This window comes from Hakea prostrata, chromosome 3, assembly GCF_041222555.1.
Source record: "Hakea prostrata isolate BN-2017 chromosome 3, UWA_Hpros_2, whole genome shotgun sequence".
Taxonomy (NCBI): Eukaryota; Viridiplantae; Streptophyta; class Magnoliopsida; order Proteales; family Proteaceae; genus Hakea; species Hakea prostrata.
In genome coordinates this window covers 59345737-59417825 of record NC_142602.1, presented here as the reverse complement: position 1 = coordinate 59417825, position 72089 = coordinate 59345737, and the positions used below count along the sequence as shown (strand labels likewise).

Genomic DNA, 72089 nt, shown 5'->3' with positions numbered 1-72089 from the left:
TCTATATCCTCTCTCCTCTCTCCTCTTTTCTTCTTATTTATTCTCTTCCTTTTCTTTCTTTCTATTTATTCTCTTCGCTTTCTATAAGCGTGGATTAAGAAAATTTGGAAGAAAAAAATCTACTCTACAATTAGGTACTCTTTCTCTTTCTCAATTTATTTATCGTTTCTCTTTTTATCCTTTTTTTTTATTCTTTTTATTTGATTTTATATTCTATGTTTCTTTATTTCTTCTGCAATTTTTGTTATTTGATTTTAGGGTAATTTTCATATGGACCCCCTGAGGTTTGGTCTATGTCATTTTTAGTCCAAAAAAATTGAAACTTTGCATATGCCTCCCCTGTGTTATAGAAAAAGTCAATTTAAGGACAAATTATCGTTTTTATGACCAATTTGCCCTTATTCTTTTTTTTTGGACAACTTTCATTTGGACCCCCTGAGGTTTGGTTTATGTCATTTTTAGTCAAAAAAAACTGAGATTTTGCATTTGCCTCCCTTGTATTATAGAAAATGTCAATTTAAAGACAAATTATAACTTTTATGACCAATCTGTCTTTATTCTTTTTATTTTTTTTTTTAATTTAAATTTTTTACATATACATCCTACCTGTCATGAAACTCCTGCTCCCTCTTAGTCCAAAAATTATAGAAAAATCTTAAGATTTAAATAAATTTTAAAATATGACCAAAATACCTTTATATGTTAAAATCACTCAAGTACCCTTAGCTTAAACCATATTTTTATACTAAAAGGGGAGTCACGAGTTTAATGGCAGGTAGGATGTATATGTAAAAAATTTAAATTAAAAAAAAAAAGGAAAATTTGTCATAAAAGTGATAATTTGTCCTTAAATTGACCTTTTCTATAGCACAGGGGAGGCATATGCAAAGTTTCAATTTTTTTGGACTAAAAATGACATAGACCAAACCTCAGGGGGTCCATATGAAAATTACCCTTGATTTTAAATTGTGAATAAAATATCTATAGTTAGTAGGTAACTAATTGCCATTGGTTTGCATCTCTTACCTAAAAAAAAATTTGGTTTACATATCCTACCAAAGAAAATATTGGCTTGCATCTAACTTTTTAGGGTTGAAGTCATGTGTATATATTTTTTCTATATTGTTGCTTAATTTTACCTGTATTTTGTTGAAAAAAATATATATCATTATCAATAATTTACTTTTTTTCTTTCGAATATATGTGGGCCCCACAAAATATGTGGGTCTATTCTTTAATATAATAAAATAATGGGATAATTATTGTTGCCCCCCTTTAGTTTGATTTATTACTAATAAAACCCTGTTCTTTACGAAATTACTATTGCCCCCCTCCTTTATAACGGTGTTAAGTAGCCGTTAAGTTTGAATATGTAATGTCTAATTTGCCCTTCATTAAAATTAAGAAATCAAAAGACAATGCTACCCCATTTATAAAAACCATATTAAATGTCAATTTTACCCTAAACTTCATTTATTTTGAATTAATGAAATGGGCAAAGTCCAAATCCCATTTGGTTTCCCACCATCACTAAACTTCATTTATTTTGAATTAAAGAAATGATAAATCCAAATCCGATTTGGTTTCCCGCCTTCACTAAGCATCATTTATTTTGAATAAGAAATAGGTAAAATCTAAATCCGATTTGGTTTCCCACCTTTACTAAACTTCATTTATTTATAAAATATTTTAGGTGATATTCAGTTTACAATTTGAGTTGAATTCGATTTTCCTTCCTCTTCGGTTTCTATTTGAGTTTTATTCAATCATTCTTTATTTATTTGGTGTTTTTTCTTAGAATAAAACGGATTATAGTTATTTTTTTTTCTCCACAATTAATTAAGGGTACTACTGTAACTTGACAAAAGGGTAAATAAGTCTGAGATAAGTATAAGGGTATTTTGGGGTTTTTGAGAAAATATAAAGATGCGACATCATCAGTAAACTAACGAAACTTAACGGTAGGGGGGCAATAGTAATTGTAGACAAAGTTAAAGGTTGGATTAGTAATTTTGAAAAGTATAGGGGATACAGTAGTAATAAAATCAAAGTACAAGGGGCCAATAGTAATTATCCCTAAAATAATTTAGAGGTGGGACCTCAAATGAATCTTATAAGGGCCCACATAATGTGTGACAAAAAGCATTAGTGCTTCCCTAACAGGAAGGTTATCTGGCTTTCATTCTTCGCCCCCCTGGTCCGCCCTTGGTTGTGATGTCTTGCCTTGTGTAAAAACTAAAAAGTTATTGTTCCTTTTAAGGACCGGTTCTTGGATTCTTTGATGAACGCATGAAACTGAAAGCTAGGAAAAAAAGATTCAAGGGCGTGTGCTTGGCTCAGGTTGCCGCTGGAACTTGAATCGAACTGGTGTTGTTTTACCATGAAAGGATTAAAGCTGTGAAGTGTAGTGTCATTGAGGTCATGGTTTCAACATCGGTGCCATTTAATGGCTCTAGCATTGCTTATTGCAACGTCCATGTGGTTGGAGTTCTGGTATTATAAACTCATCTAGCTTCTTTGCGTGTTACTAATTTACTTGAAAGCAAGCAGCAACACTGCAATGCGAAATTCTTAGGATCTACAATCTTTGCAGATTACCAGCCACAATTATCCATTGAAAGAAAAGCTCGGAAAGACTAATTACCATTACATTAATATCTGAAACATTGTGTGCAATTAATGGATATGTACTATTAATGTGTTTTATTAAGTTGCTTTGAACCGGTAAAACCCATCTCATCATTAAAATGGAGAACACATCCCGCATGATTTTAAACTCCATCTCTTTATTCAGTATGAACTCCAATGGTGGTCTTGTCCTGCTATATCAACCATATTTTATTTCACATCCACAATATATTTGAACTATTTTACAATTTTAAATGAAATTAAACAATGTAAGACTTGATTTTAAACCAATTAAGCAGCCCTGATCTATCCTGCAACCTCAAATTGTTTCCCTGAAAAGAAAATAAAGTCAAAGGCCATTAGAATTATCTAATATAATCATACAGCAAATATCTGTGATAGGTAAATCTGAAAATTTAAAACCCTGATCAAGTAGAGTGAGAGTTTGTTGCACATAAGAAAGATAAACTCTCCAAAAAAGTATAGACAAATAGCTCAGAGAAAAGAGGAATAATTTAATCTAGAAGGCCCAGCCATAAGAAGTAAATTAAACAGAGCATTGTCAATGACTATGATAGCTCCATATGTCCCCATAAAACACTGTAAATAGATTGACAGAAATCCATAATTCCACACTTCCATGTCTAAATATTTTACAGAAAATGGTCTTAAGAGCAATAGAAACTATAACGGATTAAAAACGACATGTCCAATGCAAGTGCAGCAGTGCATGTGTGAGACATAGAAATGTAGGTACCTCATAACGGTGTAGGTTACATGAGAAAAATCTGCAAAAATTCACCCATTCCCATGCTCCCTACTAAAACGACAGTCTTGGATATGTGAATCATAGAGTTGGATTAAGAGATTGATTATTGAACAATAAAATGGTAATTAGCAATAAACCCTTCATGAAATATAAGAGCAATCAAATTTTAATTCAATCAACTACCAATAGATAATTTTATAAAAAGCTTACTTCTTGTACTTCTCAATGAATGCCTCACCTCCTTCACATACCACTAATTCTCTGTTACATCCTCCCACATGATCCACCCTTTAAGTTCCTGAGAACTGGGAGTATTATAGGCAATAGTACCACTACCTAGGATATCACTTACCATTCTCCAGAAGCTAAGTGACTCGGCCAAGCTGAAATCAATACCAGTTTCATAAAAGAATCTGCCAATGGACCTCTGAGCATTCCTTGACAAGTTTTGCATTCCATCTTCACTCCTTGTCACCAGAAAGGAATCTCCCCTTGTGTGGGTTCTTCCGGATCTTCCTCATGCAGATGGTCCACTGATACGTGTTGTCTCTTCCCCAAGACACTGTTCTGTCACTCCTTTCAACAGAATCCCACCATGCAAAACATGCATGTAGAAACAATAGATCTTATAGGAATTTCATTCCTAAGGCCTAGGGGCTCACTTTATTGAAGGCACGCTTTAAAAGCTTTGTTGCCATGACACACCCCAAAACCCTTCTTATGAAACAGGCATTAGTAAAAGAAAGGATTGGTATGAGATAATTGTCAACTTCAGTGAAAGGGTAGGATTTGCTAGAACCTTAAAAAAGACGATGGAGCATATGGATCATGATGGAGGCTGTCAAAGCCATTGCTATGAGATAATTGTCAACTTCAGTGAAAGGGTAGGATTTGCTAGAACCTTAAAAAAGACGATGGAGCATATGGATCATGATGGAGGCTGTCAAAGCCATTGCTAGGTATACCCAACAAAACCCAATTTTTTTTGTACGAATGAATTATGGCACTTTGATTTCCTCAGTAGCCTATGTTAAGTCTGAAAAATGATTACCTGAAAAAGGGAGAGAGAGAAGAAGATAGAACAAAAAAGCCATATGCAGTTGAGGGAGAAGGAATGATAGAATAAAAGAAAATGCCTTTTCTTCCCCCCCCCCCCCCCTTAATTTCTTAGTGGAATCTGCATTTTAACAGTCAAGCAATGCATCAATCTTACACACCCAAAATTAGCATAATCCTCTTGACTCAAATATGCAACTGTTTTTCTGCCAACTCCTTACACATAGGTTCCATTGAACCTTCCATCACATATTATCAATAATAGTAACAGTAAATCTTTTAAATAAGGCCACAAAAAAAAAAGTAATAGTAACAGGTATTTTCCTTAGTCTTGGTTGTAAAAAATGTGCAAAGCCTATGCTAGTATCAATATTAGGTGATTGAAGAAAGGTATTTCAATATCATTTATATCAGTCTCATCAAACCCTCTAACAGCCAAAATTCAACCAAAAATAAGATGTGAGGATTTGTTTCCAAATCATACATCATAGGCCAGGAAATTAATACAACTTTCTTTTCCTGCTTCTAGCTAGGAGGTCCTTGGAAAAGGTTTTGGAAACTCTCTGCTTACCAATTAGTCAATGCAAAGACTGTTAATTGTAAGTTTTCTCTTTTTTGATAGGAACAACCATGGATCACTCTAACGTTAACATCTTCAATTTCATTGTAATTTCAGTTCTTCCCTCTGGAATATTCTATCTTTGCATATGGCCTCCTTCACCTTCCTTCTTCTCCATCCCATCTTTCCATTCCGAAATTGCAGATGCAAAGAAGCGTCAAACAAAAATGTAACTAACTCTACATCTAAGATCATTGAATATAAAATCAAATCAAATAAATAAATAAATAAATAAAAGAAGGAGAAAAAGAGAAAGATAAATAAATTGAGAAAGAGTACCTAATTGTAAAGTATATTGTTTTCCAAATTTTCTTAACCCACGCATATAGAAAGGGAAGATAATAAATAGGAAGAAAAGAAGGAGAGAGGAGAGGAAAGAAAAAAATAGAGATTGAGGAATTAGTTTTTAATTAAGAATGAAATTTTGAATACATAATAAGATTCTTTTTTTCAAAATTTCCTTAACCCACCTTTATAGAAAGAGAAGAGAATAATTAAGAAGAAAATATGAGAGAGAAGAGAGGAGAGAATAAATAGGGATTGAGGAATTAATTTAGGAATAAAATTTTGAATACCTAATAAGATTTTTTTTCAAAAATTTCTTTAACCCACGTTTATAGAAGAGAAGAGAATAAATAGGGATTGAGTAGTTAGTTTTTAATTTGGAATGACATTTATGCTCATTATTTTACCTTTAAAAAATGTTATCAATATGTGGAATGGGCCAAATAATGACATTTCACATGTGGGAAGAGAAAAAACTAAGAAAATTATAGAAAATAAGAGAATTAACATTATTTTTTTTAAATCCATGGCCCCCTCGGTCCCTCTATAGGTCTGCCCCTGCCTAATGACGAATCCAGAAGTCAATAAGTCAGTGAAAACATTCAAAAGAATCCAAATTTTGAGTTCCGTAGCAAATTCGAAGAGCTAATAAGAAACTCCTCCGTTGAAATTCAAAAAAAAATGTAGAAGACGAACATAGAGAGTGGATTAATACCTTGAAAACCCTTGATAGCTGCTTTATTTTCTTGGCACATCCTTCGCAATGCATGTCGACCTTCAAAACTGCCATTATCTAGGAGCACCGGAGAAAGAGTAACACTGGCACTTTGAATTAAAACAATTAACATTGTCTATGCTCTTGCTCGTGAGAGACCATCACAAGCGTGTATATTCCGTCCATTAAGGTTCTGAGATCATGGTTAAGAGAAGAAGAAACAGAGAAGACAAATTTTAACTGATAAAGAATGCAGAAGAGAACAACTAATATAGAACGAGAGTGAACCGAAGGAAAATACCTAACGGTCGACGAGTTTGAGACGAAATACAGAAATTGAAGGTATACAGACTTTCCGAATATCAATTTGCATGAGATTTCTTAAATATTATATGGAACAGCTCCGCCGTCCGAGCGCCTAAACCCTATAATATTGAAACTTGAAAGTGAGAAAGACGTTCGAACCTCTAGAAATTCTAACACATGAATTGCTGCTGAACCTCTGTAGAGGTAAATTCTGCAATAATCCAAAGCTGGGAATTTGGAAAAATCAGAAGAACGGGAAAAGAAAGATTGAGAGAGAGATTCAGAGCGATCAAGAGGGATTCAGAGAGAGAGATCCAGAGAGAGTTCGAGAGGGAGAGAGATATAGAGAGTGACAGACTTTGAGAGAGATTGAGAGAGGTCGTCAGAGAGATTTAGAGAGAGATTAAGAGAGAGTTCGAGAGGGAGAGGGATACAGAGAGAGACAGACTTTGAGAGAGATTGAAAGAGGTCAAGAGATAAATTGAGAGATAAATTAAGAGAGGGATTAAAATTAATGACAAATTAATAATAATTTATGACTAAAATGTCTAAATTATCCTTGTAAAAATAAGTAAGGAAATAGCAAATAGTACAACATTATTGGTATTTAGAACAATGATAAGGATAGAAAAGGACAGAAAAAGATTTGCGAAAAAGGTAGAGTACATGCTTTTATTATAGTAGTATGATATATATATGCACATGCAAATGCACGTGACTATATATGGGGGAAGAAACATATAGGGAAAAGATGATAAGAGAACAATAGTTTACTAAACATTTACATTGTACAACCTAACTTTAAATGCAATTTTTTTAAATTACTTCAAAGTTATTAGTTGATGTCTAGAACAATATATGTTATAGTAAGGTTATTGTTTAATCCAAATAACTATAAGATTGTTGTTTTATTGACATAATTTTAAACCTTCTAGGAAGCTTCCTCTTCTTTTAACTATTGTTGTCAATGGTGAGCACTACTTTTTTAAATTCATCAATCTTAAGTTTTGGAGATCACTGGTTCATCGATAGACATGTGCTTCATTGTCTTATGCAAAATCAAGAGTAGTTATTTATTTGTACTTTAAAGAAATTCAACATCATAACTATTTTCCAACTGATTACTTATGTATCCAAATGAAACGGTATGTTAGCAAATCATTAATGTAATATTACAAACAATAAAAACTTTTAAGTTTTGAGTTGAGTATCCTGTAACTTTACGCAGAGATATTGGTTAATAGATTTTCATAATCATTTAAAGATGTTATTACAGTTACCATTGACGCGTAAAAGTAATATGTATTACAGTTACCATTGGCGCGTAAAAGTAATATGTATTACAGTTACCATTGGTGAGTAAAAGTAATATGTATTACAGTTACCATGGTTTTATAACAACCATAATAATGCTTCACTCGATGTTTTGTACCCAAACACCATTCAATTAATATATTTCTACTTCCTGTTTGGATTATTCCCTTCAACCCAAATAGCAGCTACTTGATCCAGTGATGGTGCATTACAACCCTTTGAACAAGGCGCTCGTTACTTCTAATGATTATCTCATTATTCTTTGATGAAGGTAAATCTTTCAGGCTTCTAAAGAATTGTGTGTACTGATTATTTAATAGAATTTTCATTAATTTCATAATTCATATATATATAAATCTTTGAGTTTTAAATCTTGCAATATCTGCATCCTATTTTAAAGTTCATTATCAGTTTCATAAAAAATAGGCATAAATAACATGACTTGTCTTCTTGGGGAATGATGGAAGGTAGTTCATGATATACTCGGCCTTGAGCTCTAAAAGTGTATATACCCCTTTTTCCATTTGCTAGTCCTTTATCTACATGAACTCCAAAAGACGTGTATGAAAATATGATATCGTAAGCTTGTATGAATCTATACTATTCAACGGTCTCAAATGATTAGGAGCCGAATAAATCTTATAATTCATTCAAAGCGGTTAGATATAACAAAATAACATTTCCATTCGAGCAACAAAAAGAAGATGTTTTGTATTCAAAATTTTTTTTATCCACAATATTTGCATAGAGGAACTTTTTTTAAGTTCATGTAAGTCAAAATGGTATAGTTCTGATACTCCTGTATTATAAAATCAAACTAATATTTATATACATAAATATAGATATAATGAAAAGATGTAGAGTTTTTTGGATTAATACGAACCTTCTATTTCAAATGCTTAATCTTCTAAACATTTTAGATTTATAATTGAACTATTGAATCCTGTAAGTTGTGCTTTAAGTAAAACATAGTTGCTACTTTTCTCTGCATTTGTGTAGTCTCATACAGTTCTTTTCTTCTTATTATATCTATGACGTTGATTTTTAGTCAATGTTGTTGTTGCCAATATACTCTAAATAAACAAATCATTAAACTTCTATTCCCATAGGTAAGATCAAATGAAAGTGCGCGCCTAGTCTTTTTATCTTGTAATTGAAGTCAAATAGAATGTAAAGATTGTAAAGCATGCTCCTAATCACAACAATGGGATTGAAATTGAAATACTTGTACTATTCTAAGACACCATAAAACCTCCTCCATTCAAGAACCTAATATTATTGTTTGCAACAGCAGTAGAAAAAATTGGAGAGAAATATGTTCCATTCAGTTAACTATCTTGATATAAATGCATAGTTGTTGATGTGGTAATAGTAGTGGTAGTGGTTACACTATGATCATTAATATAATTTTGAGACAGATTTTGGTTTTAACTTTATAAACACAAGATTCATGACCAGTAATCTAATAAATCTCATTTAATGGGTACTGCAAAGTTGAGACGTGTAGAAAAAGATTGTGAAACAAAGGACATAAAGATGCCGAAGAGAGATGATATCTATCTTCTTACCCGGCTATCAAAAACTAATTATGAAGAAGCTTTGGTTTTGTTTTTTATGCCTCCGACATGCCTCGATCGACTTAATTTTCTCCGAGGCGCTTTCATCATCGGGAGTCAATGGTAGAGCACGATTCGCCTCAGTATAAGAATCAACCCGATTCCAAGTGATTGGGAAGTTAAAGTGGGATGGTAGTGCTCGGCAGAAAAAATATTGGAGGCGCCACCTCTTATGGTTGGAAGGGCAGGTACTCTCAGCTAAAATACTACCCGACCATCCTAGTTCGGTCTTGTTGCACTTAAAAATAAAAACCCAACCCGAAGGATTGGGTTTGGTCATTGTATAAAAGTGGGAAAATAAAGTAAGGGAAGGCTGAACATTACGTTCGAAGCAAAGCCCGAGAAAGCTGACAATATGACGCCAGCTGTTTGGGAGAAGCATTCCTGGGCAAATTTCCCAGTGATTTAGAAGTTTGGAGAACAAAGGAGAAAAGAAGGGAAACCGGACACCACTTTTAAGAGTATCCAGATAAAGGGAGAAGAACTCCTCTGGAGGGTTAGAATTAGCCCTCTCGTTCGGATTGGGAACCCGAAGGAGATATGATGGGGGCAGAGAGTAATGATCTGTAGTAGATTCCAGCTCATCGTTGGTGAAATGAGAAACAAAATAACCAGGGCCTTGGGCTGGCCTTTTAGATGGTTGGGAAGCCTTTTTCATAGCTTTGGAAGTTTCTTGTGTTCAATAATAGGAAGACAACGTATTCCCTTAAGATTCCCTAGCGTTTCTTTTCGGCCCATTGATGCAAGTCAGCGGTCGGTAATCATATCACCTCTGTCACCGTATAACTCAGCAGAGATAAAGGGGGTAGGTTGGTCACCGGAATCCTCTCGACCGGCATTATTGCCGGCATAATAATCATCGGAAGTTTTGCCACTACCCATTGAAGAAAAAGGAAATCAAAGGAATCGAATTCCTAAGAATAGAACTCCAAACCCGAAAAAGCAACTAAAGAAAATAGAGTGAAAGATGTAGAAAGGAAGAGTTGACGAACTTACTTGTTCGAGTTCACTAAAGAAAAAATTGCAGCTTGTAGATTCAATGGCTTGCAAACGCAGGGTGGAAGTAGAGAAACTGATAAGCATGCATTTATCATTCTTTATTTGATTTAATTTCCCATATTTATTTTAATTAAAAGATAGCTAATTGAGTGTTTTTGTGTATTTTTCAAGAATAAGGTGATTTTGGTTATTAGGGAAAATGTGGAGTAAAGTTGGCAAATATATTAGATATTGGTGGATTTTAAATCATGGTTTCAATCTTGCTGCCCAAGAGAGCATCTCTAAGCCAAATTGGAAACAGGTGGAGGTCTAAGGAACAAAATTGGTAATAAATTTGAAAATCGTGTAAACAGACCCACCTTCAGTATTTTGGGCATATCTCTCTCGTATGAGCTCTGATTGTGGTGATTCAAGATTCTATGGAACGTTATCGATAATATATACAACTTTATAGTTTTGAGTTTTTCCAAAATCCGAACAAATAAAGGTTGAATTGACGGGTAAATAGAGGGAATTCATTGTGTGCGGGATACATAAAAGAGAAGCCAGCCACAGAGGACAGGAGAAGACGGCGAACACGGATCTTGGCTTTCATCTCTCTCATTGCTGAAGAAGAAGACCACACTATGTTTCATCTTTGTTTGTCTTATGAACTTTGTGATAATGAGTAGCTAGTTCATTTTCTTTGGGATGTAGATGAACCATGATTATTTCATTAATTTGATTGTTCTATGTTTTTTATTTGATTGTTTTGAGTCTAGCCAAAGATGTTCTATAGCTCAGCAAACTAAGCGTGCCAAGCTTCGGCGAAGGACCATAGTCTTGCGAAGATAGGGCATATCTAGGAAGATCATCCCTAATTTGCTTTGAAATGTAGAGTTATATCGATTAGTGAAAAGCATTGGGGACTCGAAATCCCAAAGATATTCACGTATTCATAGTTAAAGTTTTTGCATTAATTAATAGATTTAATTTAAATTTAGTTTTGTTAAATTCAATCTTAATAACTTAGCCTTTTAGTTCCCCATAGTTCAACCCTGTACTTTCTGCTAGCTAGATTAGTGTATGATTTTATTTTTGATTGGTTAGCAACACGATCAAATTTTGGCACTGTTCCGAGGAACCAAAGCACGGTTGCTAGGATTGATTTTTTTTCAATTAGACATAATTTTTAGAATAATTTTAGAGTTCTTAATTTCTAATTTTTTTTCTTTAATTATTTAACTAATCTCTTTTTCTTTTGTTTTGTAGGTAACTGCAAGAGTAGCGATTTGATAATTAGTTTAGGTTGTTGTCTTTTATTTCTTAGATATAATTGTATTTAAGACATTTCAATTATAATATTTGCATAGATTGGGTTGTTTAGGTTAATTTTTAAAAATCTCCATCCCTCCGATCCCACGTGTGATTTTTGTTAGAAAGTTCACTTGGATTGCGCTTCAAGTACGTCATAAACTCTCTATTTTTACCGTAGTTATTTTCTTTTCTTTGTTTGTTATTAAGTTTTACTGTTGCGTGCTCTATCACGATTTCAACCATCGGGTACACTCTTTCCTCTATTGCTTCTATCATGTTTTTTTTATATATCTTGCATGCAGTGAGGTCATTGCATAATTTAAGTGTGGGGGGGTGTCAACTCGAGTAAGACTTGTTGATAGTTGGTGGAGCATTGTCACAGAGATAAAAAGTGCCCAATTTTTTTTGGCTTTGGTAAGATAAATGTTTTAATTCATTGCTTGGATGCGAAGTGAGAATTTAATGGTTTTATAAATTATATCTGGGAAAGCGTCAAGCGGCACCACAGGAAAATGTATCATACCACCTCCACTGGTGTCTAAAGACAAAAACGCCAAAAGGGCATTCCCCAATCACAACCTAGGCAATCACATTCTCAATCAGTTATTCACAATCACAACTGATAATACAAACATTAGTAAGTAATCATTCATAAAATATTGAAATAATAATTGAGTCATATACACGAGTACTATTATAATTGAAACTACAGCAGCAATACAATTATAAGAAAATTAATACAACAATAGTATGATAATGTAATCCAATCCAATTACAAGTGGACAAGTATATTAGGTTATTGGGAAAGCGTCAAGCGACACCACAGGAAAATGTATCATACCACCTCCACTGGTGTCCAAAGACAGAAACGCCAAAAGGGCATTCCCCAATCCCCAATCACAACCTAGGCAATCACATTCTCAATCAGTTATTTACAATCACAATTGATAATACAAACATTAGTAAGTAATCATTCATACAATGTTGAAATAATAATTGAGTCATATACACAAGTACTACTATAATTGAAACTACAGCAGCAATACAATTATAAGAAAATTAATACAACAATAGTATGATAATGTAATCCAATCCAATTACAAGTGGACAAGTATATTAGGTTATTGGGAAAGCGTCAAGCAGCACCACAGGAAAATGTATCATACCACCTCCACTGGTGTCCAAAGACAGAAACGCCAAAAGGGCATTCCCCAATCCCCAATCACAACCTAGGCAATCACATTCTCAATCAGTTATTTACAATCACAACTGATAATATAAACATTAATAAGTAATCATTCATACAATATTGAAATAATAATTGAGTCATATACACAAGTACTATTATAATTGAAACTACAGCAGCAATACAATTATAAGAAAATTAATACAACAATAGTATGATAATGTAATCCAATCCAATTACAAGTGGACAAGTATATTAGGTTATTGGGAAAGCGTCAAGCGGCACCACAGGAAAATGTATCATACCACCTCCACTGGTGTCCAAAGACAGAAACGCCAAAAGGGCATTCCCCAATCCCCAATCACAACCTAGGCAATTACATTATCAATCAGTTATTTACAATCACAACTGATAATACAAACATTATTAAGTAATCATTCATACAATATTGAAATAATAATTGAGTCATATACACAAGTACTACTATAATTGAAACTACAGCAACAATACAATTATAAGAAAATTAATACAACAATAGTATGATAATGTAATCCAATCCAATCACAAGTGGACAAGTATATTAGGTTATTAGGGATCAATCGTCCTTACCTTAAGTAACTTCGTAGAATTCCGTATAATAATGAGGAAGAGGTCCAAGACTAGCAATTAAACTCTAAACAATCATATAATAATAATTAGGAATAAGCCTTAGAAGATTATAAGTCAAACGGATCGAATCGGACGAAGAAACAAGCTGTTGTTACGGTTGGCAGCTTGGTTGGTCGACTGGGCCAGTAGACCAATGGGGTATAAAACCCTAATTTGGTCATAACTTATTCGTTTGAAGTCCGATTGCACCGAAATTGAAAGGGAGTTTCCTAATAGCATATTAATACTATCTAAGAAGGTATAGGCATCAAACATGGTCAAAAGATAGGATCTTGATTGAGCCATAAAATTAGGGTTTCATCACACATAGTCCATGATCAAGAAAAGTTTTGGGGAGGACCCAATGAATTAAAAGTGAATCTGGATTCCCCAATTTGGATACTCTCTCACGAGGGTTACCCAATTTGGATAATCTCTCATGAGGGTTACCCAATTTTAACTCTCAAAATAACCCGAGGTAGGTTCACAAAGAGTAAGGGAAACATAAAATTTGTATTTTAAAATAAATAATAGCATTGGGGAGGATCCATCAAATTAACAGAAACATTAGTTTTACCAATTTGGTTACCCTCTCATGAGGGTTACCCAAGGGTTTCCTCCTATAAATCAACCACTTAGCATATTCCCAAGGCAGGAAAGGAAAGGGATTTACCCAATCAATCATGGGGATCCAAAGAAAGGTTGTAGCACTGGTGTGAGACATTTCCCACAATCACCAACTTGGTAGGAAAAACAATAATGAGGGAGTAATCAAGAACTCAGGTAAAATCAATAAACAAGAACATCACCATATGGCTTCAAGAACTTCAAGAACATAGAGTGAATTGGGGGATTCACTCTAAGAAAGAAATAATAGTATCTTAAAATCAAAAAAGGTATTGGGTAGGGTCTAACAATGAGAGAAAACAAGTTTTCACATAAAGTCAAAGGAAACAAATTCTAATCATACAATTAGGGTTTTACCAACTATAATCCGTGTATCCCATGCGAAGACTATGGAGAATAAAGATTCACCCTAGGTAAAGAGAAGTAAAGAATTTACAATAAAGACAGGCGTTGGGAAGGATCCAACGAAATAAAAGAGGATTAGGGTTCCCCATTTTGGATATCCTCTCATGAGAGTTACCCAAGGGTTTCCTCCCAAAATCACCCTACTTTTGGTTTTCCATGGTAAAAAGGAAAATTAGGGATCAACTCCTCAATCATTGGGATAGAAGGAAAGATTGTGACACTGGTGTGAGACCTTTCCCACAATCACCAAGATCAGTAGAACATTAATAAGGGAGTGATCAAGATCTTAGGTAAAGTCAAATTCAAGAATCATTGCCATATAGCTTTAAGAACATAGAGTGAATTGGGGAATTCACTATAAGGCTAATAGAATTAGAGAAGAGGCCATTACAGCAGTGTACTACCTTTCTCATAATCAAGTAATTAGGAGTATAGAAGAAAGAATAAATCAAAGAATAAACGAATCGATTACTAACCTTTTAGAAGAATAACTGATGAAGAAACTCGAACGGATGCTTGAGGATCTTCCTTGACTTTGGAGGATAGGTTCTAGGGTTCTTCGCATATTTAAAGTTTAGACCCCCTTCTTAGTAACCGGGTCTCGATGTCACCAAGATCGTGCCTCCCGTCAAACAATTGGGGTGTCTTTGGTTTAGTCTTGGCCTATAACCTAGTTGGCTTGAGTAAGTAAGTTCGAGGGGTATCTACACCTAGTCCCTTAAGGCCATCAGGCTTGAGAGTTGATGACCCAACACTCATTACATAGGCCATCAAGCTTGAGAGCGGCTGACCCAACACTCGTTACATAGGCCATCTAGAAAGCTTAAGAGGCAAGACATTGCATGGACTAGAACTGCGAGCATTCAAGAAATAAGTGAATTAATGTGCTTATAAAGGTAAAATGTCTAAGAAGGTCAATATTGCTTAGATCTTGAGTTCTTGGTATTATTTGGTACATAGATTAGTCTTATCTGAGGGTGAACTAGTAGGCTGAAGATAAGAGGAGACTTCTTGATTAAATTGTTTGCCTAGAGCTAGACTCAAGAGAGGGGGTGTAAAGAGCTTAAGTGTGGGGGTGTCTATATTCCCTTTAATCTTTAATGGATTGTCTTTGTCTTGGAATCTATTTACTCTTACTATTGCCAGAATAATTAGAATAACACTTAAGAATTTTGTGTGTATATTCTCTGCAAATACTCACGAGACACAACTCGTCCACTAGGGTAACCTAGGGGTTTAAAAGCTTGTTGCACATGCTAAGTACAACCGTGATCCCTACAAAAGTGAGTTAGGTATTTATTTATTTTCAATATTGCTTTTATTGTTTCATTTTGCTCGAGGACTAGCAAACACTTAAGTGTGGGGGTATTCGATAAGCATGCATTTATCATTATTTATTTGATTTAATTTCTCATACTTATTTAATTAAAAAAGAGCTAATTGATTATTTTTGTATATTTTTCAAAAATAAGGTGATTTTGGTTATTAGAGATAATGTGGAGTAAAGTTGGTAAATATATTAGATATTGATGGATTTTGAATTGCGGGATTCAATCTTGCTGCCCAAGAGAGCATCTCTTAGCCAAATAGGAAACAGGTGGAGGTCTAAGGAATAGAATTGGTAATAAATCTGAAAATCGTGTAAACAGAGCCACCTTCAGTATTTGGGCATATCTCTCTCGTATGAGATTTGATTGTGGTGATTCAAGATTCTATGGAACGTTATCGAAAATATCTACAACTTTATAGTTTTGAGTTTTTCCAAAATCATAACAAATAAAGGTCGAACTGACATGTAAATAGAGGGAATTCATTATGTGCTGGATACATAAAAGAGAAGTCAGCCACATAGAACAGGAGAAGATGGTGAACACGGATCTTGGCTCTCATCTCTCTCATTGCTCAAGAAGAAGACTACACTATGTTTCATCTTTGTTTGTCTTATGAACTTTGTGATAATGAGTAGCTAGTTCCTTTTATTTTGGGATGTAGATGAACCATGATTATTTTATTAATTTGATTGTTATATATCTTTTAGTTGATTGTGTTTGAGTCTGGCCAAAGATGTTCTATAGCTCAGCAAACTAAGCATGCTAAGTTTCGGCGAAGGACCATAGTTTTGCGAAGATAAGGCATATCTAGGAAGACCATCCCTAATTTGCTTTGAAGTGTAGAATTATATCGGTTAGTAAAAAGCATTGGGGATTTGAAATCCCAAAGATATTCACGCATTCATAGTTAGAGTTTTTGCATTAATCAATATATTTAATTTAAATTTAGTGTTGTTGAATTCAATCTTAGTAACTTAGCCTTTTAGTTCCCTATAGTTCGACCCTATACTTTCTGCTAACTAGATTAATATAGGATTTTGTTTTTGATTGGTTAGCGACACAATCATAAACCTTGTAGACAGACGAATTCGTAAATGAGGAAGTAAAGCATGAAATTGAAATACAAAGGATTTTAAATGGACAAAGGCGTTGGGTCTTGTACAGTTAGGATGCGTTTGGATCAACAATCGAGACCGAGCGACACTTCATAATTCAATCCGATGGATAAGGTTGATCAAATCGAGCGATTACAAAGAGCTGTCGATTTGAACTTTGAGGTAATGATGATTGCAACTGACAAAAGCCATGTGGCGTCATTGGCGCGAAATACTAGGAGTACAGGTGGCTCAAGAAGTACCGTTGCGTAGAGAGTAATAAATGCAATGTTTGACATTCGGGAGGGCGTTTGACCTTTTGCATACCCTGTCTTGAATGATTGAGATCGGCTAAAAACAAACCAAGCCCTTGGTTATCCTGAACCCTTGGCCTGGGGGCTCATGATAAGGAAAGAATTATATTGAACTGGGTTTACTTTCGGTTTGATTGTTAACTCCGATTGACTGCAACCTAACCGGGGTTGGGTCCATAAACCCGGTCAGGATCGAATTGAAGTTTGAACCGGATGATCATGTAAGAAGTAAGGAACCCAATGGTTCCGAAGATTAACATGACCCCGAAGAATTCAGGATACGTGATTGAGTCGTAACTGGTAACTACCCCTAATACAAGGTGGAGGGATTGTGCCTTTGAAGCAAACCGCCTTCATTTCCGAGAGAAGGGCAAAACTTTAATATCAAACAGCCACCAAGAAGAAGCACGAACGAATCCAATAGTTGGGAATCAAAGGTAAAATCTATATAAACAATGAACTTAGGTACAGTGAAGGTATCTGAATTGTTTCCCTCAATTCTATATTGAATTCTACAATTCATTAGAGCTCGTGATCCAGTTTTTATTACTGACTTAGCCTTTGGAGGTGGCTTATTGATCCCACTGTCGGGCCACATCTAACACTGTTTTGCAAGTCAATTCCCAAGGATCTAAAAGTTGAGTAGATTTTGGACGCATCACTATCTTAGTATAAACATTCAAATCCATTTATGGAGTATATATATTTTTGTAATATATTTATGTATTTACGTATATATGTATCAGTTCTAAAAAAAAAAATAATTAAAGAGGGGAAAACCAATATTTTGTTAATTTTTAAGTTTTCCATACGGTCGTATTGCTCCGTTAGGACCAAACCGAGTGGGAAATAACGTCTAGTGTAGTTCGCCGTTAGGGTATAATAACGGAAATCCTCTCATCTGAGAGTTACAAAACCAGCCCTATAAATTTCTGCTTTTCTCCCATTATTTCTCCCATAGCTCCTCTTCTTCTCGCTAGTGAAAACCGAAACGTCGTCTTCGTTGCAGGTTTCGAACTTCTCGTCTTTGCTTCTACATTTCTTGAATCGTTGTTCCAGTCTTGCTGACGTTTCCCATCGTAAGAACTCTAGACCTGTAATAGTAGAATGTTTCGAGTCCTCGTTACTGTTTCCATCGTCAGAACCCTAGACCTCTGATTCTTCGACAGTATGTCTGGTTTTGGGGTTTAACTTATCTGATTAATTCACATTTAACTGGTTGAGCATATTTACAGGTATGATTCTTACGTTTACAGCTTAAATTTATATAGATGTAATATTTTTGCAGATCAGTGTTAGCGCGGTGTCCATCTAGTCTACTGAGGAAAATGAGTTTATCAATATTGTAGCCTGCCTTTTTGTTTTTTTCTCCTTGTTTTTTCTTTTAGGGTTTCAACTGATCAACTTCAGGTAAAAATCCGGAGTGCTGTCGTCGATAGAATTCGATCTGTTTTGGAAAAGCTCGTCATTGCATGTTGTTTGATTATGCTTATGTGATACGTTACTGTATATTATCGGTTTTTTCTTGGATTTTTGATCAACGTTGAGGTTCAATTCTTCCCCGGTTCCATGTGTAGAATCTCAGATGCTAGTTGTGCCATGAGAAAGAACGTAATTATTTTATTGTTTTTTGAACTGTCTGCCATTGTTGTTTCTTTTACTAAGTTTAGTAATTGGTAATTTCAGAATTTGGTAATAATCTGTGTCGTTTTCAACAGCGAGCATAGAAAAGTTAGGGGTAGTTGGTGATTCTTCCGAGTTCTTTAGAGGATTGTACGGTCACTCATCTAGTCTGTATAATCTGATGTGCAAAGGGAGGTAAACGGAGACGCCCTCAATCAACATGGGATTTGATAATGAGTGTATTCTGAACATTCAGTCTCTTGCTGGTGAATACTTCTGTCCTGTTTGTCGCTTGCTTGTCTACCCAAATGAAGCTATACAGTCACAGTGTACTCATTTGTACTGCAAGCCTTGCTTAACATATGTTGTAAGCACTACCCGTGCCTGTCCTTATGATGGATACCTGGTTACTGAAGCGGATTCAAAGGTTCTTACCCTCCTGATATTTTACTGTGTCAAACTGTTAATGCTTTCTTATGTGTCATGTCATTTATTGAAGTCTAAATGTTTTTTTCACTCATCTCTTGCAGCCTCTTGTGGAATCAAACAAAGCTCTTGCGGAAACCATTGGTAAAATAGTTGTTCACTGTCTTTATCACAGGAGTGGATGTACATGGCAGGGTCCATTATCTGAATGCACATCACATTGTGCTGGATGTGCCTTTGGCAATTCCCCGGTTGTATGTAATAGGTGTGGTACCCAAATTGTTCATCGACAAGTGCAAGAACATGCACAAAACTGCCCGGTGAGTGTGAGAAAGCTTCCTCTTTTCCCCCTGTATTGTCTATGTGTGCGGGAAGGCTTCCTCTTCTGTATTATATTTCTTGGTGGGTGGTCCTTGTACAATAACAATAACAAGATGGTTATATATTGGTCCAATAACAGGGTGTGCAGCCTCAAGCACAGCAAGCAGAGGGTGCTCAGGATACAACCTCCACACAAGGCGCTGTAACTGCAACTGCAGCTGCAACTGGTATCGACCAGAATCAGGTTGCTGCTCCAGCAGGGGCAGCTACATCTCAAGCCCAGGCTGGCCAGTCTTCCCAGATCACTGCTGCTTCTGTGTCCGGGCAAGATCAAAACCAAGCTGTTGCCGGCGCTCAACCTCAAGCTGTAGCTCAGCCTATGCCAACTCCAGAACAGTGGTATCAGCAGCAACAATACCAACAATATTATCAGCAATACCCTGGATATGATTATCAACAGCAGTATCAACATTACTATCCATATCAACAACAAGCTCAGCAGCAGTACCAGCAACAGGTACAAGCTCATCCCTCACATGTAGCAGGACAGCATCCTCCCCAGGTGTATGTCCAAACCCAGTCCCAGCCACAATCTCAGCTTCAAGCTCAGGCAACACCCCCAGTTCAAGCTCAGGCACAGATTCAACCTCAACTTCTGCCACATTCCCAATCTCAGCCTCATGCACAGGCCCAAGCTGCAGTTGCCGTGCAACCTCAAATGCAGGGCCAGGTGAACTCTCAGCCCCAGCTTCAACCAACACAACCACCTCCCCAAGGGCACCAACAGACTCAGCCTTACCTACAGCCGCATCCAGCCCAGAGTTATCCTCAGATGCAACAGTCACAGCCCCATTCTCATCCTCAACCATATCTTCTCCCCCAGCCCCAGCCCCAGCCCCAGCCTCATCTTCAGCCTCAGCCCCAGCCCCAGCCCCAGCCCCAGCCCCAGCCCCAGCCCCAGCCCCAGCCCCAGACTCAGACTCAGCCACAGCTTCCATCAGGCCATGCGGTGACAGGCCACCAGTCCTATCCACAGCCGCAACAAATGCTGCCCAGTGCCCCGCAACAAATGCTGCCCAGTGCCCCGCAACATCCTGGTTACATGCACCCTCAGCAGCAAGGTCTGCCACACCAACCACAGCATCCTGTTCAAATGCAGAGTCAGTTCCCTCATCAGCAGCCATCACAAATACGTCCAACCCAATCCCATGGCTCAATGCAACAACCAGCAATGTTACCTCAGCAAGGTCAGCATCCAAGCATTCCACCTGTGCAACAGCCACATTCTCATCCTACTCCGCCATTACATCAGCACCCTGGTATGCTTCCACCCCAACAACAACATCCAGTGCTTCAGCAGCAGTTCCATCAGCAGGCCCCGGGGCAGTCCCATCCATTTCCTGGACAGACAGCTGGTTTGGTCCACAATCAGGCTCAACAACAAGGCCCTTTAATGCAGCAGCAGCAGCACCCTGTACAGTCTCACTTGCGTCCTGTCCAGCAACATGGCAATCTTCAGATGCTGCAGAATGTTCCAGTGGGAGTACAGCCATCTCAAAATCTTGCTGGGAGGCCTATGATGCCAAATCATGGGGTGTCACAACAGCCATTTCCCCAGTCTCCTGGAGGACCTGCAGGGATGGGTTATGTGAAGCCAATGCTGCCTGGTTCAAATCAACCATCCCAACATCAAAATTACCCATCAAGGACTGGGATCCGTCCACAATCGTCTTCTGAACAACTGCTTGGTCACATCCAGCAGCCTGCATTTTCACAGTCTAGCCAGAATACCCTGTTTCCTGCTTTGCCTGCTGCACAGTCTGGGACAAACATTCCGGTAGCTGGTGTGCGAATTATGTCAAAGCCAACTTCTTTTGATAAGCCAAGTGATTCTGTGCCTGAGAAAAGTTCAAATGAGCTCGAAAATGAAGCATCAAAAGAGGGAAATGGTTCAATTGCCATATCTTCTCAAGATGTTGATTCATCTGAGATAAAAGTTCCCAAGTCTGAAAATGATTCTAAATCAGTGGTTGATGAAGAGAAGCTTGTTAATAAAGATGAAGATAAGAAGAACCAGTCTGATTTTTCTGTTCAGGAGACTCTTGGCCATTCACAGACTGGGGGAAAAGACCCCAAATCAATGTCCCAGGAAGATGTGTCAGAGGAACCTGTAAATATGCAGACAGTGAAGGAAGAAGCTGTTGAGGAGTCTTCAAAGCTTTCTCCAGGTGGGGCTAAGAGCCATGCAGATGTTCACAATGGTCCCAAGGAGAATTCCCAGTTGGAAACTAAGGAAACTTATGATGCCCCTAAAGTGGAGACTGAAGGACAGAATATCAACTTGCCAAAGAGTGGAGCTGATGAACGTGGAGCTGTACAGTCCTTTACTGCTGGTGAAAGAGGCACACAGAGTCTTCCCCACCTTGGTTTTCAGGATAGAAGCTTGCCCCAAGCCAATTTTACTCGGCCTGCTTCTAGCCAACAGCCAATGCATTATGGAGCTCTTCCTCACCAGCAAAGACCTCTTGTTCCTGATCGGATGTTACCATCAACGGTGCCTCAACATCAAATGCCTTTGCCAGGGCCACCTCCAGCTCAAATGAGGCCTCAAGGGTATGGCTCTCATTTGCATTTACCACCACAAGGACAGCCGTCTATTCATCCTGAAAATATCCAGCAACCACAGATGGAGCAGCCTCATGGTCTTTTCAATGCTGCAGGCTCCTCAGCATTATTTGGAAGGGCCCCAGCTCATCTGGGTCCTCCCCAGAAAGGTCTTGAACCTCAATCGATGGTGCTTCAAGGGTATCAGAATCAAGGTATCCAAACCCATACTGGAGGTCCCAGAATTCCTCAAGTTGAGTCCATGAGAGGACCTCCATTGGGTGGGCCTCCTGGGGCATTTGACTCGCATGGAGCTATGATGGTGAGAGGACCTCCACCTGGTATTGAAGGTCAGATGGGTCAGCTACGTCCAACTAAACCTGTTGGAGCTGAAATGCATATGAATAAGAGGCCTGGCCAGTTTGATGGCCGACAACCTGATTCAAATTTGCCTGGACCTGCTGAACGTGCTTCATTTGGACAGGCGTCTATCCAGGCTAATGTGATGAAAATGAATGGAGTCCTAGGAAAGGGTGCTTCTGCTGGTATACAGGACCCATCATTTCCCCATGGAATGCAAGATGAAAGGTTCAAATCACTGCCAGACGAGAGATATAAACGGCTGCCAGAGGAAAGCTTCAACCAGCTATCGGATGAGCGCTTCAAGCCTTTTGCAGTGGAACCAGGGAGGCGCATGGTTGAACGAAGAGAGTTTGAGGAAGATCTCAAGCAGTTCCCAAGGCCAGCTCATCTGGATGATTCTGGTCCTAAATTTGAAAGTTACTTTTCCTCATCAAGACCTCATGGTTTTGGCCTGGATGCACCCCCTAGGCCCCTTGATAGGGCACCTGTTTTTGGTCGCGAGTCTGGATCCAAATTTGATGGTGCTACTTCAAGGATGTTGCCTCCGTACCAATCTGGTGGTTCATCCACACATCCTTTGGATCCAGAGGAGAGAGCTAGGCCAGCTGGCCTTCAAGATGATAACATTGGAAGAAAGGTGGATCCTACTGGAATTCACTCTGATTTCCGTAGATCTATGTCCGAGTTAGGTCGACATCAGGTGGATGGTCTAGGTGCCCCAAGAAGTCCTGGCAGGGAATACCCTGGCATTCCCTCAAGCAGATTTGGAGGCGTTTCTGCTGGGCTTCCATTATCATCACACCTGGAGAATATCGATGACCGAGAATCACGTGCTTTTGGTGAAAGATCTAAGCCTTTCAATCTTCCTCCTGATTCAGTTGGTGGTGCATTTAGTGATAGTAGGTTTCCCATGTTGCCTGGCCATTTGCGAAGAGGTGACTCTAATGGTCCTGGGAACGTGCGAATTGGTGACCACATTGGATCTGGTGCACTGCCTGTCCATTTAAGGAGTGGTGACTTGGGTGCTTCCGACATTCTACCTGGTCATTTGCGAAACCGTGAACCTTTTGTACCAGGTGGTTTAACTCATTTGCGGGGAGGTGAACCTTTGGGTCCACGTAACTTGCATGGCCATTTGAGGATGGGTGATGCAGCTGGCTTTGGTTCTTTCCCCAGCCATCTACGTATGAGTGAGTTGTCTGGGCCTGGGAATTTGCCTTCACATCTTCGAATTGGCGAATCAATTGGGGGGCGCTTTGGTGAGCCTGCACGTGGAGGCGGCTTCCCTATCCAAGGGTTTCCGGCTGATCACGGATTTTTTCCTGTAAGTGTCATATTCGGTTATTAATATCTTTGTTTGCGTTAGAGCTTTCATTTGTTGGTTTGGTTTGTTTGTTTGGGTTTGGGATGGAGATTCTTAAGAACATGAAATGCTGCAAGAATGTGTATATGGTTTACATTTTCATTTTCATTTTATGGCTAAGCTGTCTTCTCTCACTCCTGTTCATATTCTCAACTCTTCAGGGTGACATGGAGTCCTTTGACAACTCAAGAAAGAGGAAGACTGGAAGCATCGGATGGTGCCGTATTTGTAAAGTTGATTGTGAAACAGTGGAAGGTCTGGAGTTACATTCCCAAACAAGAGAGCACCAAAAGATGGCCATGGATATGGTGCTAAGCATCAAGCAGGAAAATGCAAAGAAACAGAAATTGTAGGTTATATCTGCAATAGTAGTGAATATTTCTACAATTCCCCTTGTACCCTCATTGCGAGGAATAACATCCTTGTTTTACTCTTTTTGCTGTGATTTGTAGAGCTTCAGACGACCATGCAGTTGAAGATGCAAGCAACAAGTCCAGGAAGGCCAATTTTGATGGACGTGGTAATAGGCATTAAGGCAGACGATGCTACTGCAATTTTGATCAAAGTGTGGAACTATAGATTGCTTGCTGGAAGTCAACTTTTTTTTCTTCAGTAATTTTGCGTTGGAGACACGTAGGTGATTAATTCTTCTATATCTGCTTTTTTGGCTTTTGGGGTGGTCATGTTAGTTTCGTTGTTTCAGGTTGCTGCCTAGTTTAACGGAGATGGTTCTTTGGAACTGAAGTTTCTGTGGCAAGTTAAGTTTGTCTATAATTGTGTCTTCTTTATCTTGCAAGGGAACAGTTTATACCAACATTATCCTTATTTTGAGCTATGGTTCGACTATAAGTTATTATGTGTTTAAATGAATCTGTCTAGACTTTAATTAAGTGGAACTAAATGACTGCCGGAGCCTTGATATTTATTATGCGTTCATGGTTCTTAAGTCTTTTCCTGGCATGTTCTTAGCTCTAATTGGAGGCCTAGTTATTTAAGTACTTACTCTGGTTCATTGGGTTTTATCTAAGTTTGGTCACTTCATTCTTGTCTTTGTTTCTACTGTTTGACCTGATGTAGAATTTGAAAACAGAATGGTTTCTGGTACAAACATTTGTTTGACTTGGAGGTCCCCCCGGGTCTTTACTCTGGTGGATGTTCTTGTTTGGAGTCTTTGGTTGAGTTTGTTTTACTCATGATATCCAACGCAAACCCTTTTCAGTTTACCTGGCTATTGCCTACTTCCTCTAGGTAGATCTGGGGTGCTATTGCGTCCCAATTACTAGTGCATAAAGTATTTTTGAGTTGTCATACACGTTGATGCTGCCATTGCTGAAAGTTGGATAACATTGTGGGATGTGTCTGATTCTTCATTTGGGTTATAATATGCACAAAATGGCTATGAACATGAGAAGCACTAGGATATTTGCATGGAGACCCATTTGGTTAAATTAATAGCGATTTGGTGGAAGTGGTGCTTCTGTAGTTTTTTTCTTTTTCTTTTTCCAGTGTCCATTATTCAAAAGCTAGGGCAGTTTTGATGCTGACATTAATGAATTGTCCTTTTCCTATCCAACCAGCTTCTGAATATGGGTTTTTTATGAGACAAAAAATGTGCTGTTTATGTGCTGTTAACGGATTTCAGTAATTAATTGCAACATCTTAATGGTATTAAATAGTGATGAGTTGCTAGCTGAGTGAATGAGGTAGTAGCATCCCAAATAGTATTTGCATTAATTTCAAGTCAGTATATTTTATCTAATGTAGTTGACTACATATAGAAAATATAATAAATTCTTTTAAGCATTGAATGAAGAATCATTACTGAATAATCTAGGGCAACTGGAGATGGTGAATAGCTATTGTTTGAGCAAAAGGAACAAGTAAGATGGGCTTGGGGAGCTTTATTGTTGGAACATTTTTATATAAACATTTACGGTGTAACGTTCTTCTAGTTGTTTCCTACATATATTGTTCTGCTTTGTTGTTGAATCTTTTCCTAGTACCACTAACGTTCTCAAGTGGTGAGATTGGATGAAATTTAATTTGCTCATGCACTCGCATCATCTTCTATCTCGGGTCTGAGTCTATAGGGTTGAATATGTGGGTTTCCATTGGGCGGCTGCAGCAAGATAGCAGCTTGTTTGTAGTCATATTTTCTTCTCTTTCTTTTGTTTTTATTTTGTGGTTCAACCACTGGTTATTAGCAGGCCTGCTTTGTTTTATTACCTTCTTTTTCTTTATATATATATATATATATTTATTTTTTTTGAAATTCAAGCTCTCTTAGTTTTAGTTTGTTCTGGTTTTTTGTTTTTGGTTTTGGTTTTGTTAACTTGGAGGAGCCCAATTTTGCATTGAACATGGGTCGTATGGTTTTGGATCTTGTCCATAGATTGCTGTTGTTTCGAAAAGAATCTTTGGTTTGCTAGTGTTGATGGAAAGGTGTTTGTATAATAGAAACCAGTCTTCTCTAGAGTTCCTCTAAGAAATCAGTTTAACATTCTGAGGTTTCCCACGAGGTAACCATTGCTTGTGGAAGACCTTGCACATCGAGAAAGCCACTTTGTTGTTTCTATTGGGGAGCTAGGGAATTAAATTTGTGGTGAAAGAACACTGAGCTGCAGGAGGAACCAGTTCAAGCTTTTCAGGATAAAGCCGAAGCTGTCTCCATTGAGGTCGAGGTGGTGAGGATTTGTAGATTGCAAAGGCAGGATGGGGAGGGGGCACACTGGAAAGTTTTGGATGGGTGACATCCCAGGATTTTGAAGAGTGAAATAAAGGTGATTGTCATGATCCGGGAGCTTTGTTATCAAAGCGTCGCCAGAGCTGGTGACGCATTGGTGACATGGGGTTTTATCGGAATTAAGGCGATGGTCCGCCTTATGGTCATGCAAAAAAGATTCTGATTCCACGTCTTATTCTCTAGCGTGTCACTTTTGCATTGGCTAGATTTCAAATTTCTTTTATTTATTAAATAACTGAAATATATTTTACGAAACCACACATTATTGGTTATATGCTTCGTTACCATGTACTGAGAAGCATGGGATCATTTTAAGATTAGAGGGTAAGTTTATTTACTATTATTAGTTTGACATCATAGAGGTAAGTATATTTACTATTATTTTCATATATCTATAAATCATTATCACACGTTGTTATGCAATACAGCTATTATATTATGATGAGATGAACTAATATGCTTTTTTTAAATGATAAATGATAATCTTGCATTATTTTGTCTCCTTAATATTTGTTTATCTTATAAGCAGATCTATATAAGTTTTAGTACAGTATTTGTGCCACATAAAACAGTCGTATTAAAAAATATACATTTAAAATGCTTTGTTCGCCATGGCACTTAGGGAGGCCCCCAGTCTTGCATTATTATGACTCTTTAATACTTTTTTAGCTTACAAGCAGATATGTATACACACATACAAAAAATTTAGTATGCTACTTGTGCCACATAAAGTGGTCGAATTAGAAAAATGCTCAACATGATTTGTTTGGAGTGCTGTTTAGGAAGCCCCTAAATGTGATGGTTGCCTTGCTGCCTTGATCTTGATTACTATCGACAGGAGAAGATGTTGGAAAAGGTCTGATGATGTTGATGCGGGACAAGTCAGCTGAGTCCACTGAACTGGTGGCATAGTACAGAAATTGATGCCTTCCCAGTTACATTGGGTTGTAACTCTGTTGTTTTACTTGGAGAGTTACCGTTTCTTGGTTGTAAGACCTTGCTTGACTTACTACAGGGCGCTGTAGGAGATTGAAGTGGAACTCATGGTCAGAGTCTGAGGATAGAGATTTTAAAATACCAGGGGATTACGAGAGGTAGATGATTGCCTTTCCAAGGGTGAGTCAGAAAAAAAGTTTCAAGTAAGGGTGGAGTAGGAAAGCAAACATAGGGCTAAGTAAAGGTGAAAAGTGGTACTGATTCATCTTGCTCTACATTCATGTACTTTCACAAGGCATCATTGGAAAAATCCCAGTTTTGCAGGTTACAACAATAAATCTGAAACTGAAGGTACTTTATAAATTACCTGGTGTTGATTAATTTCGACAGTAGTTCTGAAATTGTGACGGTGACAAGTAATTTGGTAGTTTTTGCCAATTTTAATTAGTTTCAACCATCTCAGTTTTGGTAGTTTCTACCTACTTTAACCAGTTTTCCCAGCCGGTCATATGTTGAGTTCTACCCTGAGTACCAGTTTTTTTTCCAGTTTCAACTTACATTTTCTGGCTGGTTGAATGTTGGTCGACATGATGATGCATCCTTGCAAGGCATTTTTATATGGTGTCATCGGCAACGACAATAAATTCAGCCTTATTTGAGCTTAATAGGCTTGCTATGAGGACCCAAACAAAATAAAGCTGGGGAAGATGATGTCTAAACAAGAAGGGAAAGAATGGGGAAAACAGGGAGTAGAAATGAGAAGAGAAATGAAAAGTGGAAAATAAGAACAGAAATTTAGGATGAAGCTTAGAGGAAAGAGTGCATTTCAGAAAATCAGGAGAATCTTAGTGAAATGGGGGGTGTATTATGTGGATCCTATGCCTCCAATAAACTATCCAAGGTCATACTTATATAATGTAGACAAGAAGATAGGCGTTTATACTCAATCTGGAAAGGGATATACATTGGTACATCCTTTTATGTTTATGAGCTTTTACCAATTTTAATCAATTTCAACCGTTCTGGTTTTGGTAGTTTCCACTTACTACAGTTTTCCCAGCCAATCATATATCAAGTTCTACCCGAAGTATCAGTTCTCTTCCAGTTTCAACTGACTTACATTTTAATTCCTTATTTCAGCCTAATAGGGTTTGCTACAAGGATCCAAACAAAATAAAGCTGGGAAAGATGATGTCTAAACAAGAAGGGAATGATGAGATGGGGAAAACGGGGAGTAGAAATGAGAAGAGAAATTAAAAAAAAAAGGAAAATAAGAACAGAAATTTAGGATGAAGCTAGGAGGAAAGAGCGTATTTCAGAAAATCAGGACAATCTTAGTGAAATGGGGGTGTGTATTACGTGGATCCTATCCCTCCAATAGACTATCCAAGGTGATATTTGTATAATGTAGAAAAAGAGGATAGGTGTTTGTTCCTTAATCTGGAACAGGAGGTATATTTATATCTTGTTTCTTTACATTTCCTGTAAGAACTATTCATATTCCTTAGTCTCACATTTTGGTTTAAACTTTTGGAATGCTATTCTTTTGAAGTGAACAAAGCGATGCATTATTTAGTTTTGTGAGCGAAAAATCCTCGAAAGGTGGGCTTGACTAAAAGAGGGAGAACTGTCTAGATGGCTTAGAGTTCCAGATATAATATGTTGACTCACGCCTCTCCAAATACCTAACAGGTCAAACTTGGTCCTATCAGTCTTATTGACTTGAAAGAATAAAATTAGAACTTAGAAGTCACAAACTTTATCTAACCTAAAGCTGTCTATAACCCCCCCCCCCCCCCCCCCCCCCCCAAAAAAAAAAAAAAAAAGGGGTTGGGGAAATCAGCTAAAGTAAGGAAGTAAAGTAGGAAATAAATGGATGTTTAAGAACATTAAATGAAGGAATGCATATTAAATGAACGTTGAAGAACATTAAACGGAAGGGAATGTATATTTTGGGAAAACAAGGGAGAAATGACAGAAAATTCAGTAGGACTAATGAGAATCAATGAAACAGCAAGGCTGGGAGATAATGAACATAGATTAAAGTTCAAGGTCTTAGCTCAGAGAAAGATTCTGTATGGTGTACTATTCTTTATCTAAACAACAAAAGCAGTGTTCCCTCATGCTGGAACTTATTTGGTATCTGCATTGAGGCCCAACTACTTGTCTTGGATCCTTACTTAAGCTGGGTTTGTGGCATTCACAAACCTTGGTTCTGGTTGCGATATGGATCAACCTTTGTCCACGAGATGTCTTCTATTAATTCTGTTCTGAACTTCAAGCCCCCTTGATCGGCAATTCTACCATTTGGCCCAAGTATGGCCTTCTAGTATGGGTCCCATGTGAAGTGTGGTAAGTATGGGAAAGGTAGAATATGTGGGCTTTAATGTTTTCCACAAAGCACCACCATGTGGGTGCCACATCAGCAGACAAGTTCCTTAATTTATGGAAGTTTTTCTGCTTATTCTCCCACTTAGTTCCTTAAACTTTGGAATTTCACTGGAAATATTACACTTTACTGACCCCCTTTTGTCCATTGCATTTTATTCCTTCCATCAAACAGTCTCTTTGTAACTTCTAGTGTTATCGTTTTCATTATTAAAACCACCGTGGGCTTTTTGTTTTCTTCTTGCATTATCAATACCCAGCTTATTTGCATCCACGTACTGCTTTTCAGAATAGGTTCAACGAAATATATCTGGTATTCTTTGACTCTTGTTCATGGGTGGTTTCCCGGTAAAATCTTCTGAAGCCTGCCGTTGCAAGACCACCATTGCAATTGCTGGTGTTGCAATATTCATTTATATTGCGTCACACCAAACAGATGTGGTATATGATCTGATTACGCGACAGAAGGATAGTGCTTATCAACTTCAACTTGTATTTTTGTTGATTTATGAACTAACTTGTTGGGGAGAATGCTTGTCCTAATCGTGAAACCTGCATAGGGGCTTGGGTTTTAAAGGGGAAAAAAAGGAAGGGGGGGGGGGAAGGTGTTAGGAAATATTGTTGGTATAGAGAAATCAGAAACATAGAATGGTAGTATCTTAACTGAAAGATAAACGGTACATTCTATAAAAAATGGTAGTTCAACATAGAACTTTCAAATGCTGGTTTTTAATTGATTTGTCTTACTTCTCTCTGAATCAACAATGTTAAGATAAACGTTTTTTGCTTCATGCATGTAAATCCTTTTATCTGTTGGACACTCTTTTCAAGGTTCTTATTATGGAAAATGATGGTATTACCAGAGTTAAACCATAGCCTTACGTCAGTGGAACAATGTTAGCCATGTCCTGATTATGAGAACAATGGTAAGATTAGAGTTGAACCATAGCTTTATGCTGTTATTGATTCATTTGCTATCCGAGGAGTCGGCCTTTTAGGTATAGAGGACTAACAATATCTATTTCTTATGTATTTGTGGCCGTCTCTGTATGTATGTTGGTAATTTTGTGTTTGATAGTGGATTTGAGAGTATGATACTCGACCAGATTGTGCTTTTGTTGGACATACTGTTTTTGGCAAGGTTCCAATTCCATCGCATATCAAGTTGATCAAACTGCCTTGGAAACTGTATTTTATTCTTACGGAGATTTCCTCTTCGGCTGGAAATGTAGATTTTCAAGGGCTCTTACCGGACCATGAGAAGATCTTCAACTTGAAGTATATAATCAGAAGAGCCTTTAGTTATCCACTTTGACATTGTATTGTGGCATGGGTTACTAGTTTACCACCTCTCAGGCATTTTCTTGGTGCTGTGTTTCTACTAGGTAATTGTCTTTGCTGCTAATAACGCGTCTATTTTTTGTTGTCATGCTGTCTTGCTGCAATTTTTCTTATTTTTATTAGGTCCATATTTGTAGGCACTACACTATACGATATATATCTTTTATGGTTTTCTTTTTGCATTATGATTTTGGGGCATATTAAGTTGCCCAGGAGATTTTTTTTGTCAGATTTGGAGTTGGCTTAATGCAACAACACAGTTGGAAAATACAATTCCATTTTTATAATTTAAAAAATGCTAGATTGTTTTATAATGTTGAGTAATTTAGTGCAACTTTTGTTTGTATTGTTTTATGTGTATTTACCAAAATCTTTGATCCAAGATTAGATAATGGTGAAAGGAAAGGCATTTTGGGTTTGGTATTATAACAAGTTCAATTTCCTCTGGGTATACAAAAGTAAGCATTCATGTTAATTTAACATTCTTTGGGTTAGAAATGGTTGGAAGGCATTCGAGGCATTATTAGGGAACTTTGGCAAATTTTTATAAACAGGATAATTACTGTTGCCCCCTGTACTACAGCTTAATTAAGCAGGATAATTACTGTTGCCCGCTGCACTGCAGCTTAATTACTATTTGATCCCCTACACTTTTTGAAATTACTAATACAACCTTAGACTTTACCTGTAATTACTGTTGCCCCCACTGTTAACTCCATTAGTTAAGTGATGACATGGCTGTTTTTATTTATTTGAAAATCCTAAGGTTTTATATTACTCTTTTACACTATATTAAATTACATGATTACCCTTAGCAATTAGCCTAATTTGGCCGCTCCTTATTTTTAGCTATTATGTATTTACTTTTCAATTGGGTCTTATTTTTTAGTTTTTGTTATTTGCTTATCAATTTGATGTTATCAATTTTAGCAAGTTCCTACTTTCATTAGTTTTTTACTTATGTACTGTCTGATTTGACATGATCAATTGTAGGAAATTCCTTTTCTTAGAAGAAAATAAAATAAAGAATTTAGGAAGTCTTTTTTTTGGGATACAAAGTGACGAGGACGCAAGTGTAAAATTGGTACTTCATATGGTTTTTTTCTAAATGAGGATAATATTGTCTTTTGGCTTCTTAATTCTAGAAGGGCCAAATAGACATTAAACATTCAACTGTAACGGGCTCCTAACACTGTTATAACTTGGGGGGGGGGCAGTAATTTTATAAAGAGCAGGTTCCTTTTACTAATTAAGCTATAGTACAGGGGAACAACAATAATTATCCCTTTATAAGATGGAATCATCTAGTTTGACAATTGTTAGATCCATAGAAAGGAAACAGGTTTGAATCACAAGGGAGGTCGTGACCCCAGTAAAATGAACTTAGGGTTGCATCACAGTGTAGGTTGCTACATCACCAAAAATTTGACCCGAGAAGTACCATGTGAGGTGGCAGGGAATAAAGATTGGCTTGGATAGTTATTTAGGGTAGCTATTAAGTAGTTTTTTGCGTTTGTTTTGAAGTCCAAGGGTAGTTTTCTTGGGACACTTGTTGGTTTGACTGAGAGAGTTGTTTGGCTGGTTACCACATGTAGCCTATAAAATAGGCATGGAAAAGGAAGGGAGACTAGGATCAACATTGACTCCCCTTATCTCTTGCTTGAGATGAGGCTTCCTCCATGAAGCCAACTTATCCTATTTTATCTCAATTTGTCATTAGGGAGTCACCAACATTCATTGAGCTATTGTCCAGAATGGTAAGAGATATTAAATGAATACGGTAAGCTGCATGAGTTATCAGCAGAATTGGAGACTGTTTTCTGTGATGAATGGTTTTTTGAGTATGGAAAACTTTTGGGTAATGTGCCCTAGATATAATCATATGATGGATGTTAGGTTATGGGTTAATGATAGGGTAAACATTCGAAGCAACATTACTTCTTAGAAGTCTTTTTGAAGACACCTTAAAATTTAGGAAAACCTTAAATTTCTTGGAGTGCGTCAGTAATTTGGACAATAGACAACTCAATCCTCTATGATTTAGTTGGTTTGATGCTGACTTGCAATGGTATTTATGATCTTCAAATGAACTCCAATATTCCATGTGAACATTATTTCAAGATATTAGACTGTCTGAGGGGTAGTGCTCTGATTGATGTTAATTATGTGGGTCAAACTGTCCAATCATGTCTAATAATGCTCCAAAATTTTGACAAATCTCAAGCTTTTTGTAGAAATTCCGATGGAATCTGGCATATTGTTAGTTAAATTGCCAAAATCCAAATCCTCAGTGGGCATAATTTTCATTTGGTTGAAAAGAACTTTTCTTCAGAATTGTTAATTGGAAGAAACATTCTTATCTTAGGCTGATTGGAGGTAAGGATCTGGGTAGGTCATTAAGTTATTCAGGCTTTTGCTGCATCTAAAAACAATATAGGCTTGTAGATATATAGCAGTACAGAATATATTTGTTTGTTAGCCCCCTACCTCAAATACCCCCCCCACCCCCAAATGAAGGGGGAAAAAAGAAGAAGGAATAGATTTGCTCATCTTATGAAGCCTAAATTATTAATGGCATGTTATTCAAGTGTTGGGAGCTCATTGATGCCTCAAATCAATTATAGACATGGGCTTAAGCAATGGCCAAGTCTTTGGGGGTTGATCAATGGCTTTTGCGTCATGCCAATAATGAATAAAATATTTAAGTATTTTCTTTCTATTTTTTATTTTTATTTTAAGCTTCTACATGGACTTCTGTAATCAAGTATTCTCTTGGGGTTTGCAGCGGTTAAGGAGGTTATCATGAACGTTCAATATGACTGCCCTAAATATACTAGAGCTGTGATCTGGGAAGTCTGGTTTGTTCACTTGAATCTCCTCTCCACTGCAATAGAGGCCTGGGATAAGCTAGGTGATGTGAACCAGAAATCAGCCCCTGGCTGAATCCCTGGAGTGGCCATGGCCACACCAAAGGGGTGCATTTAGGGCTGGCCCAACTCTCCATGAGGGGTAACTTGGTCAATTCCAGCCCTAATTATCTGCTGGAATTTAATTTCAGAATTTTGGATTTAATTTTCAGAAGCCTGCCTTATATAAAAGTCTTAGTTGATTTGTTAGTTGAGTTCCTGAGTCCTTAGGAGTCTTTTTGTAAAGTAGTACTCTTATAGATAAGAATTCCTGAGTCCTGCTGAGTCCTTTAGTTCTCTTTGGAGGGCCATGGCGGACTTTCAGATCTTTAGCTTCAATTGGAGCATTCCGTCCTCAAGTTCCAGCAGTCAATCAACTACTCCGGCAGCAGAACTTGAATCCAAGCAAATACACCAGCCAGGAAACCCTTTCCCCTCCCATCACAGACACCAAGAATCCCCTCCCACCACCACTGCTGCGATACCCCTAGGCAACACCCCCTCTCTTCCCTGTACCTTGTGGCACCTGTCCCTCTTCTCTTGCTCTCTCTTAGCCCCCCTCTCTTTTCCCCTAAGTCTTGTGTCAGATCTGAAAAGAAAAAAAGGAAAAAGAAAGAAGAAAGAAAAGAAAGAAGAGAAGAAATAAAAGAAAATTAAGATCAAGAAAGATTGCCCGAGAACTTACCAAGGAACTTTCCCTTTTCTCTATCCATCCTCTTATTCAGCGCCCCTAAACCCTTCCCATACCAACATTTTTAGTTTTATTAAACCAAATCTTCCGGATGTTTCATCCAAGAATTACCCCAACCCTTCTGATTTGTGATAATTGAACTTTCTAAATTAACTTTACATAGATCCTTTCACCCTGTATTTACTAATTTGAAATAATTCTTACCATCTAAGGGCCTGTTTGGTTACATGAATCCGGAGATTTCAAATCTGTGGATTCATGAATCTGAGATTTATGCCCGTTTGGTTGTGAAAATCTTTGGGAATCATGAAATCTAGAGATTCATCTTTTTACACTAAAAACGTGAATCTGTAGATTTATGGGTATGGGGGTGAAATCCAGAGATTTCATTGCCACTATAAAAACACTACACATTTGTGCATTCACAAAAAACACGTTGACCAAATATTTTTTAGGATGAATCCACAAATTTTATTCCACAGCCAAACAGTTAATTTTATGAATTATAACTCCATAGATTTGAAATTTCTAGATATTTGAAATTTCCAGACTCATGTAATCAAACAGGCCCTAAAGTATCCCCATGGAAATTTAGCAAAAACCCCTAGTGTTTTTCCAAACTTCCCATAACTTTCCTTTAGGTATCCAAGTTACCTTAACACCATCTATTAGCTTTTGGATCTTATTTGCTGAAAAGATCCTTGGCAAACCCTCAATTTTAGGGAAACCATCCTTGGAACCTTAACTCGAAAATTGGGTTTTACATCACTGGGCTAAACCTGTTCCACTCCCTTTCTTTCCTTCTCTGCAGGAGTTTGAAATGTTGATGTGCGGCCATAGGTGAAACTCTTTTTTGAATGTCCCTTCTTTGGTCCCTTTGCTTGTAGAGACAAGCTTTTAGATGTTCAATTGAGCCTTAAAATATGGTATCCAAATGCCTCCCATAAGGGATTAAAAGAAGTCCTTTGGCATGGGTTAGATTTGATTTCACTGAAAGAGGTTTCCCCTTACATTGCCTACTAATTACAGGTCTTTGAATGCTGGAACCAATGTTAACTCCATTGCCAGTCTGCTTGCCACAGATGGATCTTCTCGCTTACCAGTGTTACAAACATAAATACAGAAATAGTTGGTTGCTTTAGTGGTGTTACTCAGTCCATTTTCTACATCCTTTTTCCTGAAGACCTTGAAAGAGCTTTTTGATTGCATAAACCAAAGAAAATGATTTTGGGTTGTACAGTATCTGTTGACCATATACCCTGCTATGACAATTTTATCTTTTAATACAACAGCAATATGGCAAGTAGGTCTTTTTATTGAATAACTACATCCTTGAGCCCAAAGTTTTAACCTTTTCATAGTCGTACTGTCATTGACATGGGCGTTGCAAGTAATCAAATTGCTTTGTTGAGACCGCTACTGTTAGTAGCATTTGCTGCTGCAGAATAAATCGATTACAAAATGGGATAACGTGCTCAATTAGGCATGCAATCCTTGAGGGTTTTCTAAACATGTCAATCCCTATAGACCTCATTCGTCGTCACCCCTACTCAATATATGATTTATTAGTCTTATTCGCTATATGGTTTTCATTTTTTTTTTTGGGGGGGGGGGGTTGGGTTGTTGGCCATTTTGGATTTTAGCGGAATTCTGGACTTCGTTTATTGATTAAGTGGCATTACATTTATGGTTTTAGGGATGGTATTAGCATGGCTTTATTCTACAAAATGAGGGGGGGACCCATGATCCTGTTTTTGTTGATGACTAGAGAATGAAATAGTTATAAACTGATTACAAGCCGGTAACAAGAAACTGAATCCAAATTGTTACAAACTGTTAACATAAACCGAAACTAAACTGAAATCAATTCACTTCAAACAAAATCCAAACTGCAATTGAACCTATCCAAACAAAAACCAAGCTGAAACCAAATAGTCTTTAATTGATTGATTTCAATTTTCTTAAAACATGTACATAAATAGGATCGAACGAAGTCATGACACCCCTACAAGAGGGCGTCCCCATTTTGCAGCTTCAATTGGTCAAAATATGAGGTTTCTTACATAAGAACTGTGACTAGTATGCATTTTACTCAGGTAGTCAGGGTAATGTAAGGAATCCTTTTATATCTAGGTGATGCAGTAAAGAATGTCCAAAATGGTCAATTGGGCATGCATTGGTCCCATAGGTGCTTTCTATTTAAGCTTTATGTTTTTGGATTATTGATGTTAAGGGCCTAGTTTTTAAGCTTAAAAGTGGAGTAATGATGGCACAGTGTTAGATAATAAATTGAATGTTAGATTAGTTGTTGGGTGTTTAGTTCTTAGACAGAAATCTGTTGCATCCTCCACCAATTAGATGATGAACTGAGGAATTGAATTTTAAGATCTGTTTATTGCTTCTGGTGAAGTAGAATGACATATCATATGTGATTTCTTCTTTTTTTTTCTTCCTCTTTTGTTCCCCGAGAATAAATTTTCTCATGCTAGTGATATTTAAGAATACCTTCCACAAAGTAAGTTGCGTTGTTATTTTCGTTTTTTCTTAGACCCTAGCCATTGAAATCTATCTCCAGCCTAAACTACCCACTAGAATCCATTAGAAATCCATCTCATAGTCTATACTTATCAATTATCATCCCTTTCAACCAATTAAGAGTATACGTTGAAATACCTTCCGAGATTTAAGGTTCTAATCCCTTTTCTTGAATTCTCCTACTCCTTTAAATCTACACCAATATAACTGTTAGGACGGTCCCAAACTTTAGGAATCATCCCTATATACCATTACCTAAGTTTTCTTCACCATATTCCAATTACTTTTCATCTCCTATCTCAAAACCTACCCCATCCATCCATACACGACCACTATGACCTATGTTCTTATGTAATTAAGTTTTCCAGAATCTTATAACCTTAGAACCTTACTTTTTTATTTAATATCATGGAAAGTTGGCCCTAGTTGAACTTCTTCAATTGAGGACTGCATCACTAGGCCCTTTTGAAAGTATTCTGCTTCTGAACCTGCATGCATGTTTATTACTTGGTTGTCCTAGACTTGTCATGGAGCATTTCCTTAAGCATCTTCAAATCATATGTTATCATTTACAAATAAACATTCAAGTTGTAAAGAGAGGTATAAGATTCTCTTATAATGCAATATAAATTTACGATAGCCAGTGTAAATGGTAGAAACAATAAAATAAATCCTAGAAACATTTTGGAAGTGGGCTGGTGATGCCTATCAGTGAAATTCCCTGAAGTTACATGGCCTGGTGATGCCTATGAATTAAATTTCCTGAAGTTATGCGGCCGTTCACTTAGTACGATGCAAGGACACATACTTGAGTGCTTTGCTGGATCTTAAGCAATTTTTATTACCTCCTATATGTCATTGGAACTGGTTGCACTGAAGATACCAGTTAGAAATCAGTTGCATTGGAGATGTTGGTTAGAAGTAGAAGCAACCACAGTAAAGCATTTACATTTGACGTTTACATGAAAATTTTGTTGTGTTAATTTCATTTGTCAGCTAAACCTTAGCCTTTCAGTATTTCCTTTTTACCTTCATTTAGATAGATTTACTTTTTCCCTTTTTCAATTTCTTTTTTGGTTGGATTGCATAGAGGCAGACAATTCTACACATTTCTTCTGATTCTATCTTGTTTATTGCATATCTGATCAAAGCTTGGGTTAATTTTTTTTTTGTTCCATTATGATCTATCAAAAATCACAAGCTAGGTCATATATTTATGTTGTGTACATATGATTATTTAGGAACTATTATTTCCAGTGGTTATATCCATATATTTTATCTTCCATTCCAATCCCATCATAGAAACTAGGGCATAAGATTAATTTCACACTATATTGCTGATAGCAGTGGAGGATAATATACATAGGTGAGGTAGATGCATTGGAGTGCACTATTTGTTATAGTCTAAAAATTATGTCTGACCTACCTATAAAATTCATGTCATAATTTGGAATCCATTTCGTATCTGGGAGCTTCTATAGTCATTTTTTCTCATTATACAGGAATCCTTAGCTAGAATGCCATTCAGACAAGGAGTAAGGGATGGATAGAATTGTTACTTGCCTATGATTGTTTAGAATTCCTCTTGTTCCTCTTCCTCAAATCAGTTAAGGAGCAGCCAGGTAATTTGGTATGTTTCCTTACATTGCTTTTGTATAATGAATATTGGGTTTTCAGGATGTTGGCAGCTGTTTGCCATGTGGTCAATTCAGCATGAATGGTAGAGACTTCATTTTTTTAAATGCTTTGTAGGAATTTGTTGTTTGATTGCTTTCATTTTCACTTTTCGTGTCACTTATTATAGTCTGTGTTTATTCTAGTTGTCAACCTAGCACAGGTAGTTAAAGCGAAAGGCATTCAAACTCTAGGTATTAAAATAGTTTCATTTGTTATCTTGATGATGTTGAACCTAAGAACAATGCTGTTGTGAACTCTAGATGTGGATGAATGACTTCCTCAACTACATAGAAGGAAAGACAATTAACAATTATGAAGATAATTTGATAATTATTTTTAATCTTATGTGTGATTGGTTAAGAACAAAAAAGAAGTGAATCAATTGATGATGTTGGGGCAAAACAGGTATAATCACAAAGAGTATTTGTTTCCGAACCTTAGAAAAACTTGTATGCTTGTAAACATAAAGGTTGGCTAGAGGTTTATCTTAGTAGGGTCGATTTGTTGATTTCTTTTTTGCATCTTTGCTTAAGGATCACACTGCACTTGCGGTTGTGATCCCATATTACTTCCACACATTCATGGTGATTATAAGACAGCCAAGGTGCTTGTCTAGCCATGCGGTATATGACAATGTGTGATGCATCAGTGACAATTTATATGTAGTATCTTGCACCATAGAAGTCATATTATTGCAATATGATATTAGTGATGCTAATAATGACCTGACATGGGACTACCAACATATAATTAACGAAATGTAAGATTCACAAAAAAGAAGCAAACGGTAAATATAAATCAATGCAAAAATGTAATGTATCAACAAGTGCTGTTGCTGTCGACACAAGAAAGTGCCTAGCCACCTTGATTGTGGCTTGAGAACCCTGACAATTTATGTGGTATCTTGCACCGTAGAACTCATATTATTGCAATATGGTATTAGTTATGCTAAGAATGACCTGACATGGGATTACCAACATATAATTCACGAAATATAGGATATGATCATATTCACCCCCCCAAAAAAAAAAGAAGAGAAAGAAAGAAAGAAGAAAAGAAAAGCAAACGGTAAATATAAATCAATGCAAAAATGTAATGTATCAACAAGTGCTGTTGCTGTCGACACAAGAAAGAGCTTAGACACCTTGATTGTGGCTTGAGAACCCTGTTTCATCGGGAGTGTCTATCTATTGAATGTGAAGACCAGTGATAGATAAAGACTATTTGTCTGTTTTGGGATGATGCCTGAGCTTGGGACAAATCTGATTCTTAGATTGGCATAGATCTAGCTTTGAATTCTGGGTTTCTATGGCAGTAAAAAATTCTGAAAAATAAGAGGGGAAGGGCGAAAGAATGGGGTGGGGAAGAACTGGTCTTCAAGAGTACCTGTTGTAGGAAATTGTATTTTAACAAAACCACCTTGGGTATGAGTGTATGACTTACCAAGGATCCTAGGCCTGTTTGCCAAACTTAGGTTCAAATCAGGCAGTTCTCAGACAAGTAGCAGGCCTGACTAACAAAAAGATATTGGCTAATAATCAAGTTGTCTTTATCTCATTGATTTTTTCCCTTCTTCCTTTTGGGTCGGGGGGAGGTGGTGGTGGTGGTCGGTGTGTTTACAGATGTTTAATCAGCCTAGCAAGGCGATTCCTTCTTAGGATTGGACTTGAAAACCTGCTGGACTTAAGACTCCTATTGGAATTAGAGGCAGGACACTATAGAGCACCTTTAAATTGTTGAGGCTTTAGAAGTTGCTTAACTGATGATTATTCTGCCCCGGTTACTTAAATTGGACCAACTATTGACTCAAATTGAAGAAAACTTGAATCGTTGGTTCAAGTGATTTGCAGACTTGAAAACAAACTGTTCAATTGACTTGAACTTCAAAAACAAATTATTCAATTGAATTGACTAGAAGACAGGTATGGCGAATTTTGTGCTCCACTTCCCACTCGTGTTGGTCCATTAATTTGGGTGGTTTCAAGGGAAACCCAACCAATGAGGTCCCACCTATGCATGCATCAACTGTAGGTTGTTTCGTTACCAGAGGTCTCTTTGGTGCTGAATTGCATCACAATTCAAATAGGGCCCATTTGATTGTGCTGTTTTTTTCTAAAGTTGATGACATCCATCACCTGTCAGTTTGTGGGAACTGGATGAGTTTGTATTTCATGCAGAATTAGGATCAATGGACTTCCAGGGTGCTTGTGTTCATTGAATTTGATTGATGGTACCATTGGAACCATTAAAGCACCTGGCACCGTCAGGGCTGTCGCTACGTAACGGCAGTCTACCATCGGTTATTTGTATGAAGTATAGATGTGCCTGATTTTCCATCTTGATGATAAGAGCACAGCCTTGTACTCGATGCTTTCTCTCTTGCCATTACCCCTACTGTCGCTTTCTCTAAGGTAGGCTATGCTCTAGTTGTTCTGGTCTTGGCTTTGTGCATGCTTCTAAGAGATAAACTTCATTTTCTGTGAGGGTTTCAGGTCTCCGGGATCGTAGGAGCAAGCTAGATAAAATGTAGAAGACTGAGAGTGTGTAGGAGTTATATACTGAAGCCCAAGTCAACTAGCAACTTGGCGGCATTGCCAGGGTGGCTGAACCCTAAAGGGTATTTTGGTTATTATCCACTCCTAGATTGAGTGCTATCAATCAATTCTAGATATTTTGGAGAATCTCTATCTACTTCTACTTTGTTGTTTGGAGTCCTAGTTGGAATCTAATTTTGAAAGATTCTTTCTCGATAGTTGTTAATTTTGTTATTGTTTATTGGTCCTTAGTAGTTTTGTTTCTTAGTTGTTAATTACTTATTGAGTTGTAAAGGGATTCCCAATCCAAATTGGAAATCCTAGTTAGAGGCCAAGTTAGCATGAGTCCAAGAGTCTAGTAGTTGGGTATTTAAGGCAACATTCCCAGCCATATAATTCAGACTTGAATTATTGAATAAAATCTGAGACTGAAGTAAGTGTGGAGTTGTGGGTTCCTAAGAGAAAACCTACGGCTGAGTGATCTGCAATTCTTCTTGTTATCCATTTCCTTCAAGCCTAGGACAGCAACCTAATTCGAGCATATTACAGCAGCTACAAGAACCCCATCCAAGTAAAGTCCAAACCTGCCCCCTTCCTGTACCTCTTATAAGCCCACACAACCCTTCCCTATTCCCCCGGCAGCAGCTTCACGCCTCCACCCTCCTTTTTCCTTCTTCCCCTTTCTTGATCTTCCAACAGCGTAGAGTAGAAAAGAAAAGAAAAAATAAAAATGAGAGAAAAAAATAGAAAAGAAAGGGAAGAAGAGAAGAAATAGAGAAAGAAAGATCATGAAAGATTCAAGGATCATGCCTAACCATCCCAAGACCAACTGCATGCTTCCCCTCCCACCCCTTTATCCTATCCGAAAGCATCTCCTACCCATCCATCCCTTGTCTCATCCCATCTAGGTCTTGGTAAACCCTGATTTTCCACAATCCACCATTCTACGCTGAATTGTTAAAACCCTAAAACGTCCCAAATCTATCCCGTCTTATTTGATTGAAATCTTAGTTCCCCTGTCACATCTCGTTTGGTACAGCCAAAACCCTAACCTCCTCTGATCTTTCCCAAACCCAAATCTTCAATCCCATCCCATTGGAATCTTTGGGTGGTGAAACCTCTAACTGTTCCAATCCTAATTTATTTTGTTGACCCTAAACTTCCTCTTGCATTCCACAACTACCTTGTCCCAATTCCTTCCCATGGGATACCAAAATCGAGATAAAACCTCCCAGGGATTGTTTATTTGTTAGCCGCTACAACAAAGAGAGGATTCTGAAGACTGGCCCAGAATCTCGGTTACATCAAAATGAGACCTGGACCTGATAGGACCAGAAACAATACAAGCACAAGAAAACTTGGGGAATCCTCCAAAGTTTGTAGATCTATTCCCTCTTATGTGCTTGATCTCTCTACTAGAACCCTCAGTAGCAGGAATGCAATGCTGGACCTTGGATATGGCCAGCTTCAGTGATTTGCAGCAAAGATGTTCTCCTAGAATCACCTGCCAAGAGGGATCCTGCCAGAACTTGGTTGAGCGTACAGAGCTCTTCAAAATCTTTTTCCATCCGGGAACAGATTCCCCTCATTGTTTCCCTTTTATATTTGTAGTTAGCTTGTTGCTGCAGATCCTCAACCTTGGCCTTCATGAGCCTGTGGCGGTGGTTGGTGGGGCCATTGCAGAAGTGATAAGGCGCCACCTACAAAAGATAAAATGCTATGCGCCTTGAGAGATGGGAGGGAAGGGTTGGTAATTAGAAGAATAGCCAAACCTACAAATAAAATCAAAGCAGACATACTAACTGAACAGAATCCCCATATCTCAATCTTTGTGAATTCTGCCATTTGTGTGTTTGTCTTTGTAAAATAAAACACTAGGCATGAATATCTGAATTACCTTGGTGCACTTGTTTTTGAATGGCATGAAATGTCTTTGATTTTTTAACTATTCACACTACATTCTTCTTGTATGTGTATTAATTTATCCTATGCCCTTCAGAATTGTTCCATGTTTTTAACTATTCACACTACATTCTTTATTTAGTCCCGCGTTTGCCTGGTATTTGATCTTGGTGTCTTTTGAAATATCTTTTGTTCATTGAAGAGCATATTAAAAAGATGTTAATATTAAATTCATATATACGTGTATATAAACAAAATATATATTCAGGAGCGAATTTGAGATGAAATGCTGTGTTACGTATCAATCATCCATCCGAGAAACAACTTGAAAATTAGATTTCTTAGTGCAGGCAGAGTCCATTGAAGATTGGAGCTCTCCGATCTTCAATGGACTGTTTTTCTGAAAAGACGTGGTAACCTTGGTTTTTGAAATTTTGCAATGGCAAATGGAGGTCATAAAACATTATATTCTTTTGCTGAATGGAATGCTACTGCCATTGGTCTGAGGTGATGCAAATTACTGGGATGGGAAAGTTAAGGGGAGCCGATAATCGTGACTACTTTTTTCTGTCTCGTTGGTGGCAACTTGTAGTCCTAGATCTCACCAGATCTGATGGATGGATTGCAAAAGCTGACTTCCCAATTCTGTCACAGATTTTTGGGTATTCTTCGAAACTTTTAACCAATCTCCAGATGCTCATGGCTTAGGGGTTGAAAGTGACAGTGGAGATTAATTTGGCTAGACAAGCACTGACAAACACTGATGACCTTGGGTATTTGAATGCCCAATAAAAACATGTGTATTAGCCTAGGCAAACAAACAAAAACATTTTTAGTAGCATAGGCAAACAAAGTATGGGCACAAACGAACACATTCAGGTAGGTGGGGGAGGAAGGAAAAACAAAGATTTGTGTGAATAAGGAATGGGAAATTTGTGAATAAAGATTTGTTTTAACTGACGAGGGTATCTAATTAATAAGAACCAAAGCCTTGTGAATCAATGCCGTAACAGAACATGTTTGGAAGACAAACGTATGGCCATTAGATGCTTAACTTTTTTATTTTTTGATAAAGCAAAGCAAAGTTCCTTTTAACTTTTGTAGTAGAGGCTGTATCGTAGTTTCTGGCTCCCCTTCCGGGATTAGATTAGATGAACTGTTTACCTTGTTGCCGGATGTTTTATTTTTGGATGTAATAGGCAGTAAGTGGCGTCAGTTATCTTGAAGGCAGCACAACTAGCGGGTGGTGATTCAACATCTAATCTAAGATTTCTCTTTATATTAAACTATTGTGTTACAGTTGTCATTTCAACTATTTGTAAAAAAGAATAAAAAAGAATATTGTAATGTAGTTACATGATTCATTTGACGTTGATCCATTGACCCTCTCATAGTTGAGATGAACTGTGCAAAGAGAGAAAATCAGTGTTTGCAACACAACCCAAAAAAAGAAACGCATGTATGGAGTCCTAGTTTTCTTTGTTGGGCAAGTCACGGCTGGAGGTCATCTTTTTAACTATTGATCGAGAATTGAAATCTATGGACTGTCACTCGAGATTTATAAATTGCTTTGGGTTTGACGTAGAAGAGGTTATATAGCATTAGGGTTTTCTGAGGTTCAAGTCCACCTTCTGCTGGACCTGATTTCCCAGGTTATCCGTGTTTGGTTTAATCACTTTGTTTTAGGGGTTCAAGGTCAATGTAGGACCTTGTGGCTGCTGACGTTATGAATCTAGACTGGGCTTTGGGAAGCTCCTTGAAGGACCTGAAGATGATTTCTTCGAAAACCGTTGAATACTTAACTAGGTTGTTTCTTGCGACAGCCATAGGTGCCAGGCAATGAAGGTGAGGCTTCCCCACTTGGGGAGAGACCCGTCCAAGAGGATATCCATTCCAGTAGTGTGAGCAGGTTAGAATGCTGCAGGAGGTGTGCGCTGCACCACACAGCTTCTTTCTATGGGTATTAAAGAATGAGATGTGATCAATAGTTTCCTCTGTCGACTGGTTCCGGGGACATGGTGTCTCAGTAAGAATCTTCTTGTGAGCAGGAGCTGAGGAAGTAGCAAGAGTCCCTACTTTTGCATTCCGCATAAAGCTCTTCTTGGGAAGCTTTCGTTCAGCGCCTGAGGGGGGAGTTTTTCTCTTTGGTCTAGAAGTAGAATGAATGTCTTGTGGAGCCTCATCTTTCGACTTGTTGAGGAGATGGTAAACTCTCTTGACTAAGAAATGACCTAGCAGTGAAAAAAGGTAAAATTGTAACACAATGTAAACGATGTTGAGATATATACGCAACATCTAGATTGCAAACAAATGTAGCATGGAAAAATGGCGAGTCACTGAAAATTTGGGAGGAAGAAGTATGTTAATAAATGCATGCAAAAACTATCGTAGCTCCTTCAGGATCCACACCTAGGGAAGTTGGAGAGCAACTCCAGGGTGCTCGTTAAAATTTTGTCTTGGACCTCTCTGGATTAGGTGGGACCCTGATGGTTTGCTTGCTGTTATATGTCATCCAAATCTTTAACCCATCCTAAACCCTAATGTTGGAATAAGAAAATCGATTTTCTCAAGAAATGTGTGAATATGGACGTTTACCTTCTTAATTAAAAAAAAAATTCATGTGCTGTGAACAGTAGTGCAGCGCCCCAGTTTGACATCTGTCATATTCATAATTAGTGGCTCCGATTAAAAGGCTGAGTTTTAAGTGAGATACTCAATTTTATGATCCGTTTTAGCCAAAATCCACCCATTTTCAATGAAATTTTCGGTTGTTTTCCCGCCTTTTCAACTCCGTTTTCTTCACTCTTATTGCTATTTTCCTGTGTCTCTTCCTCATCTCTTACTTTCATCATCATTTTTGTTCCCGCTAATTTGAGAACCCCTTTCTTCATCTCTTTTCAATTGTAACTATTGATTTTTGAATACATCCTCAATTAGCAAAAGCACTTCTCTTTGAAAACAGCATAAACCAAGAGCTATAATGGGTTGGATTTTGCGGATTCTCTTGTTCTTGTTCTTCTCATTTTATTTATTTAATTATTAATTTTTTATTTGCTCCCATGGTGGTTTACCTAAAAATGATTTTGAAGGCTGCCTCTAGTTTGCATTTTATGTCGGTGTTCTATTCTTTTCTTGTCGAATATTTCTCTGTTGTTTAACAATTCAAGAAACATTAGAATTTGTCTATTTCATTTGGTGGGTTCTTGTTGACGAGTAGCAATTTTACTAATGTTTGTAAATCTGAGGAAAAGATGATCTGGGCATGCATAGCCTTGACTGCAAGGTGTATATGTGGTCTTTCCATGAAACAATTGTTGGGAAGATGCTATTTTATTGTAATTTTGAGTGGCATAAATCGCTTGGCCAGAAAGTAATTGCCTATGTCACATCCACCTAGCGGGTACCCTATTTGGAATACCCGAATGTGTAATCCATAGTCCTGAAGATGAAGTTTAGGAATGATCATATCCACTTAGCATAATAATATGATCAAAAGCAAGAACAAATCATTGTATTCAAGTAATTTAATAATTAAAGTCACGAAAGGATCACAAAAGAACATCGAGTGCCAGAAAATGATACCAATCAAATGTAGAGGAATTAGTTTAGGAAAGAAATCATGTTGTCATGAAAGAAAATCATAAGAAAAACAAGGTTAAGAATCATGTATAAGGAACATAGCATTAATGGAATGAAAGGGGGTTTATACAAATGCAAAGAGGCAATAGAAGAGGTGTTTGCAAGGTTGCAGTCCCTTCTTCATAGTCCCAACAACAAGAATAAGATTAGATAAGAGTAGATTAGAGAGAAAATGAGGGATTACATACCTTGGAGATGAACTTAGAGAAGAGAAATTAAGAATTTAGCAAGAGCACTTCACCAATACCAAGGAGAGGCCCAAGAGGAGTCTTCCCACGTTCTCAGAGAGTTCTAGCAATAGAATAGGGTTATAACTATGAAGTTCACTTAAGTAGAGCTGACCTAAAAACCAAAGATTCTCGGATTTAATAAGCAGCTGGTTGACTGCTTGGTCGACTGGCAGGTCGACCAGGCACTGACAACAACTCAAGACAGGAATTGGAGGCCAAGATCAACTCAAAATCAAAGGGGCTTCTTCCTACATCTCAATTGACTAGTCTAGGTCAGAGAATTACTTTCAAATCAAGTTCGAGAGTGCATTAGGTCCATCAACTAAACTCCCCTTCTACAAGGTGCAGTTTCTTTTCAAACACTAACAAAGCTTCCAAGTATGGAACACCATCATCAATCTCCATGGGTTCGGAGTCAAATGTCTTCTACTGAGAGGGCCCACAGATGTCTTCTTCCTTCACTTCGGGTCTTTGGACCTACAAACATCAAGGTTTCCGGGTCAAGGTCAGGGTTAGGCTAGGGCTGAATTTCACAATATGAATCATCAGCTTGGTTTTCATAGTATTGACCATCATAATCATCAGTACCTGCAAGTAAGTCTAACAAAAGATATTGCAAAAAGGAGTGAGTCCAAAAGAACTTAGCAAGTATCCAATCACAATAAACATCTTCCCACACATTCCAAGGCAAACATAAAAGCAATGACATGAAACAAGATGTGCAAGTATGCTTCTAACTCTATGTATGTATGTTGGTCTCTATCGGCAGACACGCTTTAAGTCATAGCACCATACTCATCTGGGTGGGTCTCAAATCACTCTCCCTCAGCCTTCCCGGCATCTTGGGTTCTCCGTTTGGTAAATGGGTCATGAAGGCTGAAACCTTCCCGGACATCCTTGGCTGGGGTTTAGGCCAACACTCTCTCACATCACCTTTGGCCTGCGTACTGGCGCATGTACAGGGATAATCTTAGCCCAATGCAAGTCATTTACTGAGTCATATCTACTTAGGGTTTGATACGTCCATTCCTCGCTTCCCGTGATCCTTTCCGGTACCTTTCCCACTAGAGTCACCGTCTCCTTCTCAGCTATGTAGACTCTTAACCCTATTGGTCAGCTACATCAAGTTAACATGAAGTTCCCATATCTTCTCAAGGATCATTTCACCAGTCTTGATGTCCAACGGCCCATGTTCCACTTCTGCAACTGTACCAATGAATGACCCCCACAATGTGATCCGTATCCTCTCACGGATATGATTCACCGATCTTGAGCGCCCACAAATCCCCATTGCTGCCACGAGTCACTTGGTCTCAATTCCTCTACCGATAGGGTTAGATATGCCAAGGGTTTACCTAGCCAAACACTTCTAGACCAATCCTAGGTATGTCAACTAGTAATCAGGAAAAGCGCCAAGGGGCACCATAGGAATGTGTCCCATACCACCTCCATTGGCGTCCAATGATAGAAACACCAAAAGGGCATTCCCCATTCCCTAATCACAACCTAGGCATTCACATCACACAAGCATATCACACTTATCAAAATCAAGTCCAAACCATATTCACATCATTCATAATTGAATCCAGTATGTAAGTCACAATATGAGTAACCTACTGTAATTGCTGAAGTAATGTAATATAAAGAAAATAAAACAACTGTAGCTGAATCATACATTCGAATCATATCATAACAAGGTATGTAAATATGCATATTGTGAGTGGAGTACTCACCTCGTATTCGACTTCATAAACTTCAAGAAAGAGATCAATGGGCAAGTCCAAGATCACCAAAATAACCCTAAACAAACATGTGAAATCCAGCCCAAACCTAGCTAGGACACCCTATTTGTTTTGGGTGAAGAAAGACTTACTTAATGTTAGACCTTGATGTTGGACCTTGATTTTCGTGTTACTATCTTTGGAAGTCTTAAGAAGTCATGTCAGACCTTTCCCTTAGGGTAGATCCAATGGCCTGAAGTGAAGGAAGAAGTCTCTATAGGCCCTCTCTTTGAAATCCAGCCATATCCTAACCCTAACCCTGGACCGGAAACCCCGTTGTTTGTAGGTCTGAAGACTCGAAGTAAAGGAAGAAGCCAACTATGAGCCATCTCAGTGGAAGACATGGTGTTTGACCCATAACTCATGGAAGTTGATGATGGTGTTCCATACTTGGAAGCTTGTTTAGAACTAAAAAGGAAACTGCACCTTGTTGAAGATGAGTCTAGTTGATGGACTTGAAGTATAGTTAAACATGATTCGAAGGCATTTTTCTATACTAGGTAAGTCATATGTTGTGTTGGGAGAAGCTCATTGGGTTTGGACTTTAATTGTTTTGGCCTCGTTGACTTGCTAGGTTGACTAGGTGGTTGATTGGGCCAATCGACCAACCACTCGACCAATATAGTCAGAATCTGGAAGAATTTTCCGTTTAGGTCTATTGGTGCTCTATTTAATATGAGTACGAGTTTCATAGCCTCCTTTGTTTCTAAAACCCTCAGAGAATATGGGAAGACTCTCTTAAAGCCTCTCCTTGGTGATTTTGAAGAACTTTGCAAGATCTCAAGCTTCTCATCTTCGATTCTTCAATCTAAGGTTAGTGATATCTCTTGTGTCATATAGATCTACTTCTTCTATAATTTATTCTTTATGATTGAGACTAAGAAGAAGATGCTACATCCTTGCAACCATCTCTTCTATAATCTCCTTCCATTATTAAGGTTTTATGACATTTACATTGATCTTCGCCGTGATCCTTGTAAAACCCTCATGAAACTATGATCACTCTTTAGATTCAATTTCTTAAGCATAATAGATCTGTTTTGCATGATGTTTTCATGTATGATCTCTTGCTTGTCATCTACTAGAATGAGATTTGATCATCTTTAGTTTTCCTTTGGATTCATAGCATATTTTCATCGAAAACTAGGGAGTTTACCAAATTAGGAAGTCATGATTCCAAATTAGTAAGTAGTGTTTTTGATCATTGTTAGTGGCTATACTGCTTTAGTGTTAGATTACTGTTCTAGAGGTTTCCTCCAAGTTTCATTGAGTTTCGGGTAAAAAATCACATTTTTGCTTCGTGCTGTTTCAGGTGGTCGATTGCTTGGTCGACTGGACCAAGCTACCACCCAATCGACCAAGCAAGCCAGTAGCTCTGTTTTTCGCTTGATTTGATTCGTTTGATCTTTGATCTTTTAGGCCTCTTTCCTAATGTTGTATCTATGATTGTTTAGGGTTTATTTGCTAAGTTTGGAACCTCTCTCTTTGATCTTTGGACATTCATCAAAGCTATTTAAGGTAAGGAAAATTATTTCCATAATTACATAGATTGCGTGAGTCTTAGTTTTTATTTTTGGATTCTCTTAGATTCTCTACCATAAATGAATTTTCTTATTATTCTATTACTGATGCAAGTACTTTGACTACAGTAGTATCATGTTCATGTATTTTTTTGATTATGAATACTTATTCTTATCAGTTATATAAGCGATTGATCATGTTTATGCGTATCTTTTTATATGATGAGATATCCGTTATGTATGTTGTGACTGATTTGAGAATGTGATTGAATAGGTATGATTTGGGATTGGGAAGTGTCCTTTCGACATTTCTGTCCTTGGACATTAGTAGGAATAGTATGGGATGTTTCCAATGGCGCCCTTTGACACCTTCCCGATTTATTGATTGTCATACCTAGGGCTTGTCTAGCAGTGTTTGGCTAGGACTACCCCTGTTATATCAGACCCGATTAGGAAGGGTATTGAGACCGAATGACCCGTGGCAGCAATGGGGATTCATGGGCGCTCAAGACCGGTAACCAACCCGTGAGAGGACATGAATCACATTGTGGGGGCCATTTGTTGGTAGGGTTGCAAATAATAGACTTGGGCTCATGGGTGCTCAAGACCGGTAACCAATCCGTGAGGGGACATGAGAGCTTCTCGTCTGTTATTTGTGGATGACCAATAGGGTTGATGAGTCCGTAGTCAAGTACTATGCTGACTCTAGTGTGAAGGATACCGAAAGGATCGCCAGGGGCGAGGAATGGACGTATCTGGACCTGAGTTGATATGACTAAGTAGATGACTTGCATTTGGCTAGGCTTTACCTTGACATGCGCCAATACTTAGACCAATGGTGATGTACGAGAGTGGTGACTTAAACCCCAGCCATGGAATGTCCCGAGGGATGCCGGACCCACTACCAAACGACGTTGTGTGATTGAGACCTTCCTAAAGAAGTATGGTGCTATCACTTAAAACATGTCTGCCTATAGAGACCAACATATATGGAGTTAGATTCATACATTCATTGTCTGTTTTGTATCGCATTGCATCATGTTATATTCTGAAATCATGTTATTTATGTTGTTGTGGTTTAACTTGCCTTGCTGAGTTCTTTTGAACTCACTTCTTTTTGTGCAATCTCTTTTGTTAGACTACTCCACAGGTACTGAGTATTATGAAGGGAAATATGAGGAAGCGCAAGCTAAAGAAGCGTACTATATGCAAGGTGCTGGCAATTATGAAGATCACGTTGATGATTCCTCGTGTGATCATGTTGCGTACCATGATTAGCTCTTCTGTGGAGTGGGAACGTCTGTGCGTGGTTGATGAAGTCTATGTTTATGAAGACGTTCTCTATAAAGTAGAAAACATTTAGTTTAGTTTGATTATCATTTCCTTATTTTCCTTTGAGAACAGTTGTATTTTCCCTTTGATTTATGAGCTACATTCCGCAGTAATTGTGGAGTGAGATTCTACCTCACTCTACTCCTTTTTGATTATACATATTTGGTATCATTTCCGCAATCTGATTACATTATTATCTCTTTCCTTATTTGAATTTCTTGTCCATATCATTATATATTGATTTTATTTTGTTCATGATTATGTTATTGCATATGTGGGAGGATGATTTCCTCGATACTTGTTCTTCGGGGCTGTGGATCACACACTCGCGTATGCCAGATAGGGTACTGGCTGGGTGGATGTGACACTCTCTATAGAAGACATAGTATTTGACATGAAACCCATGGAGATTGTTGATGGTGCTCTATACTTGGATGCATTGTCAGTGTTTGATAAGAAACTACACCTTGAAGAAGGGGAGTTTAGTTGATGGACCTAATGCACTTCTGGACATGTTTCGAATGTAATTCTCTAACCTATACTAGTTGGTTGAGTTGTAGGAGAAAGCCCAAGTGAATTTGAGTTGATCCGACCCTCCAATTCCCTCCCCCAAGTTGCTGTTCTTGCTTGGTCGACTGGCTGGTCGATTGAGCCAGTCAACCAAGCAGTCTGCCAAGCTGATTTTAAGCCCGAGAATTTTAGGTTTTTTGGTAATTTTAGGGTTCTATTTAAGGGGACTTCATGGCTTAAACCCCATTCTATTGCAAGAACACTCTGAGAACGTGGGAAGGCTCCTCTTAGGCTCCTCCTTGGCACTGGTGAAGATCTTCTGCAAGAATCATTGTTCCTCTTCTCTAATTTCATATTCAAGGTAAGAAATTTGCTGTTGTCTCTCTAATTCACTCTCATCTACTCTTGTTCTTGCTACTGAGGTTATGAAGAATGTGCTGCAACCTTGCAACTACCTCTTCTACAATCTCTTTTGATTAGAATAAACCCCCTTTCATTCCATTAATGCTATGCATCTAATATTTGATTCTTAGCTTACACTCTTATGATTTTCTTCACATCAACATGTTTTCTCTTCCTAAACTGATTTCTATAGTATGCTAGGTCTGATTTCATATTAGAAATTGATTCTAATCTATTTCCCATCACTTCTTTAATTGAATCCCTGATTTCTCTTTTGCATTGCAATTGATTTCATTGAAGAACATGATTTTAGCAATGTTGAAATTAGGGTTTTGAATTGGGGATTCTTAATTGGACCATTGATTGATGTTAAATCCTTGCTAGATAGTGTCCATTTACTGTTCCTAACATTCCCTCCAAATTTCGAAGTGATCCGAGTCCCAAAATATAGGTTTCAGATCAAAATTCATATTTCAGCCCTGTTACTATTCACCTGGTCGTCTGAGTCAGTCAACCAAGCCAGTTAACCAGCTGAATATGATTTTTGACGCTTTGTCCATTTTGATCCGTTCGACCTCCAATTTGCTTGATTTTCCTTCTGATATTGCACCTATGTTGTCTAGGGTTCAAGTACTAACCTTGGGACTATTCTCCTTAATATCTGGACCATCTTTGATCCGATTTAAGGTAAGGACGGTTATCACCATACTTACATAGATTATGTGAATCTTGCTTCTATGATTGGAAACTTAGTAGATTCACATTCTTTATCATATTTCCTACATTATATGTGTCACATCCACCCAGGGGTTACCCTATCTGGATTACCCGGTGGAGTGATCCACAGCCCAAAAGATCAAGTTTAGGAACGATCATAGCCACTTAGCACAATAACATAATCAAAAGCAAGAACAAATCTTTGTATTCAATTACTTTAATAATAAAAGTCAATAAAGATCTCAGAAGGATCACAAAGAACATCAGAGTGCGGAAATGATACAAATATGATAAATAGTCAAAGTGTGAAAAGGAGGGGGAAACCCATCCTATAATAATAGCGGAAGGTAGATCGACTAAAAATAAGGACTACAACCGGTTCTCAAAGTGACAAGGGAACAAACTAAACTACGGTCTCAACGAATTAAATAAAATGTTAAAAAGGGAATGAGACGATATCCCATCCCTAACACATAAGTGCAAAACCGAACTGCTCCAGGTAAGTCCCAATCTCGGACTACTAGTCTTTATCAACGTGTTCACCATAACTAGTGTGGTATGAGTCACCAACTTGGTCTTCAGAGTGTTGACTGTCGTAGTCAACAGTAGTAGTACCTGCAATAGAGTCTAACAAAAGATGTTGCAAAAAGGAGTGAGTTCCAAAAGAACTCAGCAAGGCAGTTATTCCATAAAACATAAGCCATATGATACAAACCATTACATGATGCAATATGATACGAAACACATGATGGAAGTATGATTCTAACACCATGAATGCTAGTCTCTAAGGTAGACATGCTTTAAGTCATAGCACCATACTTCTTTAGGTAAGTCTCAGTCACTCAACACTGGGGGGAATTGGGTCCTGCATCCCTCTCGGACAATCCATGGCTGGGGTTTCGGTCACCGCTCTCTCACATCACCATTTGGTCTAAGTATTGGCGCATGTCAAGGTAAAGCCTAGCCCAATGCAAGTCATCTACTCAGTCATATCATGTCAGATCTAGATACGTCCATTCCTCCCATCCCGGAATTCTTTCTGGTATCCTTCACACTAGAGTCACGGATATTACCCACCAGACTCACCAACCCTATTGGTCATCCACAAATAGTAGACGGGAAGCTCTCACGTCCTCTCACGGATATGAGCCACCGATCTTCGAGCACCCGTGAGGCCAAGCCTAGCTATTTGCAACCCTACCAATAAATGGCCTCTTTCGGGTATTCGTAGTATGGTTTATGTTCTCTTATGGGTTGGTTACTAGTCTTGAGCGCCCATCAAACCATACCCACCATGGGTCGTTCGGTCTTAATGCCCTTAGATTCGGGTATGATACGACAGGGACATCCTAGCCAAACACCACTAGACAAGCCCTATGCATGTCATCCAATAATCAAAAAGTGTCGATGGGAACCTTCGGAGAACATCCCATACTATTCCCTCCGATGCCCAAGGACAGAAGCGTCAATATGACACTTCCCAATTCCAAATTATACCTAAGCAATCACATGCTCAAGTCCATCATACCATAAATAATTCATACATCATCATAATAGAAGTTAAGTCATAACATCGAAGTGATTCATCATATATATAAGTAATAAGAATGACTAATCATTATAGCAAGAACATATATAAACACAATGTTACTATTCTAAAGCATGTACATTAGTCCTATGATATCCAAAAGAAATAAAGAAACTATGTTTGCTAAGTTATGAATATCAAGGCATAAGCACATAGCCTATGTATTTATGGCAATAACCATCCTTACCTTAAGTTGAGTTGATGATGATCCAAGAGTCACAAAAGAATGATCCAATAATAGTGTTAAGACCCTAAACAAACATAAATGAAAGATTAGAGAAGAAATCGGGAAAATCGGAGGTCGAACGGGTCAAAATTGGGTGAAGTTGCAGTCAGCAACATGTTTGGTCGATGCACTTGGTCGATGTCATCGACCAAGGAGGATCGTTCAAGACAGTCTCGGGCTGCATATTAGATTTTGGGGACTTTGGTCCGAAATCGGTCTTCCGGGGCTCAGATCGATCTGAAACTTGGAGGGATGATTAATAACAATGTAAGAACACTACTTAGAAAGTATTATCATAATCCAATGGCCCAAATGAAAACCCCCAAATTGAAACCCCAAGTTCTAAAGACAAGAATCCTAGCATTCATGAGAAATTGAAAGGGAAGTTAGAGAATTAGTTGGGGAATGGGTTAGGAACAAGGTTACAATCATTTGCAAGCCAGAAATTAGACTATTCATATTCCACATTTCAGTCTAGTATAAGAATTCAAGTTGTTAAGCAAGGAATCATGGTAATGCATATGCAAGGATCAAGATGCAAGTGTGGCATAGCAAGAATGAAGGAAAATCAATGTAAATGGGAAGAGACATTCATGGCAAGGTGTTTTCAAGGTTGCAGCACCTTGGCCATGGTCTCATCAGTAAAGAGAAGAAGGGAAGTGGGTAGGATAGAGAGCAAGGGAGAGAATCATACCTTAGAAGATGATAATGGAGTCAAGAGGCAATGATTGCAATGATTGGGGGCAAGAATCCTTCACAAATACCAAGAGAGTGCCTTGGGAAGCTCCACTCTCGTTCTCATTGGCTTAGATGAGTGTAATAGGGTTCAAAACATGAGGCTAGCATATATAGATGAGAGAATATTCCAAAAATCATCTTTTACTCGAATCTGGGCAGCCTTGGTCGATGCTCCTTGGTCGATGGGATTGACCAAAGAGGATCGACCAAAGACAGTTCAGTAGAAAACCTAGCAATAGTTCAGCAACTTTGGACAGGGATTCAGAGGGCTATACGGGGTCAAATTGAGTGGGTTTTCTCCAAGTCAATCAAGAAGTCTAGTTTCAGGAAATACCTTTGGATTGAGCACGAGAGTTCATTTGGTATTTCAACTACTTCAACTCTCTTCGATTCGTAGAATTTCACTAAACATTGACAATGTACTCAAGTAAGGGGCATCATCGTCAATGTCCATGGGTTTTGGGTCAAACACCATGTCTTCCATAAAGAGGGCCTACAAGGACTTCTTCCTTCACTTCGGGACATTAGATCTACTCTAAGGAAAACGTCGGACATGACCTCCTAATGTTTTCAAAGATAATAACACTGAAATCAAGGTCTAACATTAAGGTCTAACATCAAACAAGTCTTTCTTTATCTCAAAACAAATAGGGTGTCTTGGTTAGGTTTGGGTTGGATTTCACAATATGACTGCTGTAAGTACTACAAGTACAGTAGTGCCATGCTTATATGTTATTTTGTTATCATGATTATTCATTCTTGTTAATTACATATGTGATTGATCATGTTATGATATGTATCTTTCTATATGATGAAATATCAATTGTGTGTGATATGATGGAATTGGGAATGTGATTGAATATGTATGATTTGGGATTTGGGAATGTCCTATTGACATTCCTGTCCTTGGACATCAGAGGGAATAGTATGGGATGTTTCCGATTGCCCATTAACGCTTTCTCGGATTATTGGATGTCATGCATAGGACTTGTTTAGTGGTGTTGGCTAGGATGTCCTTGTTGTATCAGACCTGAATCGAAAGGGTATTGAGACTGAACGACCCGTGGTAGCAATGTGGATTTGTGGGCGCTCAAGACCGGTGAGTCATATTCGTGAGAGGACATAGATCACATTGCGGATACTCGTTAGAGGCCATTTATTGGTAGGGTTGCAAATAGCTAGACTTGGGCTCACGGGTGCTTAAGACCGGTAACCAATCCGTGAGAGGACATGAGAGCTTCCTGTCTATTATTTGTGGATGACCAATAAGGTTGATGAGTCCGTAGTCTGGGACTATGCCGACTCTAGTGTGAAGGATACTGGAAAGGATCGCTAGGGGTGAGGAATGGAAGTATTCGGATCTGACTTGATACAACTGAATAGATGACTTGCATTGGGCTAGGCTTTATCGTGACATGCGCCAATACTTATACCAAATGGTGATGTGAGAGAGTGGTGACTTAAACCCCAGCCATGGATTGTCTCGAGGGATGCAGGACCCATTGCCTATCCGAGCTGAGTGACCGGACCTACCCTAGAAAAGTATGGTGCTATGACTTAAAGCATGTCTACCATAGAGACTAGCATACATAGAGTTAGAATCATATTTGCATCATCTGTTTCATATCATCTTGCATCATGTTATATTTTGGATCATGTGATATATGTATTATGGAATAACTTGCCTTGCTAAGTTCTTTTGAACTCACTCCTTTTTGCAACATCTTTTGTTAGACTTTCCTGCAAGTACTACTACTGTTGACTATGATGGTCAATACTATGAAGATCAGGGTGATGACCCTTGCAGTATGCTGATTATGGTGACTTCGTTAGTGAAGACTATCAGTACGAGATTGATACTTATCAGGAGTAGTTCGGCTTTTGCACTTGTGTGCCAGCGATGGGATATCGTCCCATTTTCTTTTTGACATTTTATTTGATTTGTTGAGACCGTAGTTAGTAGTTCCCCTTTTATTTGGGAACTGGTTGTAACCTTTGCTTTTACCTGATCTACCTTCCGTGGTTGTTGTAGAGTGGGTTTCTGCCTCATTCCGCATTTTGACTATTTATTTTATTGGTATCTTTCCGCACTCTAACGTTCTTTACTGATCCTTTTGAGATCCTTTCTTGACTTTTATTATTAAATTACTTGAATACAAAGATTTGTTCTTGCTTTTGATTATATTATTGTGCTAAGTGGATATGATCATTCCTAAACTTGATTGTCGGGACCGTGGATCACTCCTCCGGGTATTCCAGATAGGGTACCCCCTGCGAGGATTTTGCGGGATGTGACAAAACATGTATTGAACATAAGGAACAAACCCTAACGATCGGAGACAAAACAAAAGCAAAACAAAGAAAATTTGAGGTCACTGACTCTGTTGGTTGATTGGTTGGCAGCCTGGCCCAGTCGACCAATTGAATAGTACGGGGCAGAAAACCCTACATCAGTCATAATTTCTTCGTTTAAAGTCTGATTGCTCCAAAATTCGAAAGGGAGCTTCCTAAAAACATAAGAAGACTATCTAAGAAGGTCTAAGCATCAAATCATGGTCAAAAAGTAGAATCATAATTGATCCATAGGATTAGGGTTTCATTGTAGACAGTCCATGGATCTCATGGAAAGGTTAGGGAGAATAAAGATTCTCCCTAGGTAAAGAGAAATTAGTATTTCAAAATCAAGAATGGCGTTGGGAAGGGTATAGGAATGAGAGAAAACAAGGTTTCAAATAAAATCAAAGGAAACAAATTCTAATCATACAATGAGGGGTTTACCAACTAGAATTCGTGTATCCCACGAGAAGACTAGGGAGAATAAAGATTCACCCTAAGTAAAGAGAAATAAAGAATTTACAATAAAGAAAAGTGTTGGGGAGGATCCAACGAATTAAAAGAAAACTAGGGTTCACAATTTGGATACTCTCTCATTAGGGTTACCCAATTTGGATATTCTCTCATGAGGGTTACCCAAGGGTTTCCTCCCAAAATCAACCACAAGTAGATCCCAAGGTAGAAAGAAAAAATAGAGATCAACCCAACAATCATGGGGATAGAAAGAAAGATTGTAACATTGATGTGAGACCTTTCCAACAATCACCAAGACAGGTAGAGGAATAATGAGGGAGTAATCAAGATCTCAGGTAAAGTCAATTTCAAGAATCATCACCATATGGCTTCAAGAACATAGAGTGAATTGGGGGATTCACTCTAGGGCTAAGAGAAATAAAGAAGAGGCCATTACAGTAGTGTAATACCTTTCCCATGATCAAAAGATCAGAAGAATAGAAGAGCGAAAAGATCAAAGAAGAAACGATTCGATTACTAACCTTTTTAGAAGAGGAACCGATGAAGAAACTCGGACGGATGCTTGAGGATCTTCCTTGGCTTTGGAGGAGAGGTTCTAGGGTTCTTCCCATGTTCTCCAGAGGTTTAGAACTGATTGTGAGTGAAACACAAGGAGTTCCCAAAATAGCACGAAAAGTCCTAAAAATACTAGGATTTCAAATTTTGACCTTAATGACCCTGTTGGTCGATTGGCCAATTGACCAATCAGTCAACCAACCATGTCAGCAACTCTAGAATAGGGAATTAAGGGTCCAAACCTCAATATCTTTGGATAGGCTTCTCACAACTCTTCAAACAACTTACCTAGCATGAAGGGCTGCCTTCAAACCATGTCCAAATAGGCTTTAAGTCCAACAACCAGGCTCTCCATCAATGAGCAGATCAACTCCAAATCAAGTAAGGTTTCCATAAGGGAACACCATCATCAATATCCATGGGTTTTGGGTCAAACACTATGTCTTCTACTGAGATGGCCCACAAAGACTTCTTCCTTCACTTTGGGACTTCGAATCTACACTAAGGGAGAGGTTTGACTTGACTTCCTAGGACCTTCCAAGGATAACAACACTGTACTCAAGGTCCAACTTCAAGGTCAAACATCAAACAAACCCTTCTTCACCCAAAACAGACAGGGTGTCCAGGGCTAGATTTCACAGTACAAAACTCGAAGAAACTGGAAGAAACTGAGAAAGAAAGTGCTCATGTTCAGAGGCCATGGTAGCCAAGGAATTCTAGATTTGTTGATCATATTGAGAGACGATTCACTAGACCTACGCCTTATCCTACTCCTGCTTTTTAGCCTACGAGTGTAGGTCAGAGTTCTGAATTTGGACATGCCAGTCAGCATAGTCAGTTCAGTGGGAATAGACCAGCAATGAATGTCCCAACTACTAGACTTGTGAATGTGAATCCTAGACTAGTGATTCAAAAGCCTCCAGTTGCGTGACTCCAGTTGGACCAAGAGACCCTGTTTGCTTATTCTCTAAGCAGATCGGACACTTCACTTGTGCTTGCCCTAAGAAGACAAATCAGCCGTCTACCCCTATAGGGAAGAGTGCTCTTGCCCCTCCTTCTGGAAGAGTGTTCAGTATATTTGGTACTGAACAAGATGCGAATCATGATGTTGTGATAGGTACATTGTTAGTCGCTCTATACCTGCATTTGTTTTATTTGATACAGGTGCATCTCATTCGTTCATTTCATCTGCATTTGTTAAGAAAACCGACCTAACACCCAAGAATCTGTCTAGTTGTTTGATGATTAGTACTCCTACTAGATCTGTTGTGAAACTATATAAAGTGTTAGAAGAATGTCCTGTCTGTGTTGGTGAGAAGAATCTGAAAGCCAATCTAGTGCTCCTTGATATGAAAGACTTTGATGTTATATTGGGAATTGATTGGTTGACAACCCATAAAGCGGTAATTTTTTGTTCTTCGAAGAAGATTCAATTTCAGATTTGTGAAAATTCAGTTTTTCAATTTCAAGGTGAGAAATGAAGAGTTAGTAAGAAGACTTTGACCGCATTGATGCAAGTCTGTGCATTAGTGAAAAGTGCTTCACCTGGAAGCAAGGTCAAGGAAGAGAAGAAGCTTGAGGAAGTCAAGGTTGTTTGTGACTTCGTGGATGTTTTTCTAGATGATCTGTGAAACCCGGCCCTAACCTTGACCTGGATACTCTTTTGTCTATAGGTTCGAAGACCCGAAGTAGAAGTGATAGTCAACTATGGGCTATATTGGTAGAAGACATAGTGTTCGACCCCGAACCTATGGAGATTGAAGATGATGCCCCATACTTGAAGACAATATTGGATATAGAGAAGAGACTACGCCTTGATGAAGAGAAGATTGGTTGATGACCTTAGAGCTTGGTGGGATATGATTTAAAGCCATTTTTCCATGCTAGGTAAGTTATAGAATATGTGTTTAAAGTTTCGTTTGATTCCAAGTAGTGGAAGACCCTCAAATCCCCGTCTTTGGCTTTGCTGTCTGCCTGGCTCGACTGCTTGGGTCGACTGGGCCAGGCTACCCAGCCAATCGACCCTAGAGATGCTGAACTCGAGCAGAATCTTCTGTTTAGGTTATGTTGCGATATATACCCCATGACTTCGTGATTTTAGTATCCCTAGCCTCCAAAGCACTTAGAGAACGAAGGGAAACCATCTCCAAGCCTCCAAAAGTGTAGAAGAAGATCTAATCTTGCAACTTTGCTAGTTCTCTCTCTTGTTCTTCAATCAAAGGTTAGTATTCAATCTTTTGTGTTCTTGATTCATTCTTTTCATGATCACTCTCATCTCTGAACTGAGATTATGATGAAGATGCTGCAACCTTGTAGTCATATCTTTACAATCTCTTTTCATTCTCTTATGCCATGATCATCTCATTCATTCTTAACATGATTTTTATGATTTCTTCTTAAACTATGATCATATTCCTATTTTGATTTATGCTTGCATTGTAGATGCCTCTCTATGATTATTCATACCTCTGATTTACTGTGTTCTTGTACTAGAATGAGATCTTATCATCTCTAGTTCATCTCTTTCGTTCATAGCATAGTAATGTTTTTAATGGTTGTTTGATGTCTAAATTATGCTTTTTAGTCTTAGACTACCGTGTTAGACATTTTCTCCAAGTTTCGTCGCATTTTGAATTGTGTAGCATAGGTTTCGGATCAAGATTCTATTCTTGGATTCAGATTTGCTCTTGGGCAGACTGCCTGGGTCGACTGACTCAGTCAACCCAGTCAATCAACCCGCAAGAACAGAATATGATTTCTTCGTCCGTTTCGATTCGATTGATGCTTATTCTTTTAGGACTACTTCCTAATGATTATGTGATGCTATTCTAGGGTTTATTTGCTAACTTTGGATTCACCCTCTTGTTCGTCCGGAATATATTCGAATCTATTTAAGGTAAGGAAAGTTGTTACCAATATTAACATAGATTGCATAGATTTAATTTCTAATTTGGGAACTACTTAGATTTACTACTGTTATGTTAGTTTCTATTATGATATGAATGCTGCAAGTACATTAGGATCTTATTTCTTTATTTACTTTATGTACTTGGATCATGTATGAATACTTATTCATGTATGTTGCTTATTTATTTAATCTTGTCTTATTATACTCTTTCATATGATGAGATATCTGTCGTGGATGATATGACTGAATTATGATTGTGATTGTTTAGGTATGATTTGGGATTGGGGAATGTCCTTTTGACATTTCTGTCCTTGGACCTCATTGGGAGTAGTATGGGATATTTCCAATGTTGCCTTTTGACACTTTCCCGAATTATTGGTTATGATACCTAGGACTTGTCTAGCAGTGTTTGGCTAGGTTATACCCCTGTTATATCATACCTAATTCGGAAGGGTATTGAGACCGAACGACCCGTGGTAGCAATGGGGATTCATGGGTGCTCAAGACCGGTGAGTTATATCCATGAGGGGACATGAATCACATTGTTGGGACCATTTATGGGTAGAGTTGCATATGGATAGACTTGGGCTCATGGGCATTCAAGACCGGTAACCAACCTGTGAGAGGACATGAGAGCTTCCCGTTTACTATATGTGGATGACCTATAGGGTTGATGAGTCCGTATTTGAGAGAGTCGGATACGCTGACTCTAGTGTGAAGTACCGGAAAGGATCCTGAGGGAAGGAATGGACGTATCTGGATTTGAGTTGATGTAACTAAGTAGATGACTTGCATTGGGCTAGGCTTTACCCTGACATGCGCCAATACTTAGACCAAACGGTGATGTGAGAGAGAGGTGACTTAACCCCCAGCCATGGATTGTCCGAGAGGGATGAAAGACCCTTTGCCAACCGAGGATGAGTGAATTGAGACCTACCCAAAGAAGTATGGTGCTATGACTTAAAGCATGTCTGCCTATAGAGACCAGCATACATAGAGTTAGACTCATACATGCATTGTCTGTCTCATATCATATCGCATTATGTTTTGCTTATGTTATCATGTTATTTATGCTATTATGGAATAACTTGCCTTGCTGAGTTTCTTTTGAAACTCACTCCTTTTGTACAACATCTTTTGTTAGATTATTCTGCAGGCCTTGATGGCTATGAAGCGCAATATGAGGAAGCGCAAGATGAAGAAGCGTACCATACGCAAGGTGTTGGCAACTATGAAGATTACTTTGAGAATTCCTCGAGTGGTCTCACTGGTTACCAAGATTAGTTCTACTGTGGAGTGGGAACGTCTGAGCATTATTGATGAAGTCTATGTTTATGAAGACGTCCTTTACAAAGTAGAATAGACTTAACTTAGTTAGATTATATCTTTCTTTCTTATCTTTAGAATTAGTTGTAATCTCTTTTGATTTCGAACTACATTCCGCTGTACTCGTGGAGTGAGATTCCGCCTCACTCTATATTTGATTTTATATATCTATTGGTATCTGATACGGAGAGATTATGATCAGACCGGGTTCATACTTGGTCCGACCCTCGACCCAGGTCGAGACGTAGAGAACCGACTCGCTCTCGAGCGAACCGGATCCAGAAGATGGCTTGCTGAAGAAGAAAGCTTATTCGGCTGCAAGCGTGCCCTAATCCTACTTATGGATTAGGGTAATCACCCTAATGATGGCAGACTCGAATTGACGGCTGCGGATAATCATTATTGAAGGGATAATCATCACATAACCTAAAGGTTATCTCAGGAGTCCTCTACTAGTCCAAACTAGTAGAAGTCTATTGCTCAACGGATCTAACTGTTAAGATCCAACGACTACCCGAAGAAGGCTCAAGTGCATCCAACGAAGGAGATTCGAAGGTACACTCTATATAAACCTCACTACCATACAAGGTGAGGGGATCGAAAAGAATACTATCTGAGACTCAGGTTCAGATACATACTGATAGACCTAAACTATTAGCGATCTGCTATCTAGATCACCTTTCCCAGTTCTTCATTCCTTAGCTCTGTGATTCTAGCAGAGCCGTTTGTGATTAAGTTCATCAATTGACTTAGCCTTCGGAGGTGGACTCTCGACCCCAGCGGTCGGGCCACATCTGACGCCTTCGTTTTGCAGGTCATCACGAGGAGATCTAAGGGCTGAGCAAATTTTGGACTCATCAATTGGCGCCGTCTGTGGGAAACAACTTGAAAAGCCATGGTGACTAGATCAGCAGCCGCAGCAGCAGCTGCACAACGCAATTCCGGTGTTCAGATCCCTAGAGTGAATAATCCAGATATTCCCCAGGAAAGCCAAAATCCTATCGAGGTAGATGGTGGCCAGGGAGGACGTAATCCTCCTCCTGATACACTCCAAGATCAATTGGATCAGGTGAAGATTCAACTCTTGGAGGTGAGCCAAGCACTCCGCATGCTCACCAGACGAGTGGTTTTACCACAAGAACCTGATGAGCGCGATTCAGGGAGACGTACATTGCCACGTGACCAGAGATTGGATGAAGACCGGAATATCGATCAGAATTTTCGTGAAGGGGACCAAGGACTTAGGAGGATTAATGATCAACCGAGGCGAGACGATCGGTTCGACAGACCGCAAGAGAGTACAACTGATTCAAACACAAGGTTGGATACAGGGGTAAGAACTCACTCACCCACTGTCAGAAGAACCGTTCGTGATGATCGAGCGATTCGCGACGAGCGGAATGCTCGGGAAGGACGGGCTGTTCGTGATGATCGAGTAGCACGGGATGATCGCGTTAATCGAGGTCTTGATCATATTGCTGAAGATCACCCGACCTAGATTGGTCAGGAATTGGCCAACATCAATGAGAAATTAGGGCGATTGGCTAAGGGAAGAATAATCGAAGATATTTACTCGGTCATCATTCGGAAGACTCCCTTTGCCGAGCCAATTGCTGGATATCAGTTTCCCTGTAACTTCCGTTTGCCTACCTTTTCAACATTTGATGGCTCCGGAGATCCAACAGCTCACATCGGCTATTACTAACAGACCATGGCAGTTTCAGGTAATTCTGATGAAATTTTATGCAGGGTTTTTGGTTCATCTCTCACTGGAGCAGCACAAAAGTGGTTTCGAACCTCCCCTCCGGAAGGATCGTAAACTTTGACGAATTGGCGCGCCAATTCATAGGGCGATTCCATAGTGGAATACAGGTCAAGAAAACGGAAGAAACCTTGTTTACTGTCAAACAAGGAAAGAACGAATCAATCAGAGAGTTTTTGAAAAGATTCAACAAAGTGACGATGAAGATAGAAAATTTGGATGAACAAGTAGCCAAAACTGCTCTATTCACGGGACTCACTAATCGGAAACTCCTAGAGTTATTACTACGGGATATGCCTGCGACTTATGCTTGAGTTGGTACGAGAGATGCCGAAGCGAGGCTGAAGTCATGGAGATTCTAGATGCGCGCCAAGGAGATAATAAAGTCTCCAATAAGGAACAGAAGGCTCTGAGCGAAAGAAGCCAAAGAAAAATGTCTGTGATCGGGTTGGAAAATCTCAGGCTTGGCGCCAAAGGTCCCCCGGTAAAAGTGAGTACACTCCATTGAATGCTCCTCGGGCTGATATTTTAAATATCCTCAAAAGAAAAAATATTTTAAAGTGGCCGCCTAAAATTCTTTTGAAACCAGGAGAGCAACGGGGATCGAGAAAAGTATTGCCGATTCCACAAGGACTATGGTCATTATACTAATGACTGTCGTCATCCCAAGGCGAGATATTGAGAGATTAATATCTCGGGGACATCTGTCCCGATTTCGTTAGCGAGAAGAAGGGAGGAGCCACGTGAGCCACGTGCGGCTGCTCCTAAAAGGGATCGTTCGGTTAGTTCGGAACGATCAAGGGAGGCCCCGAAGTCTAAGAAGGGCAAGGAGGTGATTGAAGCTACTTGGTCACCAATCCTTACCATCTTCGGGGGACCAGAGCCCGAATCACTCCGGAGTCTGAAAACAAAATCCAAATTTTTGGAACCGGAGAGACACAGAAGCGGAAGAAGCTGAATGGTGAAGATTCTATCACCTTTAGCGAGGAAGACAAAAAAGATGTTTGTTTACCTCATGATGATGCTATAGTCACCAAGGTAGAGATTGCACGACGGGAAGTGCATAGAGTTTTGATTGATACAGGGTCTGCAGCTGACCTAATTTCCTACGAAGTGTATAAAAAATTGAAGGTGGATCGGGACTTGATGAAACCTTCATCCACACATCTATATGGTTTTGCAAGGTCATCTGCGGTGGCGGAAGGATCGGTCCAGTTGGATTTATCCATTGGAAGTTTTCCTAAGGAAACAACCGTCCGAATCAATTTTTTGGTGGTTCGGGAACTGCCAGCTTATAATATGATCCTCGGGCGACCATCTTTATCCAAGATAGGTGCTATTGTTTCGACAAAGCACCTGAAGATAAAATTCCCGACTGATATGCGAATTGGTCAAGTCTCCTCTGACCAGAAGATCTCTCGGCAGTGTTACGTTGCCTATTTAAAAGATATGGAGGGCTCGAGGAAGGTAACTGCCCTGCCCATAGAAGTTCGAGATGATCGGGAAGAGACAGAGATGCAAAGACCCGAACCAGTGGAGAAGTTTGGAACAAATCCAGGCTGTGTACCGAGGATGAGAAAAAGATTACTTATATCGGGTTTGAACAGTGGGAAGAATTTAAAGATGAGTTGAAGTTATTTCTTCAACAGAATAAAGATGTATTTGCATGGTCTGCTGAGGACATGCCCGGAATCGATCGGGCCATTGCAGAGCACAAACTCTGGATAGATCCTAAGGCAAAACCAGTGATACAAAAAAGAAGAAATTTCTCCATTAAAAAATATGAAGCCGTTCGAAGCGAAGTTGAAAAACTTAAGAATTCTGGTTTCATAGAACCAATTGAGTGCCCAACTTCGTTCGCCAACGTGGTAATGGTAAAAAAGGCGAATGGGAAGTGGAGGATGTGTACTGGACTACACAGATCTTAACAAAGCTTTCCCAAAAGATTGCTACCCGTTGCCTCGGATTGACCTCTTGATAGATGCGATCATGGGATATGAAACTTTAAGTTTCATGGATGCCTACTCAGGGTATAATCAGATCCTTATGAATAAGGAGGATGAGAAGTATACGGCTTTCATGACTAATCGTGAAAGCTATTATTACAAGGTCATGCCTTTTGGCCTGAAGAATGCAGGAGCAACATATCAGAGGGCCGTCAACAAGATTTTCAAAGAGCTGATAGGAAAGAATGTTGAAGCTTATGTTGACGACATGCTAGTGAAAAGCTTTACAAAAGCAAATCATATTACAGATTTGACTGAGGTATTCTCAGTACTGCGGAAATATCAAATGAAGCTAAACCCGAGAAAAATGTGCCTTTGGAGTCTCCTCGGGCAAATTTTTGGGCTTCATGGTATCACGAGAGGGGAATTGAGGCTAATCTTGCCAAAATACAAGCTCGATTGATATGGAGGCTCCCAAAACTGTTTGGGATGTGCGGTGTTTAACGAGGGAGAGTTGCTTGCTTTAAACCAATTCATCTCCAAGTCCGGAGAAAAATGTTTGCCTTTCTTCAAGGCACTTAAAGACCCGAAGGGCATTAAGGAAGCGAAATGGACTGAAGAGTGCCGAAAAAGCTTTCGAGGAATTAAAAGAAGCACTTGGACAACCACCGATCCTGTCCGGACCAGAAGGGGGAAATATTACAGCTATATCTAGCGACGTCCCTTTCAGCGGATCGGTGCGGTACTTGTTCGTGAAAAAGATAAAAAACGGTGGCCGATTTACTATGTAAGCCACGTGTTGCTAGATGCGGAGACAAGATATTCACAGATTGAGAAGCGTGGCTCTGGCTCTCATGATGGCCGCCGGGAAGCTAAGGCCATATTTTCGGGCTCATCCAATTGAGGTATTTACAACTTTTCCTCTTAGTAAAGTTTGTAACAAACCTGATTTGTCTGGAAGGATGGTGTCCTGGTCGGTTGAACTCAGCGAGTTCCAAGTGAGCTTTAAGCCCGAAGCGCAATCAAGGCTCGGGCATTAGCCAACTTTGTAGTAGAAACTACTGCACCGGTGGAACCCACCATTGAGGATCCCATTATACCAACCACTTGGGAGGTATATGTGGATGGTTCGAGTAATAAAGATGGAGCAGGAGCTGGAATTCTATTAAAAAGTCCAGCAGGATTTATTATTCGATATGCTTTGAGATTTGCATTTGAAGCAAGTAATAACGAAGCAGAATATGAGGCCCTGATAGCAGGACTTCGGTCGTCAAAAGCATTATCTATTGCAGATGTTACTATTTATAGTGACTCTGAACTTATAGTCAACCAAGTCCAGGGGGAGTATGGTATTAAAGAACCACGCTTGCGAAATATCAAGAGATAGTGTAGGCATTTCAAAACCAATTTCGGAATTTGAAGATATCTCAGATTTCGAGGAATGAAAATTCAGTGGCAGATGAGCTATCCCGACTAGCCAATGCCAAGGAAAAGAATCTAGACCCTTCGGTCTACATTGAAGAGATAACTTTTCCAAGTTATCATGAGAAAGAAATTTCTTATATTGAAGCGAACGTTCTTTGGATGGATCCGATAATCGAGTATCTAAGGGATGACAAATTACCTGAGGATCCAATAGAGGCAAGGTTGATCAAGATTCGATCAGCTAGATTTGTCATTCAGAATGTGAGGCTATACAAAAGATCTTATGTTGGACCCCTTATGAGATGTATAGGCCCCGAAGGAGCAAAATCAGCTTTGGCTGAGGTTCATGAAGGAATTTGTGGAGCTCACATGGGTGGACGAGCCCTGGCTCACAAAATTCTGAGACTTGGGTTATATTGGCCTAAGGTCCAAGAGGCTTCTATGGAATACGTTCGTCGATGTGGTAACTGTCAAATTCATGCTACAGTATCGAAGCGCCCGGCGGAAACTATGACTTCAATTCTAAATCCCATTCCCTTTGCGATGTGGGGAATTGATATCATGGGCAAATTCACCAAGGCATCAGGCGGACGGGAATATCTGATAGTAGCAATTGATTACTTCACAAAATGGGTAGAAGCCAGTGCACTGGCGGCAATTACTGAGAAAAAAGTGGAGAAATTCGTGCTTGAATCAATCATATATCGCTTTGAGATTCCAAAGATTATCGTCACTGACCATGGTACTCAGTTCGACTGTCCACAATTTGAGCAATTCTGTGGAACATATATGATCGAGCACCGTATGTCCTCAGTGGCATACCCCCAAAGCAATGGACAGGTAGAGGTTACTAACCGAACGCTATTGGAAGGAATAAAGAGAAGACTCGAAGCTGACAAATCTTCTTGGGTCGAAGAACTTCATAATGTATTGTGGGCTTATAGAACTACGGTTCGAACACCCACAGGAGAAACTCCATTCAGGTTGGCATGTGGATCCGAAGCATTGGCATCAGTGGAGATAATAGCGGGGACATTACGGGATCGTGAGTTCGAGGAAAAAGCAAATGAACAAGGACTGCTTGATAGTCTTGATTCGTTGGACGAAGTTCGGGCAAAGGCAATAGCACGAACTCAACATTATCAAAGAAGGATAGCGTCTCATTATAATACTCGAGTGAAGAATCATCGGTACTTAGCCGGAGATTTGGTGTTGAGAAACACCCTAGCTTCCGACCCGCGTCACCAAAGAAAATTGGACCCTTCCTGGGAAGGACCTTATATGGTTGTGAAACCGGTCGGTTCAGGAGCTTACAGGCTGAAGAACATTAACACCCAGAAAGAGTTGGATCGTTCGTGGAATGCTAGGCATCTCAAAAAGTTTTATCCTTGAGGATGATTTCAATTTTGTTCGCGATGTAATCATTTTCAACTCAATCAATGCAATTTTTGGCTTTCAACAAACTATCTTTTGATTGGGGGGCATCATACACCACATTCAAGAAAAAGATCCAACTATAAGGCATCGGATGAAAATTCGTGTGGGTCCTTCAACACTTATGGAAAATTTTCGGACTTTCTTAAGTCGAGGCATCGGATGAAAATCCGAGTGAGTTCCTTTTGCAAGGCGTCGGTTTGAAACCCGAGTAAGTTCCTTCAAGACTTATTGAATTTTTGAATTATCCTTAAGTAAAGGCATTGGTTTAAAACCCGAGTGAGTTCCTTCTCAGACTTATTGTATTTCTCCGGAAATCCTTAAGTAAAGGCATCGGTTTAAAACCCGAGTGAGTTCCTTCTCAGACTTATTGTATTTCTCCGGAAATCCTTAAGTAAAGGCATCGGTTTAAAACCCGAGTGAGTTCCTTCTCAGACTTATTGTATTTCTCCGGAAATCCTTAAGTAAAGGCATTGTTTCAAACAACTAAGACCTAATGCAACAGCGATTCAAGTAGCTAGCAAAGTTCAAGATAAAGATAATTTCTTATTTCTTCAAAAGATCCAAAGAGGCCAGTATCAAAACAATTACAAGAGCTGGATACAATCTTCGGTCAAAAAAGAAAGTCATCATAGGTGACTGTTAAGAAGTTATACAAGATCAACGCGACTTTGCTAGAACAAACATATGAGTCAACCATTGGTGCGGATTCAAGGAAAAGAAGAGAAGAAGTGAGGATTACAAAAAATTTGTTGGTATGCATAAAATCCTCCGCAATTTCATACTCTTTGTCCAGCTTGTCCAGGAGAAGTATGGTCCTCGACCAAACTCGCATTCAGGACAAGCTCTTCATAATTGACTTCTTCCAGGGGAGAATAAACAGGAGAATCTTCCAGATAATGCATAATATCTGGATCGGAAGGTGGAGGATCAATCTTATCCTTGGTCCAGTCGGGAGGAGGAATACCCGGTGTCGGTAAATACTTCGGGATGGCAAACAAGACCTTGTAGGGAGTTGTATCAAAATGAGGATCCTTCCTTAATATTGATTCCCATACTTCGTTCTCACCATCCCGGTACGCCTGCAAGTTATAAGCATTCAGCATATCAACAAAAGGCTTACTGTGTAAATACTTGAAGACGCAGGCTCTGCGAACATCAGTTGGAAGGGATTTGGGCAAAGGAACGACAACTTGCCTTTCAGGTAATGTTTCGAGATCCTTTGGCTCCCGACTTTCCAACTGTTCGCTCCGATCGCCGGATCTTCTCCCCGGCATCATCCAAGTCGACTCAAAGACGACCAATCATCGAATTTTTTCTCTCCTGCCACCTCCCAAGCTAGATTCCGAAGGCGAGCAATCTCAACATCTTTAGCTTTAGAGATTTCCCGAAGCCTAGAAACTTCATTGCTCAACCTATTGAGCCTAGAAACTGCTTCCACTTGGTTGTGGAAGTTACCAGCAAGACTCCTGCAAACAACTACCGAGTTAACAAGGAGCAGAAGAATAATTTTTCAGAATCAGAGGATAATGAAGAAAGACTTACATCACCAGTGACTTCGTAAAGACTTCATCTGGAAGTTTGGAAAGAACTGCGCTCGCAGAAGTCATAGGAGCAGCAGTACACCATTCCAACGCTTTGTCAAACTTGTTTGACACTAATTCAGGCGAAGGATGAGAAG

General features: G+C 38.7%; 1 protein-coding gene across 13 annotated transcripts; it reads left to right on the top strand.

Moving 5' to 3' along the window:
- The first annotated feature begins 18133 nt into the window (after window positions 1-18133).
- Window positions 18134-52241, top strand: LOC149022627 (uncharacterized). 13 transcript variants are annotated; one of them, XR_016172444.1, is made up of 9 exons: window positions 18134-18443; window positions 18927-19258; window positions 19362-19577; window positions 19718-23869; window positions 24070-24257; window positions 24361-24545; window positions 31208-31360; window positions 38951-39070; window positions 51870-52241. XR_016172444.1 is itself a non-coding variant. In XM_089150638.1 (6 exons), exons 2-6 carry the CDS (start codon window positions 19052-19054, stop codon window positions 24440-24442), a joined length of 4845 nt encoding a protein of 1614 aa, XP_089006764.1. In that variant the 5' UTR covers window positions 18134-18287; window positions 19023-19051; the 3' UTR covers window positions 24443-29386. The 13 variants fall into 13 exon arrangements, 4 of the variants coding, with proteins under 4 accessions (XP_089006764.1, XP_089006762.1, XP_089006763.1 ...); XR_016172443.1 differs by having other exon boundaries at window positions 38951-39078; window positions 51870-51933; XR_016172442.1 differs by lacking the exon at window positions 51870-52241 and adding an exon at window positions 44761-46802 and having other exon boundaries at window positions 38951-39078.
- The last annotated feature ends 19848 nt before the right edge of the window (window positions 52242-72089 follow it).

Coding starts and splice junctions, on each gene's coding strand:
- LOC149022627 (XM_089150638.1), top strand. CDS start 19,052: ATGGGATTTGATAATGAGTGTATTCTGAACATTCAGTCTCTTGCTGGT. Junction 19,259..19,361: donor TTACTGAAGCGGATTCAAAG/GTTCTTACCCTC, acceptor CATCTCTTGCAG/CCTCTTGTGGAATCAAACAA. Junction 19,578..19,717: donor AACATGCACAAAACTGCCCG/GTGAGTGTGAGA, acceptor GTCCAATAACAG/GGTGTGCAGCCTCAAGCACA.